The sequence below is a fragment of the Mytilus edulis genome, chromosome 14 (assembly GCF_963676685.1).
Source record: "Mytilus edulis chromosome 14, xbMytEdul2.2, whole genome shotgun sequence".
Taxonomy (NCBI): domain Eukaryota; kingdom Metazoa; phylum Mollusca; class Bivalvia; order Mytilida; family Mytilidae; genus Mytilus; species Mytilus edulis.
The window spans coordinates 23,233,818-23,299,459 of record NC_092357.1 but is presented as its reverse complement, the minus strand read 5'-3'; the positions used below and the strand labels follow the sequence as shown (position 1 = coordinate 23,299,459).

Genomic DNA, 65,642 nt, shown 5'->3' with positions numbered 1-65,642 from the left:
TGAAAATATAAACTTTATAGTAAATAAAAATGTTTTTCTTCAAAAAAAGATGACCGGACGGAACAAACATTCGCCGTTATATGCCTTAATATAAGTTGGTAGACCCAAGTGTTTATATCTCTTTTATTTTATCAAATTTATGAAATCTGAGAGATCAATAAGTACTTGATATGAAAATATAAACTTTATATCAAATATGTTAAATGTTGTTCTTAAAAAAAAAGTTGATCTGAGGGAATTAACATTCGCCGATATTATTATTTAAATATATTGAACTGATCAACACAAGTTTTAATATCTCTTCATTTTTATAATATATCTGTCCATGAAATGAAATAATTTGTGAGATTAAATAAATATTTTACAAGAAAAATAAACTTTAAAGTAAAAACAATGAGCCCAAAATGTTTATGTGAGCGAGTTCACCAATGCATATTAGAAGTAATGATATTTAATCAAATTAATCTAATTTTGACACTTGTTGTAATCACCGATCAAGCCAAAAACATGTCATTAAAGTTTTCACACCTGAGACATCAAATACATTTAATTGAATTACCTTATAATCAGTTGGTAATTAATATCCAATTAAAGAAGAAATTTTATGAAGTTCAGGATTTCAGATTAACATTTAACTCACCTAATAATAACTATTCAATTGTTCAGTCATTTATGCTCTGACTTTCAACCAGTTCAGATCACACAAATTATATTTCTACTATATTTTGCTTTTAGCATGTCTTTTTAAAGACAATTTTCAATATATATTCATTATTGAACTATTGATATAGATAGATTGATAATTGTGTTACTATATATATTGCTTTATTCAAAAGCATGTCTTTTTAAAGACAGTTGTCAAACATATATTTATAAATACAAAAGTAAACAGATTGATATTAGTGCTACTATATATTGCTTTATTTAAAGGCACGTCTTTTTAAAGACAGTTGTATAGCCATCATATTAGTACAACTTACCAGTAGACAAAATATCAAAATGGACAGTGGGTCTATTGTCTATATGCATACAGATGTATTACATCAAACAGAAATAGTAGATATTTTAACTAAACATGAAACATCTTGTACATCGAATGTTCCCCCTTATAAGCCAAAGACAAACGAAGTTTACTTGTTTCAAACTGGTGCAGATGATTGGAAATGTGACCAATATCTGTGGATAAATAATGGTACAAAATCAGTCACCATTGGTAATGATGTTCTTAAAAACATTTTTACAAAATCCGATTACCAGGAACAACAGACAAAACAAACGGTAGAAAAAGACCAGTTGGTTCTTTACAGTTTAAGAAAACTGCATATAGTTTGAAAAGTAACAAAAGCTTAATACTTGTGCATTATGTTCATAAATTTCAGGGACAGATATGGTAAAAAGAAATAATATTAACACTTATGTCAATCAATTTATTATTATTAAGGCATATATCGGCGAATGTTAGCTGTCCGGTCAACTTTTATTTTAAGAAAAATATTTTTTTTATCATAGAGTTTATATTTTCATATCATATATTTATTTATCTCGAACATATCTCAGTTTTATGAAAAAATATTGTTTACAAAAAAAAATATTTACATTTTTTGTCGCTCAGTTCAATATAATCAACGCGTACATCGGCGAGGGTGAATACCGTCCGGTCAACTTTTTTTGCAGATTCCTGAGTTTCATGGACAAATATTGTAAAACAAAAGAGATATTAACACTTGTCGTCCGGTCAACTTTTTTGAGAAAAACACGTTCCCCACATCAACAAATGAAAGAAATCACTGAATTACAGGCACTGACATACATGCAGAATATGACGGGGTTAAACATGTTCTCTTGCCGATTATATATCTGAAATAAAACCGGCAAAATAGCAAAACTCTATATAATATTAATCGCTATTTTGCCGAAGCCTTTATATTAAGACAAATATTTCTTAAAACTTATAAATCAATTCTAGCCGTAGAATTTATAAATCAATTTTAGCCGTAGAATTTATAAATTAATTCTGGCTGTAGAATTTATAAATCAATTCTAGCCGTAGAATTTGAAATCGATTATAACCGTAGAACTGTTCTAGAAGTAGAACTGACCAAATATTTGGTCAGTTCTAGCTAGAACTGTCTAAAACTGTTCTAGGGTAGAACTGTCAGGATCAGTTCTAGCGAGAACTGTCTAAATCAGTTCTAGGTAGAACTGACCAAGTCAGTTCTAGCTAGAACAGTTCTAACCTAGAACTGACTAAAAGGTGTCAGGCTGACAGTTCTACATACTGTTCTAGAACAGTTCTCCTGACAGATTCTGACAGAATTTATGAGAGGTTAGAACTGATCTCCACTGTACTTAGGACTATCTACATAATATCAATGATTAGTAAAGAAGGTGAGACATTTCAGTGTGTGCACTCTTGTTTGAACATCTTTGCGCTTTAGTGTGACAAAAATTGGACATGCACCTTTTTTGCTCTACGACTTTTTGTCCTGTCACTGTTTTGTGGCTGTCGTCAGAGTGTCTTACCACAGTCGTGCAACTGTCGTGCGATAAACACAGTTTCTAGGTTACCAACATAAACCATTTTTATAAAAAAAACCTTCGTGCGACTGTTGCACCACTGTCGTTTGACAATCCTACGACTTTCGCAAGACACCCGTGATACAGTCGCATGATTGTCTCATGAATACAAAATTGCGTACAGTTCTCGCACAACATTGATAGTCTATCGTACGACAGTGGTACGTTCGTCGTGGTGGATTAGGTCATGGACCGAACAGGGCCTGATAATTGGGCAGTATATGAACACTAATACAAGAGTTGTATCATGAATCTACCGGTGATTTCGTTGGATTCATGCGGATGGAGCCTGGCATGTTCCAAGACAGTGGCACGACAGAAACACGCGCATTCATTGGCATGCAATTCTAAAAAGTAGCCCTAAACAACTCACGATTGTCGTACGATTGTCGCACGACCGACTTGCGGCTTACCTACGACAGTACAGTTACAATATTACATGAACATTCTCTGTCTGTTTACTTGTTTACTATGAACATTTGAATTTACACCGATGAACTGTAAAGTTCAAGGTAATAAAGAATTTGAATTCTTTTTTCTCTGTCGTGGACATGTCGTATAGCTGATGTGAACACTCGGAATATTTTTTTGACATTTTTGCACGACAGTGCCACGGCAACTATTTTATAGATCTTCCACGACAAAAAAATCGTACGATCTGTTATGATCGGGGTAATATACAGCTTGGAGTATTTGATAACATAAATAGAAAAATTTGAAGTAAAAGTTTTAAAGCAATGAGAAGATAGTACTGTAACAAAATCGACGTTCCTCAATTAAAGTTTGTATGATTTTGCTAATTTTTAGATAGGCTTCAACAAGTGGATATATGAAACACCTTTTATGAATTTGTAAGTCAACTGCGATTATCGATTCCCTGAAATAGAACTTGTTTCAACTAAAATTGTGCGATGACGTTGTTTTAATCGCGTAGATATATATATATTTTTTTTTAGATTTTATATGATTGCCAATGAAACAACTCTCCACAAGAGACCAAAATGACACAGAAATTTACAATTATAGGTCATCGTACGGCCTTCAACAATGAGCAAAGTCCATACCACAAAGTCAGCTATAAAAGCCCCCAAAATGACAATGCAAAACAATTCAAACGAGAAAACTAACGGTCTTATCTATATAAAATAAAAAATGAACGAAAAATAAATATGTAACACATAAACAAACGACAACCACTGAATTACAGGCTCCTGCCTCGGGACAGGCACATACATACATAATGTTGCAGGATTAAACATGTTAGCGGGATCCCAACCCTCACCTTACCTGGGACAGTGGTATAACACTTACAGTACAACATAAGAACAAACTAACGATCAGTTGAAAATGGCTTAACTCATCATATGGATAAAAAAAACCAAGTGGATGTGGTCGGGCACTTGTACATCCCAACACCAATAAAATACACTAGGAAGAGATCTGTAAGCAAGTTTTTGAGTGTTTGAATTTTATATATCTTTTAATGTAGGAAGGCAGTTTGCAATGATTATGCTTTCGTCCGTTCAGTATTTCAAGCATTTGCATAGTTATATATAATGTCATAATCTGTTTAAAGTGTCGGACTAACGGGGTGTCGGACTAGTGGGGTGTCGGACTAGTGGGATGTCGGACCAATGGGGTGTCGGACTAACGGGGTGTCGGAATATCGGGGCGACCCCGTCAAATACACTTACGTCCGATACGTTACTTACTTAAACCACGAGTTCACACAATTCCGCGGGAATTTTTTAAGCACGAGTTTCACGATTAACATTTCAATGGCATGATTGAAACATGTGAAATACGCTAGTCTAAATCTAACGACAAGATTCACATTTAATATTATTTTTTATAGTACACTTTCAGCAAATTGTCAAAGTAGAATATCAAGATTTGTTAAAAAAAATTATGTTGAATAAATCTAGAAAACAGATTTTGTATATCACTGAGAAAATAAATCTAAAATTTTGCACCATATATATTGTGGATTTTATAATGACGATTTAACAGTACGCATGTTTGGAAGTTAGTCGCGAAGGTGTCACTTATCGTCCAATGGCTAATATTTCATGAATGTTAAGGACTATAGGCAAAACGAAATTATACCCTTAAATAACCGTTTCATTGCTCCGGTGTATCATATATACACATTAAAAGTGGGTAACGAATATTACCAGGGGAGAGGCGCATAAAAATTATTTAAAGGTTATTATACAAGAACCAGCATATGGTATAATATGAAGATCATCTTTTTTTCTTCATTTTCATTTTATCATTTTCAGCGTTGCAAATTTTGAATCAAGGAAATATCTGTGTTTTGATTTTTCTTATTTCTCTGTTGACATTTTTTTGGGTTAAACAGTGCAACATTTTAATATTGAAGGTGGGGAAGGGGTCGGTTTTTAGTCTTTTAGAGGCATTGTTTTTCGTCTGACTTCTCTATATTGATGATATTTTGTACTGTTATCTCATCCGACCTGGTGGTATCATAAGTTAACCTATCGTACGTCCCGAAATCAAAAATATATCTCAAGAAAAATCAAATTTAATAAGTGTAGTTGCATGTAGGATAATTGTCCGAAGTTCCACGACTGTTATTTAAATATGTCAAAATAAATTATCCATAAAACGAGTCTTACGTATTATTGGTCAAGCATACGTACCTTTCGTCAATTTGTAAGAAAGCTCTAATGAAATGCTTGTGCACATACTTTGATATTGTACTATTAAATCTACTAGGAACAAAATAATATGTATATCATTATACAAAGCCATAAGGTAGAAAAGAATTCCATAATGTATGTTGCAGGAAATTCAAATTTTAATTAACGTAGTTGAGAAAAAAAAGCTTTACTCTTTCGCTAATTAAGAAAAACAACAAATATTTTTATTGCAATTACCATAAAATTATACATAAAAAGTAATACAAATTTTAGTTGACAATCATAAGACCATCATAAGTCATGTCGCGAGGATTACGACAAAAGTTATGACACAACGTAACTTGGGACACTTTCGAAAACATATATTACGACTATGACATGTCGTAAGACCACCATAAGACATGTATTAGTCATAAAACACTTTCGAAAAACAGGTCCAAGTGTTTAATGCAATTTTATGAGAAAATAAATATCTATTAAAAGAGGAGTTCAAGCAAACAACTACTTCGGAATGATTTATTTTGTTCTATTCTCTGCCATAAGGTATTGAGAACAGAAAAAAAAACTCTTTGGATTATATCCGCCACTTTAATTGCGTGGTTACATTAGTATGTTCGACTCGAATGCACGACTTTGTGATATCGATCCACGCTTTGATGAAACCAAAAATTTCAAAATATGGCATGTGTGGCTTCACCGACAAGCTCGCTGCATTTGGTAGTAATAATACTGTGCTATATACACTCTGTACCTCTATCTGGCATTTCTGGTTACCAGAAATGTAGGACATAATTTAACCTGCTTTATTTTATACGGTAATGTATACATGTACCTTTTAAATGCTTATTGGCGGCGACCAGATAGTGTCGACTGGCTATACATGTGTGTGTGTTTATTGGCAGCGGTATACTATTATAATAGGTAAAAATGAGACTTCATTCCTATTCCCACCACTCCCACCTCGAGGCAACAAAAAGATTAAGGCCAAAGCATATGTCTGCACAATGACAGAATACAGTGTCCAGACAAAGAACATGTATAATGTCTCCTTGCAGACTGCCATGTTTTGAACTAGCACGTAATAAGTGTCCCGATTACAAATCAAAATACACAAATTGACCAACAAAATAATGATTATTTATAATTAATTTAATTTAGCATACAACCAGACAATGCTAATAATAATAATAAAACAAAGAAACACAAAAAAAATATTTTCAAACAATACCAAAAATATATTTCATGCTTTTATTAAAGATAAATAAAAATCATGAATTGCCTTATACATTAAAGACTTCCATATAAAAGGCGCTTCATGATTTTGTTTAAATTAATTATAAATAATCATTATTTTGTTGGTCAATTTGTGTATTTTGATTTGTAATCGGGACACTTATTACAAATCAAAATACACAAATTGAAACAAATCTTATTTATGTCGTTACAAAACTGGTTGAAGACGGGTTCTTTAAAGGAGCACTAGCTACGAGATGCATACAAAAATAATGTATGATTTGTTTTTGTTCAATCAATAATAAAAGTGAAATAGTGAAATAATAATTCGCTTTTAGCAGCCAAAATTGTTCAATTTTGTCAAATTAAGTTAAATAATATTGATAATGACTGTTTCACTTGCAAGTGAAACAGTCGACCTCATTAAATCCGTATTCATGTGAACTTCAATTTAACCCCTTAACTAGAGATGGACAATGCATGCTTTGTACGTGTACTGTTTATTAGAAGGAAAGGAATGTCAACATTGAAAGTGAAACTAAGGTAAATTATTTGATTACTGATTCGATCCACTAAAAATCTTTCTTTTAAAAGTTAAAACGACGAGAAACATATATATTTTGATCTATAAAATAAAATTAAACAGACCTATAAAAATTCAAATGCACTTGTTGGCTTAATCTATTTATATCTAATCATTAGTATATTTATGTTTACATCGCTTATATGGTCATCTGAGGTCAACTCGATATTTAATTAGATGGAGTCTAGACTAAAATACACACGAAACGAAACTACATAGTATTGACGTTATGCTCTGTAAACTGTTTATTTCACACTTTTGATTATTTGGATAATTGTTTTACATTGTTATAAATAAAATATGAAAATTTGAGTCAAATCGGTGACCATGAATTTGACAGCTAGTGCCCCTTTAAAGAGAAAAAAAAGATGAAAAGGGAAACTCATGAGTATAAACACCCCCGATAAGTATGCTGGCTTATAACTTTCTTGGTTTATTTTTGAATCTACCAATGTTTACACACTGAACAGCAAACATGCCGCAAATGCAAATCGATAAAATATTTCATTGACCAACAAAATAATGATTATTTATAATTAATTTAAACAAAATCATGAAGCGCCTTTTATATGGAAGTCTTTAATGTATAAGGCAATTCATGATTTTTATTTATCTTTAATAAAAGCATGAAATATATTTTTGGTATTGTTTGAAAATATTTTTTTTGTGTTTCTTTGTTTTGTTATTATTATTAGCATTGTCTGGTTGTATGCTAGCGTGTTCCATTGATTATATTGCGGTAGGCCGTGGGTTCGAACCCCGAACGGTAGGTCAGACCAAAGACTTAAAACTTATAATATGTTCTCGTCTTTTAGAAGCTTATAACTTGCTGTTGGACATAACTATATATATATACATCAGAACGTGTGTTGAAGCTTTTTGATAGTAGAGGTCATAGGAGAATCGGAAAGTTTTGGTTGACCAACAGAGTTGAAACTTGTTTTGTTGCTTACTAGGCTAGCTAATTAAAAAAACGTATTCAGTCTGTTATATATTTTTTGGTTTTTTATTTAAGATAGCAATGCTGAAATAAGCTTCTTCCGTTTCATGCATCCGAACCCCGCTAAAAAAAAAAGGGCCCAAACATTTTTCGCCTCGCTCCGCTCGGCGAAATGCCTCACTTTAAAAGAACATGCGCGACGGCCTTGAAATTGTGAAACTATTGATACTAGGGAAAATACAACTAAGTGTTTGTATAGGGCAGGAAGTGGAAATACAGTCAGTTTTAGTAGCTAGGGACCTGGCACAGGAGTGCATCCTTGGGGTTGATTTTAAAGTGAACTGTGGCCGTTTTTTTTTTATATATTATGTATTTGTTTGTTATGTTTTTGCCTGAAAATATGATTAAAAGAAAAAAGAATATTCCCCATTGAGAGATACAATTGCTTTCAGGAAAATCATTGAATACATACTCAGTCTGATAATTATTCAGTTGTTGTTGATGTCGAAACATAGGATATTAAACTATTTTTCTTCTTCACTATTTCAATATGTTAAAACGTTTACTGCCTTTTTTACTAGACTTCATTAAATAAAGTAAATTAAAAAAATAAATACCTAGTAAGATATCTATAATAGTCGTTTAAAATGACAACATTTTGGGAATTTTAATTAAATTACCAGTCAGAACAGACCGTTTTGATCTTAACATTTCCACTGTTAGACGGATGCATGCATGTACTCTAATATTATATAGGATTGACGTTTACACCTATATAGAACCACCGTAGATAATTATAATGGATCATTGTTTAAAGTTAAGTGGTAAATATTGCATACTCTTTAAAACTTCATTAAGTGTTCGAATTCAAGTTGTTAATATCCCATGCTTTCCAAACAAGAATAAAATAATGATATTTGAATTGGAACCGTGCTTTAATCTCTATCAACCAGAGGCGGATTTAGATGGGTTTTTTTTCGGGGGGGGGGGGGGTCCTGACCCCCTCTTTTGAATGAAAAATTTGGTTGGTTATATAAGGAATTACTGAAGCATGACTTGATTGGGCCCAACTTGGGCAGTCATTACGTTTCTAGATCCGTAACGTAATTAATCGCACTTTCAGCGTGCTAGTTTAAAACATGGCAGTCTGCAAGGAGACATTATACATGTTCTTTGTCTGGACACTGTATTCTGTCATTGTGCAGACATATGCTTTGGCCTTAATCTTTTTGTTGCCTCGAGGTGGGAGTGGTGGGAATAGGAATGAAGTCTCATTTTTACTTATTATAATAGTATACCGCTGCCAATAAACACACAGACATGTATAGCCAGTCGACACTATCTGGTCGCCGCCAATAAGCATTTAAAAGGTACATGTATACATTACCGTATAAAATAAAGCAGGTTAAATTATGTCCTACATTTCTGGTAACCAGAAATGCCAGATAGAGGTACAGAGTGTATATAGCACAGTGCTATTACTACCAAATGCAGCGAGCTTGTCGGAGAAGCCACACATGCCATATTTTGAAATTTTTGGTTTCATCAAAGCATGGATCGATATCACAAAGTCGTGCATTCGAATTGAACATACTAATGTAACCACGCAATTAAAGTGGCGGATATAATCCAAAGCGTTTTTTCTGTTCTCAATACCTTATGGCAGAGAATAGAACAAAATAAATCATTCCGAAGTAGTTGTTTGCTTGAACTCCTCTTTTAATAGATATTTATTTTCTCATAAAATTGCATTAAACACTTGGACCTGTTTTTCGAAAGTGTTTTATGACTAATACATGTCTTATGGTGGTCTTACGACATGTCATAAACGTAATATATGTTTTCGAAAGTGTCCCAAGTTACGATTTGTCATAACTTTTGTCGTAATCCTCGCGACATGACTTATGATGGTCTTATGATTGTCAACTAAAATTTGTATTACTTTTTATGTATAATTTCATGGTAATTGCAATAAAAATATTTGTTGTTTTTCTTAATAAGCGAAAGAGTAAAACTTTTTTTTCTCAACTACGTTTAATTAAAATTTGAATTTCCTGCAACATACATTATGGAATTCTTTTGTAACTTATGGCTTTGTATAATAATATACATATTATTTTGTTCCTAGTAGATTTAATAGTACAATATCAAAGTATGTGCTGCACAAGCATTTCATTAGAGCTTTCTTACAAATTGACGAAAGGTACGTATGCTTGACCAATAATACGTAAGACTCGTTTTATGGATCATTTATTTTGACATATTTAAATAATAGTCGTGGAACTTCGGACAATTATCCTACATGCAACTACACTTATTAAATTTGATTTTTCTTGAGATATATTTTTGATTTCGGGACGTACGATAGGTTAACTTATGATACCACCAGGTCGGATGAGATAACACTACAAAATATCATAAATATAGAGAAGTCAGACGAAAAACAATGCCTCTAAAAGACTAAAAACCGACCCCTTCCCCACCCTTCAATATTAAAATGTTGCACTGTTTAACCCAAGAAAATGTCAAAGCAAATACATTGTCTTCTTTCTTCCCTTACAGAGAAATAAGAAAAATCAAAACACAGATATTTTCTTGATTCAAAATTTACAACGCTGAAAATGATAAAATGAAAATGAAGAAAAAAAGATGATCTTCATACTATACCATATGCTGGTTCTTGTATAATAACCTTTAAATAATTTTTATGCGCCTCTCCCCTGGTAATATTCGTTACCCACTTTTAATGTGTATATATGATACACTGGAGCAATGAAACGGTTATTTAAGGGTATAATTGCGTTTTGCCTATAGTCCTTAACATTCATGAAATATTAGCCATTGGACGATAAGTGACACCTTCGCGACTAACTTCCAAACATGCGTACTGTTAAATCGTCATTATAAAATCCCCAATATATATGGTGCAAAATTTTAGATTTATTTTCTCAGTGATATACAAAATCTGTTTTCTAGATTTATTCAACATAATTTTTTTTAACAAATCTAAAAAGTGTTCAGGGTTAAATAACAATGCATGTATGATACTACACGAAAGCGGAGTTCAAGATTCTGTATATATTACATACCAAATTTAAACAAAGTATCAACTCATATTTCAAGTCCTTTTTGTATAAAATTGCATGTTAATTATTATTCATAAATATTGAGAATGGTAATAATAAATATGTTAATACTTTTCATTTTCATTTTCATATTTATCATTTTCAAAGCTTTAATTGTCTAAAAGAAAGTGTCCATTTGATCGTCATACACTGAAAATTACCGTTTACGTCATGTGGCAAGAACTTTAACCGTTATTCGTCATGAAGGTACCTCATTTCAACCCTCCTGAAAACTATATATATTTGTCATTTAATCGTTCTTAATGGGAAGTCTTTTACTTGAAAGTTCAACGGATGACGGAAACAATATCCAGACGCCTTTATTATCGTCCCTAAGTATCCAAAACAGAAAAACAAAAGACCGAAGATGACAAATGCTACTATGCATTGTATCTATAGGACACAAAGCCACGATGATTAATTTATTGTGGAAAGATAAGAAGCGAGACACAAAATGAGGTGTATAATAGTATAGATGTAGTGCATATTCTTCTCCTTACCTTGTCTATATCTCTTGTTTTTCGTATGCAAAACTTTCGTCAACAATAAAATGATTATTTTTCAAGAAAGTCTCCTGGTCTAAAAATTATTGTTATTAGTTTTTCATCTACCCATACACGCAGACAAGTTTTGACATATTTACTTATCTTTTGTCGCCTCTCAATCATTGCCCTAACTTTCTGTAAAAGAATGAATTAAACTTCACTGATGACTCATGGTTCATTATTTAAAAGCATGTAGTCAATTGGTTGTTGCAGGTTCAGCTCTTCTATATTTGATTTTCGTAAATTGAGAAGGGCCGTTAAGAACCTTTTTTGTTTTTATTGTAAACGTGTACCGATTTATTAGAAAATACAATACTTCTGCTATATAAATATGGTATTGTTTGACAATACAATACACAAGCATCAGAAACTAGCATTATTACTTAATTTAAAATTACTGAGATCTTCATATTTTATCTCTCTATCTATAATAATATTCAAGATAGCAACCAAAAACTGCAAAATGTCGCGAACTTATCAAATGCAGGGTCAGCAACCCAACAATTGGTTGTCCATTTTGTCTGAAAAAGTAAGGACGGAAAGATCTTGACTTGATGCACATTTTTACCCAGTCAGCATTGCTCTAAATGTTATGGTTTCAGATTTATAAGTCAAAATCTACAATTTACCCCTGTGTTCTATTTTTAGCCATAGCGGGCATATCGGTTGGTTGGCCGGGGCATCGGACACACATTTTAACGTTAGTACCCAAATGATGAGTGTGGCCAAGTTTGGTTAAATCTGGCCAAATAGTTTCAGAATAGAAGATTTTTGTAAAAAATAACAGACGACGGACTTAAATATAGTATTGAACATTCTTAAACGCCAGAGAATTACTTCGTTCAAATATGCGAGACACATACTTCATTATGTTCAATAGGACATAATCCGATATTTATATGCGCTTTGCCTTGACTGTTTTTTTTATGTCTGTATTCGTTATATAGCTCCTTCTATTTACACACATTTATACACCTCTAGTAGTTTTAATTTATGATTTGAGCGTTTCTGATAGAGGGTAATCAGGGGAAGTACCACGAAACGCGATGGTATGTAGCAAGCGTGTTATTTTGATTAATGACTGGACTGTTAGTTTCCAATAGTATCATCAGTCACCAGTTCACAAGTAAAAATGATGTACTTGCAGGGAAAATTTAAAATAAAATAGAATAATTGCCAATAAGACAAAACTCTACAAATGAGCAACAGACATAGAAGATTACAACTATAAGTCCGAAATACCAAAAGTGAAACAATTCAAACAAAAAAAGAACGGCCTGATTGATTTTTAAAACATGGTAAGAAACCAAATAGTATACAACGCAACACACGGCAACCAGTCATTAACAACGCTCCTGACTTGGTTCTTGCACACATAGAAGATAGTGGATCAATGGTGTTACAGCAAAATAATAACTTATATTTTGTTAATTGTCAGGTGATGAAGTAGAATTTAGTAAGAAAAAAAAAGATTCTCTATGTGTCTTTTCTTTAGGGTCACTATTGTCTTATTTTTCCATATGTGTTAACGTATTTATTCATCCCTGATTTTTACACTTTGGCATGTTTGAGGTGATATCATTCTAAATTGAAGTTGATATATGAATGTCATTTGAAACTATGAAACTATGAACGGTTTGTATTTAGTCTCTCAAAATTTTATTAGAAATGCAAATAACATATCGTCCTCAGATAATTTAAAGCTGTCTTCAAAATTGGCAAATAGCATGTCGTCCTCAGATAATATATATGGCTCCCTCAAACTGACAGATATTATGTCAATCTACAAAAGAGAGAATTATAAATATCATATATGATATACGTAATTGTTTTTAGGTAGCAAATCTTTTTTTTAAATATGCAACTGTTTATGATAATTGTAATGCTGTATCTTTGCTACCTGCTTCTATCTAAGGAAAGATGGCTTACGACAATTAAACACCATTACACGAACAATCTGATATAGGAAACATATATAACAACGAGAAAACATTTTTCAAAATTGTCATTATTGTATGAGTCGTATACAGAGACTGTTTCCAACCAACATCAGAACGGACTATACAAATCAGTCCAAAAAGGCTTAATTGTTATGTTCATTATGGATGGTAAAATTTGAAAAACTACTTTTGCTATTTATTTATCCGATCCTAGACATTTCTGGGTATGTTTAAAGCTGACTGTGTGGTATTGAAATTGCTCATTGTTGAAGACCATACGGTGACCTATAGTTGTAAATATCTGGTTCATTTGGTCTCTTGTGGAGAGTTGTCTCATTGGCAATAAAACCAAATCTTCTTAATATGGTGTGGTAAACATTCAGACTTAGGTGCAAAGAGATTGGTAATATATCTGTCAACAGGGTAAACAAAAAAACAATCCCCACAATACTCACTTCAGCTGAAAATGCAAAAAAGTCCCTCATCAAATGACAAAATCAAAAACTCAAACACAACAAACAAATGTATAAAAACTGTAATTTCCTGACTCTGTAGATGCATTTCCTTAAGTAGAAAAAAGTGAATTAAACCTCGTTATAGCTAGCTAAACCTCTCACTCACATAACAGTCACACGAAATTCCACCATATTGACAACGATGTGCAAACAAAACAAACAGACAAAATAGGTATAAATGTTGAAAATAAGATAAAGCAGTCAACATCGCTCACAATCCCAGCCTTTATAAAAACAAAGGAACACAAAAGTTATACAGACAAAGCACACTATGCGCAAATACAAAATTTTAATCCTTTTATCTATGATGAATTTATTTACCCTTAATGATTCAACCAAAACGTTAAAATTTTTTACCATTCGATACTTTACAAAAAAAGTTAAATACCAAACATATGAACTCCAAATGCCAACTGGAATGTCCTTTATTAAATGACAAAATCATATGATAAAACACAACACACGAATGGACAACAACTGTCATATTCCTGATCAGGTAAAGCAATTGAAATTTTCTTATTTCCTATTTTCCCTTTATTGTCTAAAGGAAGTAGTTGTATAATGTATGTTTTATGTTTATATTTTCATTTTTCAGCCAATGTAAAGCGGAGTTCATTTCTACTTACCGAATTTCACAAACGGATTTAAAACTTTGAAAACAATTTTCGTCACCCCAGTAGAAAGCATAGTCTTGATGTATCAAACCACAGTTTGCACCTGCTGTACCACCAATCTGTTTTCTATCTGGTTGCTGTGGTGGTCCTTGGTACCAGTTACTGTAGTTAAGTGGTTTACCATCCAGCCATGTATATGACATTGCATTGTCATTGTATTTAAGGCCAATCCAAAAATTTGCTTAAAATTATAATATGAACATCATAAGTAAGATTGTTCTCTTAAAATGCAAAATAAAAAAAAGGACTGAAAATTAGATTTTTAAACTGCATGAACTTCTTTCAAATTAAAAAAAAAAAGAAATGTCATCAAGAATATTGTATGTGTTATTTAATAAATATCTATCACCAGCCCAGTAGTCAGCGTTTCGGTGTTGACATGAATATCAATTATATGGTCATTTGTGTATATATTTCCTGTTACAAATAAAGGCAACAGTAGAATACCGATGTTGAAAACTCATAAATCCACGGACAAAAAACAAAATCGGGGTAACAAACTACAACCGAAGGAAACGCATTAAATATAAGAGGAGAACAACGACACAACACTGAAATGTAACACACACAGAAACGAACCAAGCATCAGACAAAATCCCACAAAAATAACACATATACATCAAAACCATGAATTTGGTGTCAAAAAGTACCGTGTCACGTCTTATTGCAATGTGAATTTACACTAAAAAATAAGAGAAAACAAACGGCGCAACGTTAAAATGTAACACACACAGAAACGAACAATAATATAACAATAATAATAAAAAGAAGAAAAAAAAAGAAAAAAAACCAAGAAAAATAAAAAAAAAAACAATAACATAACAATGTCCATCTTCCTGACTTGGTACAGGACATTTTTAAAGGAAAAAATGGTGGGTTGAACCTGGTTTTGTGGCATGCCAAACCTCGCACTTTAATGGCAATGTTAAATATAACATTGAAATAACAATATAATATTACAGGACTGCAATACAAATAAAAAGGAAAACATATTAGACAAAGACACATGATTAATAGATAACAAAAAGCATCAGGTTTAAAATTCAATACGCCAAAAACGCGCCTCGTCCACACAAAACTTTGAATTTTTCGAAAAACTAAAGATTTTCTTATTCGAGCAATAGATTACTTTAGCTGTATTTGGCCCATTGTTTTGGAATTTTTGGTCCTCAATGGTATTCAACTTTGTACTTGTTTGGCTATATAACTATTATGATCTGAGCGTCACTGATGAGTCTTAAAATTCTGGTACCTTTAATAACTAATTATAAAAACAATTTACGAAAATCACATATAACTACCACTGAACTATAAGGTTCTTACTTGGGACAGACATAAATAGAATATTACGGAGTAAAACACGTGTGAAGACGCGAATTATTCTTTTAACATTTTAGAACCTTAGGGAGTATTTGTTGTTTTTTTCTATGCCTGTGACAATTTAAATATTGCTGAACAGTTTATTTTCCCGTATATGTTAAACTATAACATGATAGATATCGTTATTTTGTTATGAATAAACTAATCATAGATACCAGGATCGAATTTTTTTATTCGCCCTCGACGCGCGTTTCGTCTACAAGAGACTCATCAGTGACGCTCGAATAAAACAAATGCTTAAAAGGCCAATGGAAGTATGAGGTATCTTAAACATTTCAAAGTACACCAGATGAATACAGTGAATTTGTAAGTATGACCATATCAATAATAATCTATATCAGCACGGATCGCATGTATCGGTAATCCAAACTCCACCAGTAGTAACATCGACCCAGTGGTTGTAAATACACTTATTAACATGATAAATGTCTCCATTACATCGAATTGAAATTAAAGATTTGTTTCAAACGAGAATTTTCATAGTTGATATCTATATTTTAAATATACCTTAAAAGACAGAGTCATATACTATCACTAAAGTATGGGTTTGTTAAACATGTTAAATGCTATACATGTCATACTGAATCATTAGAGGCTGAACATGCTATAGTATTCAAATATGTTATAAGGTATATATTCCGTATGAAAGCAAGTAAAGTAAAAATTGAAAAATTCAAATATCTTACATAAAATCGACGTGTTTATACTACCCTTTAACCTACCGTAAGAATTGACACTTTTCAATACAATTTATAACAATACTTAAAGACCAAACAGCCTATTCATTTCTACCAGTGATTGTTCCTTAAAATTTTGTTTGAAGGTATTTCATGATTTGAGGAACAAAATATAATGAAAAAAATTTGGGGTCACCGACTTAGTTATGTCACTATAGCAACCTCACTTTCCTGTTTTCCCGAATGTTAACATAATATTTGCGTGTCATCTAAATTCTCAAAAAAATGCTTTATATCAAACCTACAAGCATAATTTTTGTTTCACGTTAAACAGTAGATTTGTATCTTTCAAATACAGGTTCAAGAGTTTAAGGCTCATATCGACGTGATCTTTAAAAATATGATTTATTTCATTCCCGCCAAAAATTAAACGTAAAACTGAAAAACGTTTCCAGTATTAAAAAGTATCTACCAGTGATTTCTTCATAAGAATTTAAAGAAGGAAAGTGCCATATGTACTCTTCAAAATAAAGCAAAAAAAAGTGTATGTCACCGACCTTTCAAAAAAGTAATTTTCATGATTTTTTTCTCGTTCGTTTTAAAGAAAAGAGTTGGTCTTTCTTCAGAACATTGCATCTGACGTCATAGTACAAACTTGCCTTGCTGGCGCACTATTTGAAAAAAAAATCGCAAATTGGACGTTTGAAACCGACATATAAATTTCCAAGAGTAACAACTATATTCGCCTACTTTATTGTCCAGTAATACTAGAGATTAAGCATGTATCAGTTTCAGACTTTTATGATGTTGCAGCACAATATAAACCTTCAGAAACTACAAAGTAAGATTTCCCCATCAGGATAATTAAGAGATAAGTGTATTGTATCTGAAGCTTTAAGGACGTCAATCGGTAGTTTTACTGTCGCAAATTTAGTTTACCTGGCGATGCGGAGCGGAGACAGGTAAACGGGTATTTGCGACAGTAAAACTACCGATGGACTTCCGCAAAGCTTAAATCACAATACAGTTATCTCTATTCTAATGCAAAACAAGTTTATGATTAAATTTTAATCATTATTTCAGTGTAAAATGTTCTTTAACGAAAATTCCGCGAAAAGATGTTATGTTCTTTGGTCCCTACACTATGTTACGTCATATGTTTGCTTCCGGCGTCAAACATAAACATCGGGCGTTTTCTGGCTTCTGTGCCGCTTCAAAATGTAATAAAATTTGATAAAAAGAAGATTTTTAGGCGCAACAAGTGAGTTTTTGGTTTATTATTGTAGAATTAAAATGGGAATACATTCTGAAATTCAAAATGTCGGCTACATTAGTTTCACACAAGGAGATAGAGAATTTTACGCTAGCTGTTATCCAATCAGAACAATTGTTACAATATAATTGCATTAGAAAATATAGTAAATCTAAATTGCTCATTTCGGAAATTAAAACAAAGAAAAAGTTGCCGTCATTGAAAATCGATTTTTTTTAATCTTTCCGGTCACAGTTATAATAGCTAAATGAAAGGGAGCGATTTTATGTAAGATAATATTCTTGGAGCAAATGTTTTTGTCATAAGCTAAATTTACAACAATTTAGTTTTCACTGAAAATTATGATTTTAATTCACATTCGCTGAGTAGTTTTATTAATATGTTTTGCCTTACAGCTAATTTCCTAATGCATGTAGGGTAAAACTTTGGTTAGCTTCCTTGCTTTGTTTGTATTAATGTTCACTCAAGCTCTAAAATTAAGATTGACATCTTAATATATAGGTATGTAAACCTGTATATACGTTGTCAAAATATAATTATGCAAAATATAAAAACAAAGCAAGCAGGCAAAACAAAAGTGTTGATCTACAGACATTAGGAAATTAGCTGTAAGTTTTAATGAGATTAGACGATATGTTTATCATTTCTCTTAAAGACAATTTGGAATGAAACAAATGACATACAAAAATGACCCTTTGTCATCATTTTATTTTTACTATAAGATTTTGTATAGCAAGCAGTATAAATAAATTTTAACTTCATTGCAAGATCGGACATTATTTTAAAAGAATCATCCAGACATCAGTCACATGCACATGTTACCAGTAGGTCAAAACTTTTAGGCATAATTGATTATCGGCCTAACCTTGTGAATAATCAATTTTTTATTTTATGAAAAATGAACACTTAAAATTTAACCAAGAACTTTAACCTGAAGCGGTACAAACGGACGAACGAACGGACGCCCAGACCATAAAACAATGTTCACCTAAGCTGTACACAATCGGCACAAACGAAAGACAAAAATCTACGCAAGTAAAGAAGAAATAAATGAAATGCAAATCGACGCAAATACATGTATAAGACAAAATCTACGCATGTGAAAGAATAAAAATAAAATAAAATTCAGAACGGCGCAAATGCAAAAAGTCGAGATCAAAATTTATATTTATTTTTCTATTGGAACGGCAAATGTAAAATATAGTGTGATAACTTATGTGCCCATTTGTGTTAAATATCCACATGATATTAAAGTAGCGCGACGCATAATAGTTCCTTTTTTCTTGGGAGACGTAGCGTACCTACATAGTGTGCACCATGTTGAAATCCGTAAAAAACGCGAAATAGGACGTTACAATTTGACGTTTTTTCATTGCTAGAAACAACGTCATAGAGCTTTTATGTCACTACCAAGTTGCGTTAGCTGATGCCCATACACAATAGGCTGTTTGGTCTTTAAGTAAACACATTAAAATTTGCCCTACCATTTCCTATGAGCTGTTTGTTCCGAATTAATGCAATAACATCTAATAAAAAAGCGTTTTCGTCACCAGTTTCAACAGAAGTTAAATGACCACCATTGGCGATGCAGATAGTCTACAAATATGAAAATTAGCTAAAAATTCACCAAATAAACCATGTTTATCATTGTTTAAACTGGACGATCATATGTCCAAAAAGACTCGTTACTGAATCAAAAATTATGTAGGAAAATGAAAAGGTACGGGATCAAACATTCAGTAAGGTCTTGCCATGTACAGCTTATGTATTTTGTTCATTGTTGTTATGCCAGAAAGACAGTACTGTACATATACCTCTGGTAAAAAGTAAAAACACATTTATAATGAAGAAAAAATCATGTTTTTGTTGCAGAAAATCATTTTGTATATCAAAATATGATATTCCATACCTCAGCCATAGCCCAACGTGCTCCACTACATCTGAATATGTACTTCGAACCACGAAAGAAGGCAACCGTCTCGGGGCATACTATGTTTACTAAAATTATTAAAACAGTATTAAATGTTTTATTAAACTTTTTCTGACAATTGTCATCCATTACAGTGTTTTAAAGTTGTTTGAGTTTAAAGTTTATTTTCTTCATTCATATTTGTAATTTCCGAAGAATATCAACTGATAGATTTTAATTGAAACAGGCAGACACATTCTTTTGGTTATTATTCGTATTATACACCATAGAAGATGTAAAGCAAACATATGTCAACATGGACACAAGTCATAAACAAATCTAAAATAACCATTGGTTTTAGTTATCATATTTTAACTTATGCAACTCGATAGCTGTATATAGTGTTAGAGGAGCTAATACTTATTTTTGTTTCGAAGCTACTACACACTTTTACAACTGTTGATCAACGACATTTCAATATCATTGATCTGCAAGTTTTTATAGTGGAAAATAGTTCATTACTGTGTTAAGTGTTTTATTGGATCTTTGTTACCTTTATTCACCATTTTCGAGACATAAGAAGTTTTTTTTATCAATTTCCCGAAGGTGTCATACTCCTAAACGTGACATTAAGTTTTGATTCTTATACTCAAAGATATTTATATCCTTAAGTATACATGTTAGTTCTGTTGTTACTTTGTTTTCTTTTCCTAGATGATGGTTTCCCGCCGTTGACGTTTGTAAGCCGAATCTGTTTTTATTAAAACTATTTATCGACTTTTGAACAGCGGTATAGTAGTGTTGCTTTTATAAGTATTGATCATTGCCAATGTGGAAATATACCATCTCATTCTGATTATTTGCTGCATTAAAAGTACTTACTGATTGGTAAGGTTTTTAAACCTTTATTGGATGTCATCTTCGACAACGTGTCTCTCTTCTTAATTTAGTGACCACGCTATTCCTCTTTGAGTATATCTCAACTCAACTGACAATATGCTCTCATGTTTTAATAATACTTATTAGATTAAATAACATTTGCTTAAGGTGAGGTGAAGATTTAAACATTGTAATATGAGTTTCTGTCTGTTACATACATGTATATTAAAAAAATCAAAGACACAGAATTTAAAGGTCTTACTACATTGTGGAATATTCCCATTCCAACCTGAAGCTGTGCAGATAATAGATTGTCTTCCAACCAGTTCAAGTCCTGCGTCACAGGAAAAATTTGCCGTGGAGCCAGTATTTCTTTCCGTTACAATGACTGAACCATCTTTTATACTGTCGGTTGGAATATCTTCACACTGAACTGCGACAATATTTGCAGTTTACAAGTTATTACCAACAAACAATACAAATACACTGTTGAGTTCTTTTTTTAACAAAGGTTAAGTGACACATCTTCGAGAAAAAAATCTGCGCTACGTTTGTTGATCGAAAATTAGTACTGTCATATTTTAACATGCATCGCAAAATGATCTGTTATAGTGGGAAAAGGAATTCATTACTATTCTGAAACACTAAGATAAGAACAAGTTCTATATTTGATTTGAATGCAAAGGAGTAGGTGCAGTATGGACCGATTTTGGCCTCAAATTCCATGTTCATCTAACAAAATAGTTTGGACACTTTTTAAACACTTAAGTTTATTTCAATTGATTCAATCAGTTTAAGTGGAAGACTTGAACAGATTGTGTCATTACAAACGATTCGATTCAAGCTTAAATATGAAAAATATTTCAAATATTTCAAAAACTTCCCTTTCCAGGTGTTTTTTGTCAAAAATGAAAGTGGCCGCATCCGTGTTCATCCTCAACCTTTATATATGTTATGTATTATCATCAAATACAACTTAAAGTTTAATATTATGAATGAACACGAATGCGGCCACTTTCATTTAAGACGGAAACCGTCTAAAATTTCACGAAAATGCTTAGATTCGGAAAATTTCAGTAATTTAGCATGACTGAGTGATACTAGTACACAATATTTGTTCATTGTGTTGTAAAAAACAGACCATATTTCTGTAGCAGAAGCATTCTTCTTTCCATTGAATATCTAAAAGATTACTTCTTCACAATTTTGTAAAACTGCTATATTTTGGAGCCAATAGGCATATAAGGGATCTTACTGAACCTACTCCTTTTATTTGTTAATTTCCCGAAAGTTTTTTATCGCAACATTTGTTTTTGATCAATTCGCCAAAAGATGTGTCAAGCATTAAAGAATGCTCTTTCAGAGTTTTGTAGTTTTCTTGTAAGTAATTGCTTTCATCTTGACAGTGATGATAGGATTCATTTAACGTTGGATAAATTCAATATCTCCACATTGAACTAAATAGTTAAAAAAGGTACCAGAATTAACATTTAGTACGCCAGACGCGTGTTTCGTCTACATTAGACTCATCAATGACGCTAATGTTAAAATAGCTATAATGTATGGACAAATATCTCAAGATTATACAATAAAATTCGCAATATGCCTAAGATTACATTAGATAGATTGAATATTTTTACACTGAACTAAAAATATATCTCAAGATTATGAAATAAAACTGAGCATGGAACTTCGGAATGTGTCAAAGAGATAACAACCTGACCAAAAAACAGAAACCAGTCGCAGACTATCAATGTGTTTTTAATACAGTCAGACAATCAACTCCCCAGTCGGTTCTAGTTCAACGATGATGAACGTCATAATCAACTCCGAAATATACAAATAACTTTTAGTTAGAAACATACGAGACCAACAAAGGCCAGAATCTCCTGACTTTGGACAGACGCAAACACGCGATGATGTAAAACAGGTTTGGTGAAATATCAACATTATACTCATTCCTCTAACCAATGTAGAACGTTAAAAGTTTAGTTTCATACAAATATACAATATATTAGAAAATGGTAATCCATATAATATGTTTAATTCAAGTCTTAGACAAGGTATATAAAATCTGCGCTGGGAATGTCACAACGCATACCCTCGCTGCGATCTGAATAATAAATATATTTTCTTACGTTTTAACACACCAACAGTCAGAGGAATTCAAGGTAATTAAACACACCATATATTTAATCTTTATAGAATAATTAAAATCAATACACTCGACGAAACATTGAAGTAAAATATTCTTCTGCTAACTGTAGATACGGGCTCTATCTAAATAATCTAGCTAATGTTTACTTGATTAACTGCACATAAATGCTAGTTTACGACGACTTGCATGATATTATACTTACACACACAACACTGTCTCCCCCGACAACAGCTTCCCTTTCCTTCCCATCCTGAACCAAAATTGCTTTCACAAGTGGAATCTTTATTTCGGGTGCATTTTCCCTTTGATGCCATACATTGCCTAGTAAGCTCTTGAAAATAAAAGCAGAGTATTTGAAGGTATCATGGACAGAGAGCAAGCACAAACTTGTTAAAACTTACAACTGAAATTGATTAGATTTGTTTTAAACTCAATCAAAAGTTTATTTTTTGTTCTCTTTCTATCATTAAAACGCTCATACAAATCTTATCTCGAGGCATTGAAACAAACAACATGGCATTATATTTAATAAATAAAAGAAAAAATGGTCGTTTTAAATAATACCCATATTTTAGAATATTTTCCCTTATATTTTCAATACTGACACTTCACATTTTACTATAGGCGTAAGATGTCCAATGATTGTATCTAATTGACATATACTTTCCCTGCGAACATAGGTAATTTCATATACCATTGGAGATGAACTTTTGTTTCACTTCTGATCTTGTTGTCCCAGATATAAGAATGATCCATTTATTGGTATGATGTAAATGGGGATTTAAAAGAAAGGAAAATTGCCGAAAATAGACAAAGAAGAGAAAATTAACCCCCAAAAAAGAGAAGAGAATAATTCGGTGATTAAATGCAGGAAAACAAGTAAACAGAATAGGAAAATCAAGCTTTGAATCAAAGAATACAGAATAAAACTCCAACTGTATTTCATACCTGTAACACATATTATTATTAAAGCATGCACGTTCACAGCTGGGAGCTGAGCATTCACAAAGGCTCTTTTTGTTATAATAAACGTTGTAACGTATGTGTGTTATGTCACTTAACTTATCTATCATATCTTCTTCCTTATAATTTTTATTCCTTCAGTTTTAAAAAATATTTAACTAATCAAAATAGTCGCCAATATCGTGATTACTTTTTATCTGAAACTAGTAGAAAAGAAGCCACAGTTTTTCTGATTAATTACTGTGTTTTGCTAAGATATGACAGCATTATATATCTAGTTACATTTATTTAGTTAAAGAGGGGTGTGCCCACAGTAAGATTAAAGCCAATATGCCATAGTCGTATCGTTTTCATTGTTTAAGTATGCATTTTATTCATAATTTGAAAGGAAACGTTGTCCAACGGAAGCTGATTTGATTGTGAAAAATATATACCTATACCCTAACAATTTATGTATTTGGTGAACCTATTCTTTTCATGCAAAATATATCATAACGGTAAAAATCATCAATTTTTCTAAACACAAACTAACTATTCTACAATTATATATGAAATGTAGTGTAAGATCTATGTTGACCCCTTTATTGTGTATGTTTTTTGTTTGTTTTACGAAATATGCCAAACTTCTTACTTCCTGCATTTGCCAGGTGACATATGGTGACAAAGACAGCTACCAAACACCATATTTTTGACATAACTCTGAAAACATATCGAATAATACATGTATCTATAAGTTCGAAACTAAACTTATCCATAAACAATGATAAAATATGAAACAGTTACTAAACGACTGTTTCAATAACTTCCGTTACGTTGCTGTACTATCTGCTTTTAAAACAATGATAATCGTCTATATATGTATAAGTGAAACATGTAACATAGAGTTTGTTTATAATTAGAAACGTTGTATTCGTTGTATACGTTGAAACACACAAAATACCCTTTAACAACGCACATCGTGAGTTTCTTCATGTACATAAACGACTGATGGCAGCATACAACTATGTATTGTTCAAAATGATCAGACGAACAACACTTTGTTACAAAACAAAGTAAAGTATAAGACAAGGTACGGTCTTCAACACATATCATTGGCTCTTACTAAACCGCAAGCTATAAAGGGCCCAACAAGATGGTGTAAACCAACCGGGAAAACCAACCGTCTAATCTATATAAAAAAAACAGAAACAAGATACACTTATTAACAACATCAACAAACGACAAATAATGAATATAAAATTCCTGATTTAGGACAGGTGCGAACAACTGCAGCAAGTTTATATAAAGGCAACGGTAGTGAACCGCTGTTCGAAATTCATTAATTGGATGTGATTTAGTTTTTCGAAAAATTCAAAGTTTTGTATACAGGAAATTTATAAAAATGACCACATTATTGATATTCATGTCAACACCGAAGTGCTGACTACTGGGATGGTGATACCCTCGGGGACGAAACGTCCACCAGCAGTGGCATCGACCCAGTGGTGTAAATAGTTATCAAAGGTACCAGGATTATAATTTAGTACGCCAGACGCACGTTTCGTCTACATAAGACTCATCAGTGACGCTCATATCAAAATATTTATTAGGCCAAACAAGTACAAAGTTGAAGAGCATTTGGGATACAAAATTCCAAAAAGTTGTGCCAAATAGGGCTAAGGTAATCTATGCCTGGAATAAGAAAATCCTTAGTTTTTCGAAAAATTCAAAGTTTTGTATACAGGAAATTTATAAAAATGACCACATTATTGATATTCATGTCAACACCGAAGTGCTAACTACTGGGCTGGTGATACCCTCGGGGAAGAAACGTCCACCAGCAGTGGCATCGACCCAGTGGTGTAAATAGTTATCAAAGGTACCAGGATTATAATTTAGTACGTCAGACGCGCGTTTCGTCTACATAAGACTCATCAGTGACGCTCATATCAAAATATTTATTAAACAAAACAAGTACAAAGTTGAAGAGCATTTGGGATTCAAAATTCCAAAAAGTTGTGCCAAATACGGCTAAGGTAATCTATGCTTGGAATAAGAAAATCCTTAGTTTTTCGAAAAATTCAAAGTTTTAATTTTGTATACAGGAAATTTATAAAAATGACCACATTATTGATATTCATGTCAACACCGAAGTGCTGACTACTGGGCTGGTGATACCCTCGGGGACGAAACGTCCACCAGCAGTGGCATCGACCCAGTGGTGTAAATAGTTATCAAAGGTACCAGGATTATAATTTAGTACGCCAGACGCGCGTTTCGTCTACATAAGACTCATCAGGAAACACATTAAGAGTTAAATGTTTTATAAGGTACTCGCATTTACCCTGATCTGAAACAATAGTGTAACATATCAACATAGAAAGACACCAGTCATGTAAAGCTTATACTTGAAAAAAAGCATAATGTGATGGATAATAGGAATGCGTTGTTGTTGAAATATATGGTATGTAAAATATTGAAAGGCAACTTTGAAATTTCTTTGATTCTATATTTAACAAAAAGATATCGTTTATATTAAGTGACATTTTGAATTCTTATCTATGTCAAAAGTATCTGAAACAGAATATTCATGCAGATGTCTATGAAGGTTATTTGGAATACTAAAAACATGTATCAAACAAAACTGTGTCTTCCTTGATCTAGATGTGAATGTGTAACTGAAAGCTAATCGCATAATCTATACAAAACAAATTGTTCTTTAATTGCGACTATCAACTGTCGTCTAATTGCTTATCGTCTATCACATACATAAAAATATAAAATCAATTAGAGAACCGACAAGTTGAACATAATTAGTTTCAGTTTTACCCTTACATTTTATATTTATTTTAATACTTTTTTGTGATATAAAGAAGGTCGCCAATAGGTCATCAATTCAGCTGGCCCCTAAATACATATACATACTATTTCAGTGATAATGAACGCCTTGCTAAACTTCAAATTATACACAAGAATCTAAAGTTAAAAATAATACAAGACTAACAAAGGTCTGTCAGGCGCAAAAAATGTGGCAGGGTTAAACATTTTTTATGAGATGTTTACCCTTTAAATCTGTATATTTAAAAATAACTGTTCTTTACTCGTCTGTGATCTATGAGATCGAATGCAGCGGAAAGGTCCAGAAGCACTTATACCACTGATGAATGTTTGTCTAAAGCTGCATTTATATCATGATAATATTTAGAGTATGTATTAAAGATAAAGTATAACATATTTCATAAAGAATAATATTCAAAGTATGTATAAGATTTGAAGTATAACATTTAGAATATTCATTTAACACGAAGAATAATATTTCAAAATATTCATTTAACATGAGGTATAGCATTTGAAGTATTCATTTAGCATGAAGAATTACATGTAAGGATGTTCGCTTGTCCTGTTTTTATATTTCTGTAAGATTTACGAAATCCTCATCCATTTTAATGCCTCAAAATATTTGCCAATTGACTCCCATTTTTCCTTTTAAAAAATTTCTACATGTGTAATAAAAAACCATGTGTAAAAGTCAAATACAATTTTTATTATGTTTTAATAATTTCTGAGAACTTGAACTTGTCAATAATATACCTATGAAAAGTCAGGAAGGAATATTTTCCCGCACAATATCAACGCCTTATATCTCGAAAACAAGCACATTGACTTATTTATTTTATTTTGCTTTTTTGATTCCTTTATCAATCTCCTATCAATATAAACTAGTGTTTTAAAAAGCTAATTATTTAGAACAGAGAAGCGAACTCCCTTAAAGTATTTATTTAAGATGAAGAATAGCATTTAAAGTATTCATTTTACATTGAACAATATACATTTAAAGTATGCATATAACATGAATAATATCTATATTATTGATATCACATGCAGTATAGTATTTACTAAATTACGCAAATAAAATTTATGTAAACTTCGAAACAACAAAACTGGATATTGGGGTGCGGGAATTTCTCGTTACATTTAAGATTTGTTGGTGACCTTCTGATGTTGTCTTTTCTATGGTCGGGTGGATGTTTCTTTGACACATTCCTCATTTCCATTCTCAATTCTATTGGTACAATTCATAATTTCAATAAAAGTATTGCATTAACAAATTTCCATAACTGAGTATCTATTAAGACAACATATATACTTACAATTAAACTGTACAAAATTTTCCGATGCAAACTTTCCTAATCTTTGGCAGATTTTTAGTGTGTCCAAGTCTATGGAAAATGATTTGCAAATGAAAAATAATGCAGTACACATACGACCATTAACTTGGATTATTTAAACAAGTGAACATGTACGACAACGGAAGCATGTCTATAAACGTTTGTGAAATAACCAGTAAATACTATAACTAGTCAATAAAATATGGCGGCAAAAAAACACCTAATTGATGAATTCATAACATAAATACTGATTTAACGATTGAAATGATGTGCCTCGTAAACATAAACATTTTCTAATCTGTGCATTCATTTAACCAACTTGTAATTAACGTGTAGTCCCTTAACAAACAAGAAGGTGGATTTTTAATAAATAAAAAGGGGGATAAATAAAAATTAACAGTTTGGATGTTCAAATAATATGTTATTCATCGGTATGGCATCTTTTTTTTTAAATTTTATGACGATCTTAACAAAATTGGTATCCGTTAATTTCATGTTTCACTTTATAAGCTTTACCAACCGTAGACAGTAAAATGTTAACTATAATAACTCCTTTTCTGAAATATCCGTTACTGAAAAAAGCGGTGTCCTTGTTCATTGCGGACTTCGACCGGTATAGCACATTATGTCCCTTTTCTGGGTAAAGGGTCACATCTTTATATATCTGCAATAGATTTGAGGTGTTTCGCGTTTGTAACGTCACATTTGCCATAGATTAGGAATCTGCCATAGATTTGGAACCCGCCATAGATTTGAGTCCTACATATATAAAATGTTTTAAACGGCTAAAGAACTCATTGGAACATTTCTATCAACGGATATAAAAAGAAGAGAGAGATTACAAAAGAGGTGGCTTTCGACAAAAGACATAAATCTCTCAAAACCAGACAATACAATTGCGAAAAATAAATGGACTTGTGTGTAAAATCATTAAATAGAAATTTAACGACTAAGCAACTCTTGGTAAATTGTCTAAGGGTGTAGAGCTTTTTTCAGGGCGATAACTCCTTAAATCAGTGATACGTTTGTAAAAGTCAAGTTTCATCAATATATGTTATTTAAGCAATTACCTTAATAAGATTAAATCTATGTCACCTTGAAGCTTAGAATATATTAATGAAAATGGTTGACACAAAATTTCTAATAACTGAATTATTTTCCTTAACTTAGGTTTAATTCCTCGAGTGATGTAAGATTGTTGTCTTTCAATTGAATTTGACTTGCACATTGACGTTTTTTTGGGAGTGTTAAAATCTCTCAGCAAACAAGATGGCGGCCGTAAAATTTACGAAGGGATTAGTTCAACCTTGCCATTTGGAACACTAAAGCTTTCAGCGAACAAAATAAGTCAAATTTCGTCTGATGGAATACTCTGATATAATCTTTTAAATTGTAGTGAATAATTTTAAAAAACTAGAATATCATTTGTTCGAAAATTAGTAAAAACTTACCAATATGTGTAATAGCAGTCCCGTAGATAGAAGGATGATTTTTCAAAATTCAGTGGTTACTTAAATACTTAGTTAAATAAAAGTACTAAGTGAATGATCTGCAACATGTGCAAGGTGAATAACATCAATTAGTGACACATGTTGTTTTTCTGTCTTAATATTGACTGAATAAGCAAATATTGTTAAACATGTTACTTTCTTTAACGGTTGATAAATTCTTTTCAATTCTTGATGCATATTGTTATTTAATCAGCAAATGGTAAAATCACAAAAAATCTGAACTCAGAGGAAATTCAACAGAAAGGCTCTAATCAACTGACAAATTCAAAAGCTCACACACATCAAACAACTGGGGAACAACTGTAATGTACGTGAGTTGGTAGAGGCATTTTGTATCGAAGGAAATGCTGGACCAAGCCTGGTTTTATAACAAGTTTAACCTTTTGATTGTATGGTAGTCGCATGCAATTTAATCACTTTGAAAAAGATATATGTGAACAACACAGACAGACACAACAGGCAAAAATGAAGAAAAAAAAGGATACAGAAGTGAACATTGTGTTATAAAAAAAATAATCACCACAAAACAAACAAATATGTAACAAAAAAACATAATAAGATATAAAGACAATACACAAAAGCCAACTCGAGTTTCCTCTCAAAAGAACACTTTCAGGGCGCTCAAATCCAAGGAGATGAATTGTGAAGTTGAATAAATCAAAGCTGCATACAATTGATAACTAAGGGAGGGTCGGGATCTCGCTGACATGTTTAACCCCACCACATTATCTTTGTATGTGCCTGGCTCAAGTCAGGAGCATGTAATTCAGTGGTTGTCGTTAATATAAATTACATAAATGTTTTTGCTCTTTATATAAATTAGGCTGTTAGTTTTCTCTTTGAATTAATTTACTTTGTCAGGACCTTTAATAGCTGAGTATGCGATATTGAATTTGCTTATTGTTGAAAGTTGAACGGTGTTATTTTAGTCTCGTGCAGGGAAATATATCATTGAAATTCATACCATAACTTCTTTTTTTTAATCAATTTAAAAAAACCATCTTCGTCTAGATTAGACCCAATGCGGAAAGATTTTATATTTTTAATACGTTTTCACTTCCTTTTTATTTTCCAATGTTTTCTATATACAAACATGACAAATGTAACTTAATGGTTTATACAATTTGTGATACTCCTTTGCATGCTAATGTAAAATATTGTCCTTTAACTTACATTAGTTAGTAAGTAAATTGTTTGATATATGTGTGAATTATGGTTTACAAAAACTCTAATATTTCATAATATGTTATTACGATATTGATAATACATTTTAATAGATATTCAGATGTAAAAGCAAATTAAAAGTACTTTGATGATGCAAGCTAATTATGCATAAATTAATAGTGATTTTGCAACGTATGTACTTCTTGCTAATGTACGTGTTACATCTTTCATACTTCGTTATCAATATATATAAATTATGATATAGTCAGCGGAATTTCACATCGATCTTTTAAAGTACACTAGAAATATAGATAATATATATACAAGTCTAAATTGAAAACCACGTTCAAACCTATGATTAAACTATCGATATGTATAAACAGTGAAATGAAATAACTTATTCCAACATTAACGTGACAGTTGGTTTTAAGAAGTTGTTATCATTCGTTAAATACATTCAATCATTTAAGAAATTGTCTGATATATGTGTAGAGTATTGTTTACCGAAACTGTATTATTTCATTAATTCATTTTATATACTGTTACTATGATATTGATAAGGTATTCTAATATATATTCACTCATGATAAGAAGATAAAAGTACGTTGCTGATACTAGCTAATCAGCAACATGTTACATTGAATAGTGACACGTTTTGTCTTTCGCTGTTAATATAATTGATTTTCTAAGTTATGTACGTCTTGATTATGTACGTGTAACATCTTTCTTACTTCGTCTCCAATATATTAATTATGATAAGTAAGCAAAATTTTACATGTAACATCAGAAATAAAGATAAAATAAATTTATATATATTTTATTAGTAATTATTATATAAATTTTCCGTAATAACTTGGCCAGCTAAAATATATATGAATAAAGGACAAGCGTATGCCGCTAACATGTTTAGTCCAACCACATTCTATATGTATGTGCCTGTGCCTGTCAGGAGCATGTTATCAAGTAGTTATCGTCTATTATAATGTTACATATTGTTTTTTCGTTCATTTTTATGTACATAAATGAGGTCATTTGTTTTCTTGTTTGAGATGTTTTACGTTGTCATTTCGGGGCCTTTGATAACTGACTATGCGGTATGGGCTTTGCTCATTGATGTAGCCATACATTGACTTATAGTTGTTTTAAATTTCTGTGTTATTTGGTGTCTTGTTGAGAGTTGTCTCCTTAGCACTCATATCACATCTTTTTTGTAGGTGCAATCAGGATGTTTACACTGGAAATCGTAAATATTAAGATCCTGGAAATGTGTTTATAATTGAAAATTATACGTATTATTGATTTGGTATAGGTATAAGATTATGTAGATGTTATATGGTACGTTATAGTCTTTGTTACGTTATCAGACTAGATCGGTGATTAGTCATACCGGAAGTGAGAGATTGTCGTGAGTAGCAGCTGACTAAAGTTGTCGTCAATTTATTTCCCTAAGAAACAATTTCCCCGGGAAACAATGTAATTTAAAAAAAAATTAAAACCATACGCACAAAATAGTGCACCGTTATTCTATCTTCGCAGACACTGTATACTGATTACATTACGTAACACAAATCACAGATAATTTATTAATAATGTTTAAATTTTAAGAAAAGGGGTGATATTCATTTTTCATAGATTGATTAATTATTTTCTTAATGATTCTAGTATATAGAAGGGGAAACATTGTTTATGTCAAACAAGTATGCATTCACTAGTGATTACTAGTTTGTTATTCCATCCGTCAGGACAATTTTCCAAACATTTTATCCTCATGTTTGAATATATTTATTAGATATTTGATATAAACTATGAACACTCATAATATTACTAGGAGGGGGTCATATTTTGTGTTTCCAGTGGAAACATATTTTTTTTTGTGTTTCCAGAGGAAATATTTTGTTATGTTTCCAGGGTTTGTCTAGAAATTTTTTTAACTAATTGTCAATGTTTTCCCCCTCCTAATTCATCTCAGAAATTTTTAGTGTTTCCAAGGAACACATTTCATTCTTTTTTATGTGTTTGGCACGGGGAACACATTTTTTTTTTGTTGTCTAGTAATTATTGTTTAACTACTTGTTAATCTATAATGATGTCGTCTAGTATTGGTTTCTCTGCTTCTGAAAGATTTCATTTTCATGTTTTAAGGACAGATTTAATTCTAATCAGTTTCCGTGTTTCCAGGAGGAACATTTTTTCTTTGTTTCCAGGGGAAACATTTTTTTTTTGGGTTTCCAGGGGAAACTTTTTTTAGTTGGTGTTTCCAGGGGAAACTTTATTTTGTGTTTCCACGGGAAACATGTTTTGTGTGTTTCCGGGGGAAACATTTGTTTTGTGTGTTTTCAGGGGAAACTTTTATTTGTGTGTTTCCACAGGAAACATTTGTTTTATGTTTACATTTTTGTCTAGTAATAATTTTTTAACTACTTACGAAAGATTTCATTTCATGTTTCCAAGGGACACATTCAATTCTATTTTATTTTTTTGGTATTTCCAGGAGAACCTTTTGTTTTTGTTTTTACAAGGGATACATTTTAATTTGTTGTTTCCAGGGGAAACTTTTTTTGTGTCTACAAGGGAAACATTTTATTTATTTCAAGCGATGAAACGCTGGAAACTTATAAAAAACAAATAAAATGTTTACCTTGGAAACACAAAAAAAAAAAGATTCCCCTGGAAGCACCAAAAATAATAAGAATTGAATTTGTCCCTTGGAAACATGGAATGAAATCTTTCCTAAGTAGTTAAAAAAAAATTACTAGACAAAAATGGAAACATTAAAAAAATGTTTCCCGTGGAAACACAAAAATAAAAATTTCCCCTGGAAACACAAAAAAGCATGTTTCCCCTGGAAACACAAAAAAACATGTTTCCCCTGGAAACACAAAATAAAGTTTCCCCTGAAAACACCAACAAAAAATAAGTTTCCCCTGGAAACACAAAAACAAAATGTTTCCCCTGGAAACACAAAAACAAAATGTTTCACCTGGAAACACCAACAAAAAAGTTTCCCCTGGAAACACAAAAAAAAATGTTTCCCCTGGTAACACAAAATAAAGTTTCCCCTGGAAACACCAACAAAAAAAAGTTTCCCCTGGAAACACAAAAACAAATGTTCCTCCTGGAAACACGAAAATTACATGTGTCCCTTGAGAACATAAAAATGAAATCTTTCCTAAGAAAACCCATGCTAGGCGACATAATCATAAATTAACAAGAAGGTAAAAAATAATTACTAGACAACTGTGGAAGTACTTAAGAAATGGGTTCCTTGGAAACATGAAAATTGTCTAAGATAACCCCAAACTAGGAGGAAGAAAATATTGACAATATAAAAAAGAAGATGTGGTTTGATTGCCAATGAGACAACTATCCACAAAAGACCAAAATGACACAAACATTAACAACTATAGGTCACCGTACGGCCTTCAACAATGAGCAAAGCCCATACCGCATAGTCAGCTATAAAAGGCCCCGATAAGACAATGTAAAACAATTCAAACGAGAAAACTGACGGCCTTATGTTAGTAAAAAAAAATGAAGTAGTTAATTTCTTTTAGACAAACCTGGAAACATAACAAAATGTTTCCCCTGGAAACACAAAAAAATGTTTCCACTGGAAACACAAAAAAATGACCCCCAACCCCTTAAAAATATCATGAAATGTTCATAGTTCATATCTAATAAATATATTCAAACATGAGGATAAAATGTTTGGAAAATTGTCCTGACGGATGGAATAACAAACTAGTGATCACCAGTGAATGCAAACTTGTTTGACATAAACAATGTTTCCCCTACTATATACTAGAATCATTAAGAAAATAATTAATCATTCTATAAAAAATGAATATGACCCCTTTTCTTAGAATTTAAACATTATTAATTAATTATCTGTGATTTGTGTTACGTAATGTAACCAGTATGTATATACAGAGAGTCAGTGTCTGCGAAAATAGAAGTATGTTGAACTATTTTGTGCGTATGGATTTAAAAAATTTTAAAATTACATTGTTTCCCGGGGAAATTGTTTCTCAGGGAAATAAATTGACGAAAACTTCAGTCAGCTGCTCGTGAGTACGATAGAGTGTGGCAGATTTAAAAGGACGATTAGTTGTTACTGAACCAGATCAGTTAAGTTGAACATTTACTAACATTATCAACTGCTATTTGTTGTACATATGCAATTACCAATGTAAATAATAAACTGATTGATAAGTTTACTTCTTGTGTGTTACAGTGGTGACAGCGGTGTGGATGGAGCCCCAATAGACAACTTTCGAGTTCGATGCATTTCCGTCAAAAACTCTGGTTTTAGTAAACGTCATTTGTGCGTTTAGGGGCGTCGTCACTTCCATTCCAATGTTGAGCGAGTGGTTGGAAAACTATAATTCTATATTGTACGAATTATACGACAAATTGAATTCTCAAAATTGACAATCAGCATTGGTGTCATTAGGGAATTGTCATTAAGTACCTACAGAACAACCATTATTTCTAGTTTATCCTGCACAATGACGATCACCAAGACGCTTGATGAACGTAAATAGTGCAGGGATACAGGCGACCCCCTCTATCTGGTAAATGACGTCATAAAGGCGCGTATAATTGACGAGTTTTTTCCGGTGACGGATGAACTCGAAAGTGGTCTATCGGGCCACTAGCGTTTATTGTGACTGATTCATGTGGTAATAATTTTGACAGTAACAGAATATTTGAACAGCCACCTGACTTTAAAATAGAATATTGCATTGTCCATGGAGCCACAGTAAATCAAATGCCGGTTCGCCGAATATCGGTTAGCCACGCCTACTGCTTAACAACGGTAGTCAAGAAGCGTATGCCCGTCAACTTTGTAAACAAGTATGGCCGACATCTTGCAACTACAGGATGTCCCAGACGACTTTTCAGCATCATATCTTGTTTATTTGCCAACCCTTCGACAAAAACAAAGGGCAACTGCTATTGTAAAGGACAGTTATGTTAAATCGGTATCAATATTTAGAGCAGGAAATGAACGTATTGCGATAAAATCCAATGTTAACCGCAGCCAGAGGAAGAGTGAAGATCCACATACTATTAACCTGGACGTGAATGAAACAACACGTAAACTAGAAGATGCACACTGTAGCTGCAAGGCAGGGTTAGGATTATTAAGTCTTTCCACTTTTCTGTGGAAAGACTTATTCTTTTTCTTCTGATTATTAGGTCTTTCCACTTTTCTGTGGAAAGCCTATTGTATTTGTTCTGATTATTATTATTATTTTTTTTTTTTTTCCGCCAAATTTTGTTCTTGCGATAAATGTTTGTTTCGCAATATGTCGCTTAGATTTTTTTCATATTGTATCGTATAGTTTATGCGCTTTTAAATTTCACCCTGCTAAGCCGAACCATTTTCTTTGTAAGAGTTATCTCCCTATTCACTGTTTGTCATGTGTGTGCATCTCCTTCGTAACAAAATAAGAAAGCGACAAAATTCTTTTTACAAATTGTTCGTTACATCCTCAGGAATTTTTGTCTAATTTGGATCGAAGCGATTCGATGAAATTTTATAGGAGTTATGTACCTTTACGGAATAAATTTGTCGGTATGTTTTTTTAACTCATAAACCGTTAACCGTATAACCCTGGAATGTTTTTATTTGAGTCCCCTGGGTCCTAACTTAGAAAATTAGGTCAAGGTCAAAGGTCAAGGTCATATTTTAGATTATTTCCCTATAATTCTTGAATGGTTATAGATACAGAAAATTTAAGCAGTGAAAAATGTTCAGTACTTCAAGGGGCAACTTTGTTACATTATGACTGTATTGGTTTTACCATTATGTAAGGGACATAACCCCCATTGATGGTTTATAAAAAGCCATTATTAGGCAAAACTCTTAAACAAAAGGTCCTTGACCCATAGGGTCTTTTGCAATGACATTGTGAAGCAATGACCTTGACAAAGGTCACAAGGTCAAAGGTCAAGGTCATGTACATATGTGATTTGGGGCACGACTTGAAGAATTTTATGTGTGTTTGCCAACCAACCAACCAATCATGATCAATCAATAAATCATGCTCATGATCAATCAACCAATCATGATCATGATTAATCAATCAATCAATCAATCATGTTTCCGTCTCATGTGTTTAATATAGGGTTCAAGATCTCCTTTGTTTCTTTTTCGCTGTTTCAATTGACCCTTTCCAACGTGTTTAACCAACCAACCAACCAACCAACCAACCAACCAACCAACCAACCAACCAATCAGTCAATCAATCAATCAATCAATCAATCAATCATGTTTCCGTCTCGTCTCGTGTGTTTAATATAGGGTCCAAGATCTTCTTTGTTTCTTTTTCGCTGTTTCAATTGGCCCTATCCAACGTGTTTTACCAACCAACCAACCAACCAACCAACCAACTAATCAATCAATCAATCAATCAATCATGATCATGATCAATCATGATAAATCAATCATGATCAATCAATCATGATCATGATCAATCAATCATGTTTCATGAAAAATTGAAATTTAATATTGTTCTTGCGTCACTTCTGAAAAAAAAATCCACATGTACTCTGAAACTACAAATACAATCGACCTCAAAATTTGCAGTCAGCAGGGCATACATGTACTAAAAGTTTATAAAAAAACTTGGTGCAGATATCTCTCAAAGCTTTTCCTAGAGAAAAGAAATTGCAATGCCGTAAAAATTGCTTGCTAGGTCCGTAAATTTCAGTAAAAGCCTACAATAAAATGTCCGCTCCGAGATTGAAATACTAATCTGTGTTACAAACAGGTGCTGAAAAATGTACATTATCAGAAAATAATCAATAAATGTGTTTTAAAGTTACACCGGATCAAATAAATCCAAATCATGCACTGCTTGTGATCTGTCATCAAAATGTCAATTTCCTACAATGACAAAAGAAATTACATTGTGTGCATTCCGTCTCTATACATGTTGCCTGTTCAAAGTCCCCACCTAAAAAGGAATAAATAGACTATCTTTTCGTTATTATAAACCCGTGTCACGTGATGTGGCGCGCGCGCTGTACCTAAAATAAAAGAAAAACTTTCCAAACTAAACATGAAACTTCTCCGGTAACAATAATATAGACCCCATACAGAAACAAACAAACAAACAAACAAACCCCCCCCCCCCCCCCAATTCAATTAATTTTAAAGGGGGAAAGACCCCCTACAATTGCTTTTTTAAAGCAATTGATTTATATTTATTATTTTTTTTTTTTTTTCTTCCGCCAAATTTTGTTCTTGCGATAAATGTTTGTTTCGCAATATGTCGCTTAGATATTTCTCATATGGTATCGTATAGTTGATGCGCTTTTAAATTTCACCCTGCTAAGCCGAACCATTTTCTTTGTAAGAGTTATCTCCCTATTCACTGTTTATCATCTGTGTGCATCTCCTTCGTAACAAAAAAAGATAGCGACAAAATTCTTTTTACAAATTGTTCGTTACATCCTCAGTAATTTTTGGCGTATTTGGATCGAAGCGATGTGATGAAATTTTATAGGAGTTATCTACCTTTACAAAATAAATTTGTCGGTCTGTTAATTTAACTCATAAACAGTTAACTGTATAACCCTGGAATGTTTTTATTTGAGTCCCTTAGGTCTTAACTTAGAAAATGAGGTCAAGGTCAAAGGTCAAGGTCAAGTTCTCAATTGTGACTTTTGCTTGTTTTTGCATTTTCTCCCTCACTTTGAGAGATACATATGAAAGAACAAGTGCAAAATGTCCGCTAAATTGTAATGAAGATATGCTACATTTAGTCTTATACAATTAAATGGCATCTTATAGGAGTTGTTTCCCCTGAAATGTCTTGATATGAGGTTATTTGATTATAACTTCGAGTTAGTTCATTATAAAGACATTTGACCTCATACAAAAGGTTAAGTGACAAATGACCTTGACAAATGGCAACCGGAAGTGACCTTGAGAAAACCGGAAGTAGCTTTTTTTGCAGTTTTTTCACATACAAGTACTCAGAATCCATATATTTTGTCATATATATACATAAACTGATTACTGAAGACTATAAATGACTTCCAACAAACCGGAAGTGACCAATTATCTCCCATTCTACATACAAAAGTATATAGAAACTATATATCTTTGGAATCAGTGTGAAAGAAGCTATCATATGAGACCGGAATGAGCATATTATCTCCCTTTTATCACTCAAAAAGATAATTAAACCAATATTTATCTCATCAGTATGAAGAAACTACCTTCTTATCCAAATTTCTTTGTTGTGGAAAGACTTTCAATTGTTCTCTGAACAATTGGTTTTTAATTATTATTTTTTTTTTTTTCCGCCAAATTTTGTTCTTGCGATAAATGTTTGTTTCGCAATATGTCGCTTAGATATTTCTCATATTGTATCGTATAGTTTATGCGCTTTTAAATTTCACCCTGCTAAGCCGAATCATTTTCTATGTAAGAGTTATCTCCCTATTCACTGTTTATCATCTGTGTGCATCTCCTTCGCAACAAAAAAAGATAGCGACAAAATTCTTTTTACAAATTGTTCGTTACATCCTCAGGAATTTTTGGCTCATTTGGATCGAAGCGATTCGATGAAATTTTATAGGAGTTATCTACCTTTACAAAATAAATTTGTCGGTATGTTTTTTTAACTCATAAACAGTTAACCATACAACCCTGGAATGTTTTTATTTGATTCCCCAATGTCCTAACTTAGAAAATGAGGTCAAGGTCAAAGGTCAAGGTCAAGTTCTCAATTCTGACTTTTGCTTGTTTTTGCATTTTCTCTGACACTTTGAAAGATACATATAAAAGAACAATTGCAAAATGTCTGCTTAATAGTTATGAAGATATGCTACATTAAGTCTGATACAATTTAATGGCATCTTGTAGGAGTTAGTGCCCCTAATATGTCTTGATATGAAGTTATTTGATTATAACTTCAACTAAGTTCATTATAAAGGCATTTGACCTTGAACAAAAGGTTAGGTGATAAATGACCTTGAAAAATGACTTCCGGAAGTGACCTTGAGAAAACCGGAAGTAGCCTTTTTTGCAATTTTTTCATATAAAAGTACTCAAAATCAATATATTTTGTTATATAGATACATAAACTGATTACTGAAGTCTAAAAATGACTTCCAACAAACCGGAAGTAGCCAATTATCTCCCATTCTACATACAAAAGTATATAGAAACTATATATTTTTGGAATCAGTGTGAAAGAAGCTATGATATGAGACTGGAAATGACATTCATTTCACCGGAAGTAGCATATTATCTCCCTTTTATCACTCAAAAATATAATTAAACCATTATTTATTGTATCAGTATGAAGAAACTATCTTCTTATAAAGATTTCTTTGATGTGGAAAGACTTTCAATTGTTCTCTGAACAATTGGTTTTTAATTTCTCTTATGTTTATAATATTTTCTCTTTCTCAATTATTTGCACGTATTTTTCTTTTATAATTTTATTGCCCAAATGATGCAGAGGGGTTTGTTACTATTTGCCTTTTTTTTACTTTAAGTTTAAGGGTCCCTATACTTTAGAGTTATGGAGCATTCATGGTTATGGTTAGGTTAGGGTAAGGCTAGTGTTAGGTTTAGGTATGGGTTAGGGTAAGGTTTGAGGTTAAGAATAGTTTAGTAGAGCTCTTTATGGGTTGGGACCCCTAAAGTAAAAGAAATTTGCCGGGTTTACTATCCATGGGAACCCCTGTGAATGAACGTCACGGAACGACTTATTAAGTGAGTTATTTTAATACACGAACAACTTGAAATAACTAACATTACCTAGGGTAGTGAACATGTATAGAACAATTGAATGACCTTAACTTTCGAATTCACCCTCAATATTTTATGAACCTTCTTTTATTCTGATTCTACCCCCTCCCTATAAAAAAGCAACTGGTTAACACACAAACATATATATATTCCCTTGTACATGTGAATATTCTGATAATAATACATTGTACACATGATCATCAATATAAGATTTTTATATATATAAATGGAATATAAAGCCATTTTTAAAAAAGCAGAACTTTATATATATATATATATATAGTACTGTATCAAATTGATATTGGTCAGGGTACGAAGGTTCGATTCCTTCCCTAGGCTTAAATAGATATCAGCTGGTTGCAAAGAGGGCAGATTGCCTAGTGGCCCCACCCTGACCAAGTCTGTTTTTAAAAAGATGCATGAAATGTTTATTAATTTTATTATGTTTTTTTTGTATTTTGTTGCAGAGTTTTGTAAATTTTGTTTCTTGGAATCCATTGTGGAATACCATTGTGGAATTTCCTTGGTATGTTGAAATATTTACATTTACAAAAGTGATGATTTTAAAATCAAACATGTATACATGTTGCTGTTCTTATGTCAATAATAAATTTAAAAGCTGTTAACTTAAACAGAGCTACATATCAAAGGCAACAACAAATAAAACCAAGGAGTAAACAAAGACTTTAAAAATCCAACTACATGTACTTAAAAAAAAACCAAACACAGTGACATGTAACAACCAAAGACATTTGACCATCCACTAATGTGATTTACTTTTGTCTGTCCATCCCAATACTTTTAAGTTCTACATTAAGGCCAATTTCTCAAAGACCTATATGGTAATATATCAATGATATTAATTTACTTCAAATTTCTTGCATTCAGTACAACATTGTTTAACAGCCCTTAGATCATGCTGAATCATTCATACATAACAACTCTACTATATTAAGAATATTAAAAGCTACTAGAAGTAATGAAGTATTTTCCTTAAAAACATGTATTTTATTATTTCAGTCCTATTATGTTACAGGTTCTTATGTAGTTAATTTTCGTCTTATTTTTTTTCTGAAGAACTACATATCTGGAGTCGGTTTCACAAAAAACTTGGTCGTAAATATACTAAATTGTTCAGGACTTATGATCAACTTTAGTCATCCTTTAAAGATTTTTTTTTTTTTAAATGGACTTCAGCGCTTTCTGAAATTTGAAATCATTGTTCATATGACCAAGCTCTACCATGCTTTATCATTGTTTATGTGTTCAGATACATCATTCAACAAATTTTTGTTTACTGAACACTTGCATATTTTTTTACTGTAGCCAGTATATTAATCTTGTTTTATAGAAACATTGAAGTCTGTGATGAGGATATCATTCACCTAAAGCAGCTTAAACTGAGCCCAATATCGTACCTGGTTGAAGAATTGGGATCCAGCACTACCTTAGACACACTAGTAGGACCCCAATTACTTGGATCACCTCTCAGTTATCATGTAAGAGTTGTTGTGATTCTGATAGGTTTATGACATTTTAACCGGATTTTTGTGTCAAAAATGTCCGTTATTGATTTGGGGGTGTACGGCGGGCGGCAACCAAATGTTGTCCGTGCATTTACTCATGAAGCATTCAACCAAACCTTTTAAAATTTTAATATGTAGTTACTGACAACAAAATGGAGGTCAAGTTCAATAATGACGATTTTGACTTTTACCGTTCAGGAGTTACGGTTCTTGAAAGTTTAAATTTTTTTAGATATAGGATTGTACATCAGATGCATAATGTTGTTAAACTTTCCACCTGTCAAATGTCCTCTACCTTCTTTTCATGTTTTACATAACAGCAAGCAATAAAGGGCTCCAAAATGACCAGTGAAACACAAGTCCATTTTCAAAATAATGGGGCAACTATATGCATATATTTGGAGAATGGAATGGTTGTGCATGTCCAAATGTGAGGTGTCATCACTTGTTCAAAGTTCATTGTGCCAAATTATTTTTTTGTGTATTTGGTGTATTTTTCAAACATTATGACCATGGTTTCAGTTATAATTTGTGTATATATATATGGAAATGGTTGAAATGTGTGAATGACCGTCAGGCATTAATCATCCTACACTGACCTCATTTTCATGGTTCATTGGTAAATGAAAAAAAAAATCTTGTTTGGTCTGTTTTTCAGATATCTTTTAAGGAATAGGTGACTTTCTGCAGTCTATATATGAATTGATTGTTAGTGTAAATATCTGTCTTGTCAGTGTCATTTTCATGGTTCATTAATGTTCAAATTTTAAATTTATCTGGTATGTCTGTTTTCATGCTCTATAGTATTTACATTGAATAAAGAAATAAATAAAATGAATAAAATGTTCAGGAATTTCTTTTTAATTACTTTTATCATTGTTTATCTTGGATCAAGAATGGCATGAAATTTGTTAATAAGCAACATGTAAGCCAAATTTGATTAACTGAAGCAAATAAAGATAGATTTATCCTTCCAGATAAAATTTTAAATTGTTTCACACTTGCAATGGCCCTCTCAACATGAACACGGTGTTTAGCTATTTTGATTGTCTCGTTTACATCTGCAGATTTCATCTGCGATCCACTTGAAGCAAAAGGTGGTATATTAAGTTGCAGACCAATTTCTTTCAATTCTTTTTCAATCGTAAAACCTTTGTCTGCCATTACTCCATCCCCTACATTCACTTTTCCACTACTGATTAAATCCTTCAATAAGCGATAAAATCCACTCTCCTTGGTGATTTCCTTGTCAGATATCAAACCAGCAAATAACATTGATGAAAAGGTTATTGATCCTCTTGGGTCAACACCCACAAGACCTTTTAATGTTGTGCATGATTTGTAATCAGAATAACACTGTCACTTTGACGATGTAATGAACTGGGTTTCTGAATTTTAACTTCTGTGCCATCAATAATGACCAAACTATTTGGGAAGTCCTGTTTAAAAGTTGGTGGCATATGTTCAATGATGTGATCTCTATGTGGCCAAATGACAAGTGAACCTAGTCTGTGAAACATATAATTTATCCAGTTCAAAAATATGACACTGCAATCCTGTGTTGATAAATTGAATAAATTTGCAATGTGTGAAAAGTCAAAGTTTTGTCTCAATTTGATATCACCAAAAGCAGTTGGTCTTTGGTACTTAACTGCTTAGATCCACTTATAGCTTTTGTCCATTTTATAATGTCCTCTCCCTCTCTAGGCACAAGAAATTTTAATATATCTTCAAACCGATCTTTGGAAAATCCTGTGTAGTACTGGTACTCTTTACTATTTAACTTTTCACAACCAAAGGATTTTTCTATTATAATACTTTTTTCTTTTTTCTTTTTTTTACAACTTGAAAGTTGCTGCTGCAAATTTACATTTTCAGTCAGTGTTTTGTTTTCTGCAGCCATAGCTAACATGTCCAGAGGTTCTACACCTGTAAAAAAAAACAAAAAAAAAACACTTATATTTTCAATTTAAATATTGTAAAAATATGTTTGCAGTAAAATGTATTTCAGATATTTACTGTAATACTTTTTGACAGGGTATACTCTAATGGATCAATCAGATTTAAGTACTTGTAAATCATATAAGAATTGTGCATATGTATTGTAATGATTTAAAATGTGCTATGTATTATAAACAATATTGAATTATCCTTATTAATATTACATTGCAGAAACCATTAATGACACCGATATTCCAACCAAGAGAGGAAAATTCCGACATATGTGGGGATATTGTGTTTCCAAAACCACTACCGCAATGCATAGATATGTCAGCAATGGACCAAATGAAGACTGAATGGATTGCTTCAAATATCACCAAAACAGAAGCCATTACTATAGAAAAGGAAACAAGAAAACAGTCAAATTCAACAGCATGGTTTCAACATAGAGAAAACCACATTACAGCTTCAAACTTTGGTGCTGTAATGTTAAGAAAGAAAGACATTAATGATAAATTTTTGAAAAATACTTTTAAAAGTAAACAATTTACATCACTAGCAACCTCATATGGAACATCAAATGAAACTATTGCTAAGCAAATGTATATTAAACAATCAGGAAATCATATTCATGATATAGGACTTGTTGTTCAACCAGATCTTCCTTTTATTGGTTCAACCCCAGATGCAGTCGTATGTGACAAAACTGAAACTGGAATTATCGAAATTAAATGCCCATATTCAGTAAGGAATATGACATTGAAGGAAGCGTGTGATGAAAGAGCTGATTTCTTTTTGAAGCCAAATGCCAGTGGTGATTCTTTCACATTAATTCAGAATCATAAACACTGGTTTCAAGTGCAAGGACAACTTTTAACCACAGGTGCACCTTTTTGTGACTTTGTTACATATACAAAACAGGACATTGGCATAGAAAGAATCTACCCTCATGAAATCACCATGAAAGCCTTAGTTGATAAACTGTCAAAATTTTATATACAACATTTTAAACCATACATGAAAAAGTGATTTAATAAATAAATTTACACCAGAATGTTGTCAAATGTAATTGGATATCCTGCATTTATCCATGCTTTCCCATAAAATAAGGGTAAATTGCTGAATGAACCCCTCCTCAATTATAATTACATTACATTTCGTTTTACATAATCAATTATCTCCCTTGTAAGTTGTAACATTAATGAGAAGTTGCTCTTATATCACCTGTTGTCACAAATTGCAATTTTAAACTACGTATTTGTAAGTTCAATTATCTCCCTTTAAATATTAGGGGAGGGTTGGGATCCCGCCACATTTACATTATGTATGTATGTGCCTGTCCCAAGTCAGAAGCCTGTAATTACGTGGTTGTCTTTGTTGCTGTGTTACATTTTTTTTTCGTTCATGGATTTGTACATTAATTAGGCCGTTAGTTTTTCTTTGAATTGTTTTACATTTGTCATTTTGGGTCTTTTTGAGCTGACTATGTGGTATGGGCTTTGCTCATTGTTGAAGACTGTATGGTGACTTATAGTTGTTCATTTCTGTGTCATTTGGTCTCTTGTGAAGACTTGTCTCATTGGCAATTACACCAATTCATCTTTTTTATATGTATGTCATACATGTATTATTATTAAATTCTTACCATAGAAACTTTTATCTTCAATTGGATCTATGTTTTCTACATCTGACACATCAATATTCTTTTCTGCCAATGAATCTAAAGGTCCTTGTACCAATTCACCTTGAGTTCTTAAAAGAAATGAAGAGAACTATAAAATCTGCATAAAACCCAAAATCAAACTTGCCAAAGTCTGTATATAAGCCTTAAGTTAATTTGTTCTTCCTTGAATATTTAAATTCATGTTAATTGTACCCACGAAAATTAGTATCCCAGGAATAATAATGAATCCACAGTAATAAGCATTGTGCATAAGTTTCATAACATTTGGTTGAGGCAAACTTTTTAGAAAATCAAAACAATTTTGGGATGTATATGGACAGATCGACAAGATTATCACTTTATGACCCCTTTGCCTAGTGGCAGGGGCATTAAAAAATTTATTATGATTATACATGTACTTTCACTATGAATATAAATCTTTCATAGCAGACTATGATTAGGGGTGTACCAATATTATGTTCCAAGATCTAGAGGTTCTTTCTTCCCCACCCCTTTTCACATATGATTTGATGAGATTATTGTCAATTTCAATTGAATTTTATACCCTCAAAATTGATGTGCATTAAATAAAGTGTGGGTAATGAATATAACCAATGTTTAATGAGTCGATATGGTGTAAATATACAAAATATGTCAAAATATATATTAGAAGTGAATTTTGACTATCAGATATTGTTTTTTAGAGATATTGTTACTTTTTTTCTACTTACAATGTACATGACATATCTGTGTCGATTAGCCTTTTCTTACAGGTTGGTGCACTGAATGTATTAGTAGTATAATCTCTCTGGGTTGGACGTTTTCTACAAGGTGTTATTTTTTCATGTGAAAGGGCAGACATGGGGTCCGGATAGCGCTCTGATGGCACTCCATCTACAAAATGCTGAAAATAAAATGAAACAATTGAGTTTTGATTTAATTTGATGTGCCCTTTGTTAATATAGAAAATATGTCATATATGTACATGGTTGAGCAGCTCACAATCATTCAAAACACTTAAAAATTGGTATTTATGACTTTATGCATGGCATGAAATTGATAAATTACTAATAACAAGAATGTGTAAATACTTCATGGATGCACCATTCGCACTATAATTTCTTTGTTCAGTGGACCGTGAAATTGGGGTCAAAACTCTAATTTGGCATTAAAATTAAAAAAATCCTACTATAGGGAACATGTATACTAAGTTTCAAGTTGATTGGACTTCAACTTCATCAAAAACTACCTTGACCAAAAACTTAACCTAACAGACAGACAGACGAACAAATAGAAAAAAGAATAGACACACAGATCAGAAATCAGAAATCATAATGCCCCTCTACTATCGTAGGTGAGCCATAAAAATGTAGCCTTTTTAGAAGACATCAAAAATTAGTTAACATTCATATGACATGCCTTCTCTCTTCCATAATAAAAATTCCAGGTTTGAAAACCTACATACCACATGTACCAGTTAATTACTCATTTTTAAAACTGCTCTGTGGTCAGATTGTTAAGAGGAAGATAATACAAAAATATTGAAAAATGTATACTTATTCATGTTATTTGTGGTGCAAAAATTGGTGAAATTTCAAATTTTAATTTATGTAACTGCTTGAGTGATATGGATTAAGTACAAGTAGGGATTATTTGTTTTTGCATAACTCTTGATCAATGATATTGATCTGATAATATACTTTGCATGGTTGTCTTTTTATTGGGGTGGCAATTTTAATTCTATTTATATGCTTATAGACTATAGTTATTCCCTGTTTGTAGGTCATATGTCCTCTTGGTGTCCTAATTTGGTGAAATTGGTGAATACATTTTTCTATTTGATAGTATAATGGACCCTTAGGCAGCTATCATTTGATTTTTATGGGGGTTGGAGCTAGGATGAAATTAAAAAAAAAGGGCAGGACTAGACTTTTGAGTTAAAAAGGCAAGACAAGTTTTTCTAAAAAAAAAAGGCAGGATGAGCAACTGGAAAATGAAAAGGCAGTACAGAGATTTCAACAATATAAAAAAGGCAGGACACATTTTTCATCATAGCCCCCCCCCCCCCCCCCATAAAAATCAAATGGTAGCTCCCCAAATGGACAGCCATTTGCTGATTCAGAGCTTGTTATAACTCAGGGTCCCTCTGACTGCCATAAGCTCCCTAGTAATGTTTCAGTGACAAACAACCAGTTTGTTTCCCACATAAAGGGGAACCTACCCATTCTAGATCCCACTGACAGCTAGGAACTGTACATGTCTCTACTTAAAATAGTGTAACCCATTTAAGATTTTGTTTACAATTATTTCATGAAAAATGCATTTGAGTGTACAAAACATTTTCACTGTGGCATGGTCACCCTCTACCTATAGCGACTTGTATAAGGGGCCATCCATAATTGTCAACCATTTTCCAAAGTGTACAAAACGTACACTTTTTCAGACCCCCCACCCTCCCTCAAAAAGTGTACATCAACCATTTTCAGATTTCAAGAGAAGAATCAGTCATTCTTAATAAAAAGAAGATCCTGTCTATTATATTTTAGTTTAATATAGAAATTTGCATTGAAAAAAAAACTAAAACATATCTGACTGTTTTATTTGATGACATCTATCTGTGATCATGGTGATGCTTGTGTTTTGTCAGAATAAAGAGTACAAAAAATAGTGTTTCCCCTTTCACACAGTGGGAATGGTAACTCCAATAAAAAAAGGGTACCTAGAGCATGCAAAATATTAACAAAAGGGCACATAAATTATGCTAAGAATCAAAGAAAGGGAAATGCATGGTTATATTGCATTGGTAAAGTATGGACTGACAGTTGTTGATGGAATCAGAGCTCAAGACAGCAGTCAATAAAAGTGTAATGTTTTAAAACATTTTGAGTTTTTAAATTTCCCGCCTGTATTTCTATTTAAAAGGTCCCTGTAAATATGCCATTCATGGCACTATTATCGTTTATGTATGTATACTGTAACGTGTACATATATTGGATATTTTTTAAGTTAAGGTGAAACTTCATATGGAGGTGCTCCTAATTAAAGGAGGCTTATACTAAGAAAAATAAGTTTACTTCCGGTTTACTGGTTTACTATTTTGGAATGCATTACAAGGAAATTAATCGAGGGACCAGTTTAAAATCTTTTCACAAAATGGCGTCTTGTCAAAATCAAAACATTCAAAGAATTTAGCATGTTAGTGTTTCCATCAATTTTGTTCATTAAACAGAGTAAAACGATATCGATCAATAATAAAGCAGGTGAAATTGACAATCGGGGGTACTGAGAAATGCTTGCAAACCTTTTGTTTAAATAATTTTACTAGTTCATAATTTTGAAAGATTTAGTTTTCATATGATTTGATCTTTTAATCGTTCAATCCCGATTGAGTAGAATTATTATATTGAAATCAATATCATCAAGTGAAAATAATAAAGAAGAAATAAGAAGAGAAACACACCCAAGCCAATTCTCGATTTTATAAATTCCGGAAATAAAAAAAAAGCGTACGGTAAAAATGTTACTTTTTTAACCCCCTCCCCCCAAGTGTACGTTTTGTACACTTTGGAAAATGGTTGACAATTATGGATGACCCCTAAGGGTTTGTGGATACAAAAAGTCATTCATTGAATACACATTTGTTTACACTTTCACGCACCTGCTTTTATCAACGAGTAATTTGTGTGGCTATTTTATCATTTGACACTGGTTCTCACCTTTCTTATTCAAATTCCATATGATATGGTTTCACTGTTCTATTCATTCAGGTTTCACAGTGTCATCCTTATTTATTTATGTATGGCCACAGACCACAATTAATTTCTCTATTAGTTCTTTATAACTTTTTGTCTCATTAAAAAAAATGGACCTAATCTTTTTGTCAAATTTTTTGTGTGTGTAATGTATAGTACTAGTCCAAAAACATATCCAAAATTCAGAAAGATTGCTCTGACGTAACTTACAAATTTAGCCAATACACATCCATACCCCTATGGACAAGTCAAGAGATGTTCCGAAAACAGAAAATATTACCTTTTTGCACTTGACCTAATCACTCTTTCCATATTAAAATCAGTTAAAATACCTTCAACAAAAAGTTTTTTCACCTCTCTTCTTTCATTTCCACCCCATAAAAACTAACAAATGAATGAAAAAGGCAAAGAAAAAAAATAAAGAAAAAATACACTATAATTAAGGGGAACTATATTCGTGAACAACGAAAAGCGGGGTCATTAATTGTGGTCTTGGGCCATGTATAATAGGACATAATTAACATGCTGTAGATTTTTCGTACATCAGCCGCCATTTCATTTGCACAGCGATTTGTTTATTGATTATGCAAATTAGTGGGGTCTCACTAATTAGCGACAACAAGCGTCAAGAAGCGACAAGAAGCGACAACAAGAATTATTTTAGCGACAACAAGAGACAAGAAGACCATTTAGCGACAAGAAAACATTTTTTTTTATTAGATATAAAGAAATTTGTATTTAATGGGTTTTTTTTAAATATACGAGCAGATATGTCTAATTAAAATGTTTTATTATATTGGTAGATGAAGAAATTTAACATTTGTGAAGAAGAAAGAGATTGAGCTTCTTTTTTTTATTTTTAAATATGAAGAATATGTATAAGATAATGCACGGGGGGGGGGGGGGGGGGGGGTTAACTTCCTATTATTGGGTATACGGGGATGTGCCAAAAATATGGGTCATAATTTTGCGAGATTTTATATAAAAATGACCCTCCTTTTTAATGACATCCTATATTAAAATGCATTTACGTTTGATAATTGTATATTGATTTGGGGTATGATCTACATATCATATATAAATATGCCTATTGATATGTGCACCAAACGATGTCAATTCATATATAAAAACTTAAGGGTAGCTGGTATATTTATGAATTATGAGTGATGATGAGTTAGTGCTGATATAAGCATGGGTCATATTTTAAATATTGTATATAAGTATATGTCATTCTTTCTTAAATATTTATAATTATGTAACTATAGGTACTGAATTTCAGTGAATGTTATATTAAAATGGGTACGTTTTTTGAGACAAAAATGGCACACCCCTACCAAAAAAATATCGAAGTTACCCCCCCCCCCCCCCCCCCCCCCCCCCCCCCCCCCCGTAAGATAATGTATGTATCTGTTTTCATCAAAGTCAAAGTATGAATAAACGAATGGCGATATATATGGAGCGGGCATAATATTTTGATTCTAACAGTATAATTCATTGTTTTAAAAAACAAATTATAAGATAAATACTATGTTCTAAACAAAGGAAAAGCAAGGATTTGTATAGTACTACATATATAATAATTAAACGTAATACTGGCTGTTATTCATAATAGATGATAAAATATTATGTAAATAATGTTTCATTTTTTTCTATCAATTTTAACTTTCTTGTCGCTAAAATTATTTTCTTTTGCATATTCTTTTAATATTTATTGCAATAATTTATTTTAATTAAAAAAAAATGTTTTCTTGTCGCTAAATAGTTTCTTGTCGGTTAACCACTCCCTCAAAGAATTTTTGACCAATCAAAACCTTTGTTTTTCTTCCGCCTGCTGAAGCATCATCGTCCGCCATTTTGCCCGTCAACTGTTGACATTAACAACGAAATACATATTTACTGATCGTATCGCGTTTATCAATCGCAATGGTAAAGCGGTGTTGCTGGGGAACTTGTAACACTGATAGCCGATATCCAGATAGATTGGAAGGTGGTATCGTGTTCTTACCATTCCCAAAGGTCTTGAAATATACGAGAAGATATTTGAATTTAAAGCAGCGGTTAAACAGAAATTACCAAATGCTTTAAAAAATAGTCGGGTTTATAACTGTGCCACCAATAAGTTTTAAGAAATATAAGGAACGCTGTTTTGAGAATAAGAAGTTGACAGTTTCAGAGATATCGGATGATGATCGGCTCCAGTTTCAAAAGGATTTTAGAAAAGGAAGTTGAACTGTTAAATGAAAAAATAATTTTTGGAAATTGTGAAAAACAGTCAGGACATTTAAAAGGCTGTCGGACAATTTCTTGGCACAGATCAGTTTGCAGGCTTGGAAAATTAAAACGAGGTAAAAAATATCAAAAAGTATATAAAAACGATTTTCGAGAATTGTATGACGGAATACATGGTACTTCGGCTATTAAACAAAAGTGGTTTTCTCAGTTAATTATAGCTATCAGAGCTGAAATTGGTTATACAAAAGCGGAGGCTGCACAATCGGCAGATGACATAATAGCTGGCAGCTCGGTTGTAGAACATTCACAGTCAGAGGATAGTGACAGGGAAGACTCTTGGGATTTTAAGAGAGGACAATTAATGTAAAACTATAAATGCTATTTTGTATCCTTTTGGTAACAAGTTTTATGTTCAGTTAAGATATTAAGAATACTTGTTTGTTCTCTTGATACATGTTGAGCAGCAGGTGGTTGCTCAACATTGTAGTCAAGTTTTGTTTGAATAGAAACTGGTGTTTATATATATATATACAGCCATATGTATCACCATCATTGATGGCGATATGATGGATACATCTGTTGTAGAGTTGTCACTGACTCAGACGTACTTATAATATATAATTATTTTCTGTGACTGTATATTACATTAATTTGTAGGATCCTTTACTATAGATAATTTAGCTGATCTGTAACAATAACATCTTCATGCCTTATATATCATGTACTGTAGTACGCCGCTAGATTAAAACTGACGAGGAAAGGTAACACACGGCCAGCGAAAGCTCTATTATTGTAGAGCCCAGGTGGTCGTGTGGTCTAGCGGGACGGCTGCAGTGCAGGCGATTTGGTGTCACGATATCACAGTAGCATGGGTTCGAATCCCGGCGAGGGAAGAACCAAAAATTTGCGTTGTTGGGTTATATATATACAACTCGTCTAAACATCAATTCAACAATAAAATCAGAATGTTTCCCAGTTTGATTTTCATTTAGTTATCTTTGTGCAATTAGTTGTCTTTGCTAGCCTTGATGAGGACACGATTAATGTATTGATTTAATATATACATGTGCTATATACTAGACATGTTACGAAAAGGTATATTCTCGACGCTGAGGTTGACAAATTACATGTTAAATTTGGGGACGGTGTCAAAACATTGATAATAGATAAAATTTAAATCCTGTGTCTAGGTGAATTCAAATCACATTTATGTAGAACGTCATTATGTAACATCCTAATATTATGACAATTGCTTTTTTGATATTATCGCTGGCTTTCATACGACATGATAGGTGTACGGGCGCAAGAGCGGGTGCGCTAGAAAAAAGGGGGCTGAGAATTATACAAGTTCATTCGATTCTAGATTGATAATATATACATAGTAAGCCAATTAGAAATTAGTTTTATTGTTGTATTACAGTTCATTAACAAATCAATCTGTCACTGCACTAATCCCGCACAAAGCTCTACAGTGTGGTTGGTTTTTTTCTCTTGGGTATCCCCATAAGCTTTCAGCTACTCTGAAAGTTTTTAAGCGCCTTATAGAGTGTTCGACATATACCCGACGCTCTGATATACGCAAATTCATTCTTTTTACCTGTTATTTTTTATGCTCGTGGTTTAGCTCTTTGTTGGTGCCTTTTTCAAATTCAATTCTAGCCCCCTCCCTCTCCTTGAAAAAACAACTGGTACATCCGTAGAGTAGTAATAGGTACACATCTATTAAAACGCCATAATATTGTTTTTTAGAAAACCCCTAACATTGTTAGCTTAATTAAAGGAATTACCCATCGGTCATCTGTGTTCATTTTCCTTTTGTCATTTTCTTATGAAACGGTTGGGGAATTTCCACAAAACGTTTCAGGAATTTATAAAATACAAAATATCTGCATAAGGTGGTGTTAAGGTGTAAATGCAAAGTCATTATGTAATGCCTTTGAAACTGTACAGGGATGTTCAACTGATGATTAGTGAGTCATATGTCACCGAACACTTAGATTGCAACCACCAAACAGGTCAGCATTATGTTTTTGTTACTGCTAATATTACGCTTGAAGTTGTCAACTATGACCGTTAACACAATTTAACTAATTTTACAATATTTCTACACATAAGAAAGCAGACTGGTGGTGCTAACATCATACTTTTTAAGCAATAAAATACGGGAGATCATAGTTTTTACTGGAAATTTTGCAGCATGCATCAAGAATACTTGCATTCCAAACACGACCGGAAAATGACCTTAGGTTGTCCATGACTTCAGATTATAATCTAGGCACAAGATATACTTTCTCTAGAAAAAATTTAAAAGGTTTTATTTTAATTACCGGCAACCATTAATTAATATACAGTTTAAAAAATTATTATTATGATAGCTCATATTCTCGAGTAAGAAATATTAAGATATGTAACATGCTTGTGTTAGAAAACAAACCTTGACATTTCCGTTTTGAATATGGTCTACTGGGGGTAGAAAATAAATAGTCTTAAATCAGTCAAAGATTACGAAGCTCTTAAATGATATAGATTGATAAATGAAAGGCTAGTATGAGTTATGATATATATGACTCTGTATATCAATGTCGAACCACATGATGTGATGTCATAACTCATAGTTGTATAGTTTTATAAAATGAATCACGGTGACACAATGATCTGGTCTCGTCTCTTTTGTCTCTCCTTTTATAGTTGACCAATGATTCATTTAGCATAGATTCTAACGTAACATGGGGTAAAACATGTTGCCGTTTTTTTTGGTGTTGAAATATCAAGTCATAAATGTTAGACAAACAAACTTATATTTCTATATTACTTTACACTGTTTGAGATATACTGAACAAAGAAATAACACCACGGGTGCCGTATACGGTGCATGAAATGCTTACCCTTCCGGAGCACCTGATTTCACTCCCGGTTTTTAGTGGAGTACGTGTTGTTTCACTGATACGGACGTAAACAGATTTTTAATTAAAGAACTGGTGCTCGTTCAACAAATGCTCTTTTTTATGGCAAGCCGTTCTCGTCAAAACTATGTTCAAACCCTTTTTTCGAAAAAAAATACACACTGAGATTTAAAAACCTCAAATAACACACTGAGAAATCGAAATTACACACTGAGATTTAAAAAAATAAAAAACACACACTGAGAATTAAAAATTACACACTGAGATTTCAAAAATACACACTGAGATTAATATGCAAATTACTAATGAATATTCATGAGATGAATAATTCAACAGATTAATATCTTGATCTCAAGAACTCTTGTCATTATAATGAAATGCGATTCCTTCAACCAACATTCGTAATAAATTTCAAGACTTAACATCGCTCATATTCATAAGTTTGTTGCCTATAATTCAGATCATTACTACCAGTGTATCGGGATGATTGTTTTTTACTTAAAACCGTGGGTCCCTTTTCAAAAACTCTCCAACTGTTTCCCTGGTTTCGCTAGTTAATCTTTTATATTTTTGTTACGTTTATATGCTATAATAGACACTTGGGTAAAAATTTCACTGCATTGTTTTGCAGATTGTTCCAATGTTTATTTATAATTTTAATAAAGTTTTTCACCATGTGGTTATATTTTGTAATAAGAGTAAGTGGGTATTTTTCTTCTTGTATTTCTAAAGTTTTTTTATTAATAAATTGGAACCAAATCGAAGGACTAACGAGTTCTGTTCCCTTGTTGTTTTAAGCTTGTAATAGATTCAGATTAAGTATGCTAATTAGATATGTGCGCATAAAAAGTGCGCACAAATCTCAGTGTGTAATTGTAAATTCTCAGTGTGTAATTTTAAATTCTCAGTGTGTAATTTCAAATTCTCAGTGTGTGTTTTCAGTTTATTTATTCTCAGTGTGTCTTTTTGAAATCTCAGTGTGTAATTTTAAATTCTCAGTGTGTAATTTTCAATTCTCAGTGTGCGTTTTTCATTTTTATAATCTCAGTGTGTAATTTTTAATTCTCAGTGTGTAATTTTCAATTCTCAGTGTGTAATTTTCAATTCTCAGTGTGTAATTTTCAATTCTCAGTGTGCCTTTTGAAGTTTTTAAATCTCAGTGTGCTTTGTTGTAATTCTAAGTGTGTAAAATTTTCGAAAAATGGTTTAAACATAGTTTTGACGAGAACGGCTTGCCATACTTTTTCATTAATGGTTGTCATGATATCTGGTATCGGTACTTAATGATGTTTTAAAAATCTTTCTTGCAGAAATAAAAAATTGTGCAGAAACAGCGAAAGTAATGTAAAACAGCAAAGAAATGAAGAATCAAATGACAGCTCCTCAATCAAACTGCATAATATGAATATCAATAACAAAAGGTCCGATTGTTATTCATTCGCTGCGATTAATGCATTAAAATAGAAAAGAAAATAACACCTACCTCAAAGAATCATTTTAATGTATTAGTATACGAATTTCTATGGTTTACGTAACGGAAAAACCTTCAGCTTTAGCGTTTTAATTTGCATTGTACTTAAATGCGTAAAAAGAATTTAGCAACTTACGCGGAATTTTATTTCATTTTGATTTGTAGATATTTCTGATCTTTTGTGCATTAGTTCTTTTTGTTATGCATTCGAATAATAATAAAAGTTCTGTAGTCTTATGTCAATTTCAGTTTTAAAAACAAAATTTCGGCATAGAGCTTGTGAAGAGGTTCTGACACATGTGGATTTACGTGGGAGTTATATTGTAACATCCATTTTATTTTGCATCTCTCTGATACTGCGCTAAGTAAAGATATATCGAGAATTTGATCACGGTATTGGTTTACGAAGCCAAAGAAGCACGTCATATTAGAATATTTCATTATTTGCATAGGATTTGTTAATCATAAGTGTCATATGTGTTTGTCCTACCCCTCTGCAATAGATGATATATTACTTAAGTATTCTTTTTGAAACATTTTTTATCCGAGTTTGGCTTCTACTCTTGGTTCCCCTTTTATTCGATATAATCTTCGTTCTGTATTTTGATTTGAAATTTCTGGCTTCGAGCAACATTAAAGAGATATAAATTGTTTCAGTAAGACGAGTCCGTAAATTTTATGACGACTTTTATCAAATACATGCAACAAGACAAAGACAAATACTTAGTCTTAAAAAAAGAAGCCTATCGCTATACCAATTTATAATAATGCAAGCTGAGCTTCCGCATGAGCCTAAGTCAATGGGAAAATACAACCTTGGATATAAGAATTATAGAATCATGGAACACCGGGAGAACATTGCATTATTTGGTTTTTGCAGATGCAATTATTCCATTAAATTGTATCTAAATTTTTCATTAGTCATGAATTTTTAATACATGTTGTTGATATCCTAATATACAAAACTCCTCTCGTTACCCATTAACGTTAATCGTTAATGAGAAATAAACGAGTATAGAATTTGACCGTCGCACAGTAATAGGTACAGAATCGTAATTGCATAACTACGTGGCGACCTTTGTTTGCTATATATACACTGGTGTTTTCTTGTAATGCAATTGTTTATTGTTAATACTGCTTTGCATGGTCATTTCGAAACTTGTTATGCGGTTCCAATTTTAAAATTTATTAACTCTGTTTTAAAAGATACATGCCTTTCGGTAAAATGATATGTATAATGAAATTATTGAAATCAGTCCTTTTCAATTGTGCTTCAACTATATATCATAAAGCAAAGTAGGATGTACCAAAAAGCAATCCTGTATAATCGGATGCACTGTGTTGTGAAACGCACACGATATCGTCACGTTAAATATAGATTTTCGTTAGTCTCTTAGTGGTTTAATAAAAACAGTCAAATAAAAAGTTAATCCTTTTTGCGAATAAATGTCCAAATTTGAAGTTGTTTATCTATCCAAAATGATTTTAATAGAAACTACAAAACTGAAATTTTAGTTCTTGTCTCTCATTGTCCCTTGGTAAATATTTTTTGTATAAGAATATATGATTACGATCATCTGTGGAATACTCCAAGTTTATTGTTTGAATGTAAAAACGGATACTAAAAATATGTAATAAATTATTTTGTAAACAGTTATGATCAGCTATAATATACAGTCAAATCTTTATACATGCCCTCGTGTATAAACAATGACCAGAAATGAACTTGTGTTTATAATGCACAGAAAAAAAATGAGAGAATGTGTGTTTCGTGTGCACAATTACACCTCCGTAACACTAAACATTGACAAATCAAGACGAACATTATAAAAACAAACCAGTTGTACGTAGCATCTACTTAGATAGAATAGATGTTTGATAAACATGATATTAATTAGATTTTGAATTGATATTATCTCTATACATTATATAGACTTTGTATTTCTGCTGTGTTGAATTGTATTAATGTAATATTATTAACAAGAAGCATTCATATATGTACTGTTGTTTGTCTTATTGATTTTGAAAAACATGTTAAAATGATTCGAAAGTAAAATCAAAACATATTATTCATTAAATATTAACCAATGGCTCGAGAGAGATCGTATCATGATCAAAGGAAAATGTGAGATATATTTCAGCGGTACAGCTACCCAAGCCGCACAAAAACCTGATCGACATTGATTTTTTCATGGTTGTGATTGTGAAAAGTATTATCCCGATTTTGTTTTTTGTCCATGGATTTATGAGTTTTGAACAGCGGTATACTACTGTTGCCTTTATTTCTATATTATCATCTTAAATCTTGCCTTGCATATATTGTGTTTTACCTTTTATTTGTGGAACAAATTTTGTCATTGTTGAAGGCCATGTGGTGAGCATTAATTTCTCATAACCATGGTAAAAAACGAACACAATAAGAATACACGCAAGTCCACATAACACTAGGTAGAAAAAACTGAACAACACGAACAACATTGAAATAAGGTGTACGATCTCATGGACTCCGAAAGAGAAACCCGAAACTACGTCACAGCTGAATTTATGATTGATATTGCCTGATATATGCCTCTCAAAAGATCAAATACTTAATTTAAAATGTGTACTTTTGGGTCTTAACTAAGTCGATTAGGATTATCATTTTCAATTACATGTTGTGCTGCAATATAAGATACTTCGAGTCTTAACCTGCAGATTGCATGTGTGCTAGATCTCTATTTACACATTATTTGGATGGCCACGTAATCAGTGGTGACTTGCACATTGTCAATAAAACTCAGTCGGGAATCTTGCAAGGCTACGTGCGAAAAATAGACGTAGATACTCTGACTGACTAGTTTCGTTGATACTAAAAATAATAAAAAAAACCTAATAGGTCTAAAATCACGTATCTACACCTATCTTTAAATACCAAAATGAAGCTAAGTATCTGTTATACCTTCGTGGTTGTCCTCTTTGATAAAGGCCCTTTCAAAGCGTCTATGTGTGAAAATCAAATTATAAAGGCTGCTTAATAACGTTGCTAGCAGTATTAAAATTCAAGTAAATCAGCATCAGACGTAGATATCAATTTTCAAAAAACAAAGATATATTAGTACATGCAATCCTTTGGACAAGTTTTCCCTATGCAAACATTAAGACACATTGGACAACGTAGAAAAACCAAGAAAGATGGATACATCATTATTTTGAAAAAACAGAACATCTCTATCTATAACTGATAGTGAATATATATTTGTTTTCATGATTGATAACACATTTGTAATGTTTTGAGAAATGCCTGTCATAACCATCTGTGCTCCTCAACGTGAAGAAATGTTCCTTCATTCATATGACTGACGGGAGCTTCTTAGGAAGATCGAAATGAAGTTTGTTTCGTCAATTTTTATATGTTACGCTATGTAGACTAGATAATGCAAGGTTTATGTTTATGCATGGTGAACGAATTTATCAAAATCCACTTGAAATAAATATATCATACATACAGATACGTAGGTGACATCTCTGTGACGTCTCATATTCTTAAGAACAAAACTTTACAACATGAGAAATATGTTCAGCTTCCCATTTTTGAACCTTCAATCTATTAGTACATCATTATAGTAGTTCCGGCATAATTATGGAGTACCAATCATAGTTGTAAACAATTAAACGTTTAAAACATATACATTGCATGTGTTTTAAGCGTTTGCTCGGTATACCTTCTTTACGAACGTTAAAGCTGAATCTTTTTTAGTTGATGTTTTTCACAGAAGATGTGAGTGATCAGAAGTACATTGAAGAATGTAAACAGGTGTACAATACACACCGGATTCATTCGTTTAAACAAAATATAGTCCTGGTATCTATGATGAGTTTATTTACAACCACTGGGTCGATGCCACTGCTGGTGGAGATTTATTTCCCCGAGGGTATCACCAGCCCAGTAGTCAGCACTTTTTGTGCTGACATGAGTTATCATTGATATGGTTATATTTATAAATTAACTGTTTACAAAATTTAGAATTTTTGAAATACTAAGGCTTTTCTACCTCAGGCATAGATTACCTTAGCTGGATTTGGCAAAACTTTTAGGAATTTTGGTCCTCAATGCTCTTCAACTTCGTACTTTATTTGGCCTTTTTAACTTCTTTGGATTCGAGCGTCACTAAAGAGGCTTTTGTAGACGAAACGCGCGTCTGGCGTATATACAAATATAGTCCTGGTATCTATGATGAGTTTATTTACAACCACTGGGTCGATGCCACTGCTGGTGGAGATTTATTTACCCCGAGGGTATCACCAGCCCAGTAGTCAGCACTTTTTGTGCTGACATGAATTATCATTGATATGGTTATATTTATAAATTAACTATTTACAAAATTTAGAATTTTTGAAATACTAACTTTAAAGGCTTTTCTACCTCAGGCATAGATTACCTTAGCTGGATTTGGCAAAACTTTTAGGAATTTTGGTCCTCAATGCTTTTCAACTTCGTACTCTACTTGGCCTTTTTAACTTTTTTGCATTCGAGCGTCACTGATGAGTCTTTTGTAGACGAAACGCGCGTCTGGCGTATATACAAAATTTAGTCCTGGTATCTATGATGAGTTTATTTACAACCACTGGGTCGATGCCACTGCTGGTGGAGATTTATTTACCCCGAGGGTATCACCAGCCCAGTAGTCAGCACTTTTTATGCTGACATGAATTATCATTGATATGGTTATATTTATAAATTAACTATTTAAAAAATTTAGAATTTTTGAAATACTAAGGCTTTTCTACCTCAGGCATAGATTACCTTAGCTGGATTTGGTAAAACTTTTAGGAATTTTGGTCCTCAATGCTTTTCAACTTCGTACTCTACTTGGCCTTTTTAACTTTTTTGCATTCGAGCGTCACTGATGAGTCTTTTGTAGACGAAACGCGCGTCTGGCGTATATACAAAATTTAGTCCTGGTATCTATGATGAGATTATTTAATTGGAATTTGAGTCGAAACATTTACATTTTACAACGTACTGAAACGGCCTTATTCAGAACAAATCTTACAATTTTAATTGTCTTTTTATATTCAAAACCAGTAATTCACAGTAAAATCCTATCTTTTCATATCGATTAGTAATAAACTCATCATAGATAGCGTAATTGAAATTTTGAATTTACGCCATGCGCATTTCGTCTAAAAAAGACGCAAAAGTGTCACTTGAATAAAACAGAGTGAAAAAGGTCAAATAAAGTACAAAATTGGAGAACATTAAAACCAGAAATTCCTAAATGTTTGGCCAAATACAGCTAAGGTACTCTTTTCCTGAGGTAAAAAATCCGTAGTATTGCAAAATATCAAAGTTTTGTGAACAGTTTATTTATAATTATGACCATAGCAATGATAATTCGTGTCAACACAGAAGTGCTGACTAATAATCTAATGATACCCTTGAGGAAATAAACTCAGCAGTGGCATTGACCTAGTTGTTGCTAATAAAATCATCAAAGATTTCGGGATTGAAATTTTGTATTCACACCAGAGGTTCGTTTCTACTACAAAAGTCTCATCAGTGGCGCTCGAATAAAAAAAGATAAAAATTCCAAATAAAAAAACGAAGTTCAAGAGCACTGAGAACTTAAAAGGGGGGCAAGGGGGGTCCCAATAACAGCAAAACAGCAAATTGATTTGGCTTATAACAGATAACAAGGAATTAAAATGGACAAAAACAGATAACAGTAAATGAAATATTAGAATAAGTCGGGACCTTGACAAATCCAGTATTTCTTATTACGGGTATAATCCTTTGTAATAAATTCCATTTTCTATGAACATGTTCTTAAAATTATGTATCTAGAATGTGTTTACTACTCAGTATAGCTTTATACGATCGTTTACGGGACGTAAATATGGAATACTGTTGTCCGTCTGTCGTCAACATGTCAAACATTAACTTCAACACTCTTTAACCAATTTGCATAAAACTTTGGAAAAATGTTTATATCTATTGACGTGAGCTCCCCTTCGTTGTTTTTTTTATATATATATAAATTTTAGATTTAACGTTTTTGAGTAATGGGATTTTATTTAATAAAAAATGGGTTTTTTTCGGTTTTCTGATAATACATGTATATCAAAAATCCTTTCACAAATTTGCACGGAATTTTGGTGAATTTTTTATATCTATTGACATGAGCTCCCTTTCTATTTTTATAAATTTTAGATTTTACGTTATAGCTATTGTTGTAAGCGCCCTTTCTATTTTCATTAATTTTAGATTTTATGTTATTGAGTTGAGGGGTTCTATTCATTAAAAAAGGTGTTTTTTTCCAGTTTTCGGACAATAACTCAAAAATCTTTTCAGCAGTTCTCATGAAACTTTGGTGTATTGTTTATATATATTGATATATATAGTAGGGGAACAATTGCTTGAAGACAAAATAAATCTTTGTTTGTAATGAGCTATGTGTAGCTTCGGAACCCAGTACATGGTTGGAACTTTCATTGTACAATGTGTTTGGTTCTGCTTGAAAAGAATCACAGAGCTGAGTCAATGTACCATATTATATAAAAGGTTAACTGTTTGTAAAGACCTAGTCCTTAATTGAGATTCTTGTCAGATATTCCTGCCCATATGTTTTCCGTTTTGTCATATTAAGAATTTTTCTGATTTAATATATTGGTACGGGAAACAAGGAACATTATCCTCATACAAAAAAATAAGATAATTCTAAATACATGTTCCAAAAAATGGAATTTATTACAAAGGATAATCTTAAGATATACTGGAATTGTCCTGGACCTCATTTCTGTGATGGGTATATGTTAATGGAATTCTTCTCCGAATACGGGACCAACTTATTAGTAGTGGTAGACCCCACTGTCAAATGATCTTCAATTTCTACCGAAAATTTGCTGTAAGAAAAATGCTAACATTCCAATTTTCAATAACAGTTAACAGCAAATACATTATCACAATAACAGATAACAAAAAAACTAAAAACCCAATAACAGCTAACAAAGAATAAGACAATAACAGCTAACAGCAAATATATTTTAAGAATAACAGATAACAAAGAATTAAATTGCCCCATAACAGCATAACAGTTAAACCCCTCTTAAAATTCCTAAACGTTTGACAAAGACAAATAAAATAGACTATTCCAGAAGATCTTTAGTATTTCAAAAAATACACCATCAATCCCCTCTCCCACCAAATATTCAAATAAACAAATTAACCAATAAATAGATACACTTGAATTGTGACTGAATTGAAAACAATTTTTTCACCTTTTCTTTATTTCATTTGCAACTACATAACAAAACAATTATGAAATGAAAGTTGTTCTTTTCATAGAGAGTTAACTACCCCGGTCAACTCTAAAACAAACAGCTTTCATACCCCCCCCCCCCCCCCTCTAAAAAAAAACAAATAAAAAAACCACAAAAACATAAAGAAAACAAATTATAACTGTGAAGTTCCGCTATACTATAAGAACAGTACAGTATAACAAAATAAACTTGATTATCGCTCTTTTATCACGTTAGACGACTAGGATTATATCCCTGAAGACATTATACGAGTGTAGGAGATATAAATATTTAAACACAAAGAGACAAAAAAATGGTAGATCAGTTAATAAAGTAAAAAAATAAAAATTTAAAAATCGAAAATAGTTTGTTTATAGGTTTCTTTACCTGAATCCTTCATTGTTTATTTGATAAATGCATACATGACTGTGCTTGTCGTTAGTTAGACACAATGATATTCGCAATTTTCTAGAAACATTTATGACAAATTGCAGCTTAGACGCTAACAGTTTTCAATTAGTTTAGGTATAATTTGACCTTCTAGATGTCAAAGTAATGGTATTTATAAAACAAACTAGATTTGTAGGTGTCAAAACACAGATTAAACCAATAATTATTAATTTACATATTTTTATAAAGAGTTCTACTGTGCCAAAAATACGGCTTTGGTCGTTGTTTTCTTAGATTAACAAATAAATGTACATTTATTAAGCTTTTACTGAAGGAAAACAAATATAGTGATTATATCTTGCCAACATTTATTTAAATAAAGGTGACAGAAGTTCTGTGTTCAAAGTTCATAAATCGATTGAGAGGAAACAAATCCCGCTAAAAAAATAAAACCGAGGGAAACACATTAACTATAACATGAAAACAAACGAACAACAAGAACATCGAAGTGAACCAATGTGCGACAAAAAAATGATGGGTTGCACTTGGTGTAATGGCTTGCCAAACCTCCTGCTATAAACCTTGAATATAGAAGGAAAATACATACTAAATATGGATATAAATGCAGTCCAATCGCAGGTGAATTCTGAAGAGAGCTATGAAAAAGTAATCTGAAGTGTCTGTATATATTATTATTAAGACTTGACCAGAAACTACATTTGTGAAATTAATTGTTTAATAAGTTTTTTGGGGGGAGATTTCGATGATTTCTGAACATGTTGAAGAGCAGTTGGTTTCTACACAATGTTGTAGACTGTTGTATAGGATTCAGAGCTTGGTAAATTGTTCAAGACGACTGAGTATTTCCCAAGAGATGTCATACAACTAATCAAATGATGAACTTTGTAAATAGGAACAATATAGGAAAGACGAACTCCGAAATGTCTATGTAATCATCATTTTAAGTGGCGATGACGTCTTTAAACAGTCATGAACCTAAACATGTCTGATTTTAATCCAATGACACAAAAGCGCTCAATATAATGATCTCTGATGGAATAAATTTGGTTGATATCAGAAGCAGAGGTTGACACAATGAACTTAATTGGTTTATACATAATATGTAAGTACGTCAAAAGCTGAAGCTTTTTCAGAAAATAAATTATCTTAAAAAAAATTTATGAAACTAGTCGTAGCGAACACATCGATTCGATTTTATTTATTTTTATATCATTAGACATGTTTGAGGCATTGAACATGTTGAATCAATGATTCTTTGTAAGCAGTTAGACACATTTCTCCCTATACCGAACATGTCTTTTCTGTCAATAAAACGAAAAGGTTTTACAAAATTCAATACATTATGTTAAAAGTAATAGTGTATGGCTGTATGAAAATATACATTATGAATATATATGTTTCTGTTGGTACCTATATTATATTGAATTTCACAATGCAATATATATTTCTCAGATTATGTTATGTACTGTTCTTGGATACAATACTGTGTTACTATGTGACTACTTGTAATTGGCTTTGAACTAGCTTTCAAAAACTTTGGAACTCTTAATTCAAAACCGGTTTGTGTATAAGCCTAGTGGAATCTGATGAGCATGTCCGATATATGTAGCTTGTATGTCAGTGGTTGGCGTTTTTAATTGTCTATTTTATGTTATTTCGTTTATCATTGAAGCAAAAGGCATGCAAGTTGTTTCTTATGAATTGCTTTACAACCGCTAACTCAAAATATACCAAAACAAAGAGTAATGTCCTCAGTACAGCAGACATTCAAAGGTATATGGGATTCAAGTTTGAATAGTTTTACATTCATTTTTGGGGCCTTTAGAAGCT

The 65,642-nt window shown here is 32.1% G+C and overlaps 2 protein-coding genes across 6 annotated transcripts; both read right to left on the bottom strand.

The window, feature by feature from the left end:
• Positions 1-13,302: 13,302 nt before the first annotated feature.
• Positions 13,303-35,083, bottom strand: LOC139503778 (asialoglycoprotein receptor 1-like). Of its 4 annotated transcripts, XM_071293651.1 has the most exons (9): positions 29,634-29,721; positions 28,165-28,233; positions 24,666-24,733; positions 23,274-23,402; positions 21,176-21,346; positions 20,035-20,123; positions 19,610-19,721; positions 14,748-14,976; positions 13,303-13,449 (listed from the first exon to the last, which is right to left on the bottom strand). In XM_071293651.1, the coding sequence occupies exons 3-9, from the start codon at positions 24,727-24,729 to the stop codon at positions 13,440-13,442; spliced, it is 804 nt and encodes a 267-aa protein (XP_071149752.1). In that variant the 5' UTR covers positions 24,730-24,733; positions 28,165-28,233; positions 29,634-29,721; the 3' UTR covers positions 13,303-13,439. The 4 variants fall into 4 exon arrangements, with proteins under 4 accessions (XP_071149752.1, XP_071149754.1, XP_071149753.1 ...); XM_071293653.1 differs by lacking the exons at positions 28,165-28,233; positions 29,634-29,721 and adding an exon at positions 35,043-35,083; XM_071293652.1 differs by lacking the exon at positions 28,165-28,233 and having other exon boundaries at positions 29,634-29,720.
• A 7,918-nt stretch (positions 35,084-43,001) lies between these two features.
• LOC139503779 (uncharacterized) lies at positions 43,002-50,097 on the bottom strand. 2 transcript variants are annotated; one of them, XM_071293657.1, is made up of 5 exons: positions 50,019-50,097; positions 49,482-49,561; positions 46,497-46,669; positions 45,748-45,854; positions 43,002-44,090 (listed from the first exon to the last, which is right to left on the bottom strand). In XM_071293657.1, exons 3-5 carry the CDS (start codon positions 46,625-46,627, stop codon positions 43,771-43,773), a joined length of 558 nt encoding a protein of 185 aa, XP_071149758.1. In that variant the 5' UTR covers positions 46,628-46,669; positions 49,482-49,561; positions 50,019-50,097; the 3' UTR covers positions 43,002-43,770. The 2 variants fall into 2 exon arrangements, with proteins under 2 accessions (XP_071149758.1, XP_071149757.1); XM_071293656.1 differs by having other exon boundaries at positions 49,482-49,565; positions 50,023-50,077.
• Between the last annotated feature and the right edge of the window lie 15,545 nt (positions 50,098-65,642).

What these genes read in the sequence shown, in the direction of transcription:
- LOC139503779 (XM_071293657.1), bottom strand. Translation starts at nt 46,627, where the DNA reads ATGTCTGCCCTTTCACATGAAAAAATAACACCTTGTAGAAAACGTCCA. An exon ending in ACAGATATGTCATGTACATT is followed by an intron (nt 45,855 to 46,496) that starts GTAAGTAGAAAA and finishes ATTTCTTTTAAG; the next exon opens with AACTCAAGGTGAATTGGTAC. An exon ending in TGAAGATAAAAGTTTCTATG is followed by an intron (nt 44,091 to 45,747) that starts GTAAGAATTTAA and finishes TTTTTTTTACAG; the next exon opens with GTGTAGAACCTCTGGACATG.
- LOC139503778 (XM_071293653.1), bottom strand. Translation starts at nt 24,729, where the DNA reads ATGTCAAAAATATGGTGTTTGGTAGCTGTCTTTGTCACCATATGTCAC. An exon ending in GGGGAGACAGTGTTGTGTGT is followed by an intron (nt 21,347 to 23,273) that starts GTAAGTATAATA and finishes ATATTGTCGCAG; the next exon opens with TTCAGTGTGAAGATATTCCA. An exon ending in CAAACAGCTCATAGGAAATG is followed by an intron (nt 14,977 to 19,609) that starts GTAGGGCAAATT and finishes TATAATTTTAAG; the next exon opens with CAAATTTTTGGATTGGCCTT.